This window comes from Cryptomeria japonica, chromosome 9 (genome assembly GCF_030272615.1).
Source record: "Cryptomeria japonica chromosome 9, Sugi_1.0, whole genome shotgun sequence".
NCBI classification, from domain to species: Eukaryota; Viridiplantae; Streptophyta; class Pinopsida; order Cupressales; family Cupressaceae; genus Cryptomeria; species Cryptomeria japonica.
Genome location: NC_081413.1, coordinates 684,514,938 through 684,587,026, shown reverse-complemented (window position 1 = coordinate 684,587,026; position 72,089 = coordinate 684,514,938). Strand labels below are relative to the sequence as shown.

The following is a 72,089-nucleotide window of genomic DNA, read 5'->3' as shown; positions in this document are numbered from 1 at the left end:
ATCATACCATCAAGAATGAAACAACAAGATAACACCACAAAAGATGGAATTTCTCCTACAAGCAACTCCCTAGATGCACACTTCCCTAAGTGTCTCATATGAAAACTACTATGAATGCATTATCCTAAGTCAACTTAAGTAAAGTGTAATCGTGAGACATAATTTACACCAACAACAATATTCTAAGAAGGTGGTACTAAATATTTGACCTTACTGTATTCTGGCAATAATTTGACATGGTCTCCTTGCAACTCATTAAAATCAACTTGGATCTTCTTGGTAGTAGCCTCACTATATAATGCAATTATTTTTATCATGGAAGCTACCTGAGGGGCTGAAGTATCAACAAGCATATTTACAAACAATTTTCTTGTCAATTTGTTTATGCTGCCTACCACTTGTGGCTTATTTGTTTATGAGGCAACAAACTAAATAGAAAGGGTTTCAAATTTATTATTAAACATGGATCCAAAATATTCTTGCTCAACTTGTTCCTCTATGGAAAATTATTTATCATCTTGCCTTCTTATTGTATCAAATACTATATCAAAGGAAAATTCCCAATCAGGTAACAAAAGAAATCCACCTCCCTATACAATTGTCATCCTTATTGTAGAATGATATTGTTGACTTCGAAGTCAATCTTCTATAGGATTTTCTCTTACTTCTTCCATCTCCTTCAGATTTGCTTCTCCTTTGGCTTTATATATCTGCTTTCAAAACTCTTCTCTCTTTATTCCTAACACAAAGTCCTTTAATTCCTTGGAATTGACAAATTGATCATCTATAATGAACCAAGTGCAAGCTAAGGCTCTTATGTCATTTTCCCCAACTTCTTTAGTCCTAAGATTGATAGCCATCTATCCTACAATACATCATGAATTTTCACACTTTGGAGAGAAGGCATAATTTGATTCACTTATTAATTTATCACATCATTCCCCACATCCTTTGGGTCAATAGAATATGCAACTAAAGTTTGCACAACCTTCTTTTTTGTAGGTTGTATTGAAGGAGGATCGACTACTGTACTGCAAGTTCATCTTACATTTTTGGATATATATTGAATTTTGGTCCGCCTTTGGAAATGATATAAATATGTACTATTTCTTTTAGATACTCCTATGGTATGACCTTTCCTTGAGTGTTACATCCTCATTTGATATGCAATTTCTCTTGATATCTTCTACCATAACAAATTTGTGATAAAATTTTGATCTTTTAGAATTCATCTTGACTTGATTGATAAAATGTTTAGGATAACAATATTTACAATTATAAAAAATTGTCCTATATATTTGCAACATAGGGTATAGTAGCTCTAATCCCTCCTTTTATGTGACTAGGAAATCTAAGAAGACAATGGAGGCAAGGAAGAAGGAGCCTTTCCTATGAATGACAAGAACAAGTTGTATTCTCATCAATATGAAAATGATCAACTGGATTCACCAATACAATGAATATAAGCCTTCTTATATAGGAAAGGCCATATGGATGTACGAGCACACAATCATGACATGTGGCTCAATGGGAAACGAGGGTAGGTAAGAAATACTAGGGGTAGGTAGGAGAAATAATATAATATTCCACAAGAGGTGGATGACCCACCGAATGTGGAGTGTAACAACAAAACAAGACCACAAAAGGTGGAATTTCTCCTACAAGCTCTATCCCTATGTGCACACTTCCCTAAGTGTCTCGAATCCAAACTATGAAGAGATGCATTATCCTAAGTTAACTTAAGTAAAGTGTAATAATATCCATAATGAATATTTATTTACACCAACACCCCCCCTTAAGTGCAACTTAGGGGAATGAAGACTCAAGTCAACAATGCAAGATGGGTCCCGGCTACTAGGCCATGATAGGTACCCATGTACAATATGCAAATGCAAGCAAAACTATGCAATGCAATCTCTCATAAACGGAGGAAGGGAGAAAACCCAGTGGGAAAAAACTGCCCCCAAAAGAGAGATGAATGTACAAAAGACTCTCAAAGAAGAAGGACAAAACCTCAAAGAGGAAATAGTCCCCCCCATAATAGAGGAAGGAGAAGTCAGATGACCCCCCCTAATGAGACATCCTGCACCCCCAAGAGAGCTCGCAACTGCTAGAACTTACTCTCAGTGAAAGGTTTGGTGAATATGTCTGCAACCTGCTCTGTTGTAGGACAATACTGCAAATCAATGACCTGCTCCTGAATTAGCTCTCGGATATAGTGCATATGGATATCGATGTGTTTGGTCCACTGATACTGGACCGGGTTCTTTGAGATTGCAATAACACTTTGATTGTCATAATGTAGAACTGTCGGCTGTGGAGTGGTGAACCCAAACTCTGTGAGAATCTGTTAAAGCCAAATGGTCTCAATTGCTGCGTTAACAGCTCCTCGATACTCAGCCTCAGTCGAAGAGAGAGCAATAGCATGCTGCTTCTTGCTTTGCCAACAAATGGGGCCTGAACAAGGGTGAAAATTGTAACCTGAAGTAGACTTACGATCATCAAGATCGCCAGCCCTATTGGAGTCTGTGTAACCAACCAAGCGAAGTCCTGTACCTGCTGCATAGTGAATCCCATAGTGATGTGTACCCTATATGTAATGAAGGATGCATTTGGCAGCTTTCCAATGAAGCTCATGTGGTTCCTGTATGAAGTGGGAAACCATGCCAACCACAAATGAAATATCAGGGTGTGTATGAGTCAAGTAGATGAGACTACCCACAAGCTGACGATACAATGTGGTATCAACTAGTGGAGAAGAACACCAAGCCTCAAGCTTGACTCCTGAAAGAAAGGGAGTCAGTGCAGGCTTACAATCAGCCATATGAAAGCGTGCAAGTAGATCAAGAGCATACTTGGGCTGCGATAGTGTAATCCCGGAAGGTGACTGTGAAATCTCTATCCCGAGAAAGTAGTGCAAAAGGCCCAAGTCAATCATAGAAAATCTGTCATGCAAAGAAGATTTGACCCTACTAATGATGGATGTGGTGCTGCCTGTAATGATCAAATCATCAACATAGAGCACAAGTATCAAGTGAGAGTCATCTTGTCGCAAAATGTAGACATTCGGATTAGAATGACACCTGGTGAACCCTGCTGAGAGAAGAAAGGAATCCATCTTGGCGTACCAAGCCCTGGGGGCCTGCTTAAGGCCATAGAGAGATTTCCTTAGTCTACAAACCAAGGAAGTATCCTGGATGAAACCCTGTGGCTGCTCCATATAAATCTCCTCATCAAGATCACCATGAAGAAAAACACTCTTCACATCCATTTGATGTACAACCCAACCATGAGCTGCAACAATAGCAAGTGTCAAGCGAATGGATTTCATCTTGGCTATGGGTGCAAAGGTCTCAGTATAGTCAACACCTGCAACCTGAGAGAAACCTTTCGCAACAAGTCGAGCCTTATACTTATCCACACTACCATCCGCTGCAAACTTGGTCCGATAGATCTACTTACATCAAACCATCTTTCTCCCCTTAGGGAGATGGACTGAATCCCATGTGTTGTTCCTCATCAAGGAACTATATTCTTCCTCCATAGCTTGGTCCCACTCAGGAACCCCTGATGCTTCCCGAAATGTCTGTGGATCAGAAGTGGTAGCAATGAATGCATGTGGAAGATCCTGATGCTATGATCGTGTTCTCCGTGTATCTGAAGCATCCCCAACAAGAGAACCCGCTGACTCAAGTGTCTGTTGATCCCAACGAGGTCTAGGTGGAGGTGGAGAACGAGGCTCCTCAACTGCAATTGGACCCTGCGAAGGTGTAACCCTACGAGTCGGAGTTGAAGGAGTCTCATCATTTGAATCACTAGCATCACTATCCACAATGGAGGAAGGCGGAGGAGGTAGAGAGGCTAAGCTAGGAGAGCTTTCCTCAAAGTGAACACTCCTCTCAATGAACATGTCATGTGTCTCAGAATCCATCAATCTACATGCCTTAACACCCTCAGGATATCCAACAAATATGCAAGGCCTACTCTGCGGTTCCAATCCCTTGCGTTTCTACGGAGGTATGCGAGCCCATGTTGGACACCCAAAGACTCTGAAATGTCTGACAATTGGTTTCCTACTAGCCCAAGCCTCAAAAGGAGTAATACCTTGTAAAGCTTTGTGAGGAACCCGATTCTGGATGTTTGTGGCACAACTGATAGCCTCGGCCCAAAAGGTGGGATCAAGAGAACGTGCATGTATCATACAACTAGCCATTTCTTTGAGATTTCTATTCTTGCATTCTTCAACTCCGTTTTGCTATGGAGTGTATGCAGCAAAATGTTGAAGATCAATCCCCTCAAATGTAGAAAAATCCTCAAGTCTCTTGTTCACATATTCCCTTCCATTATCTATACGAAGAATCTTGACCACTTTCCCAGATTGCTTCTCCACACGAGTCTTGAAGTCCTGAAATTTGTCAAATACTTCACTCTTATGAATGAGAAAGTAGACCAAAGTGAAGCGGGAGTAGTCATCAATGAAGGTGAGGACATAGCGAGCCTTGCTAAATGAAGGTGCTGGAAATGGACCTGCTACATCGCTGTGAACAAGTTGAAGAACTTCCAAAGCTCTCCAAGCTTTCGCCTTATCAAACTTCTCCTCGGGATGCTTGCCCATGGAACAACCTGAACATACACCCTCTAAAAAAATGATTCGAGGTAGACCTGTGACCATGTATTTAATGCTGAGCTGCTAAAGATAGCGGTAGTTAAGGTGACCAAACCGCTCATGCCATAGCTTACTTTCTGAATTTGTATGAGTAAGCAAGGCCCTAGAAGGTGAACTTGGCACAAAGTGGGAGAATGAATAAAGCCTTGAGTTATCATTGACTTGTCCCACTGCTACCAAGGCATCATCATCAAGTTCCTTTACCACAACTGAATCAGGTGTAAACTCAACCTTTTTCCCATTTCCATAGTGAGTGATTTGGTAGATGGAGAGAAGGTTGGTAGACAAGTTAGGAACATAGAGAACATTCTCAAATGTTCCATCATCCATGTCAACTGAACCTTTCCCTTCAACCTCTACTTGTGTATCATCACCTATGTAAATGTGAGGTACCTTAGATGGCTCCAATGAAGAAAACTGCTCTTTTGTAGAACCCATGTGATAAGAGGCACCTGAGTCAAGTATCCACTGCTTTGAAGAACCTGTTGTAGCCACAAATGCTTGCCCTTTTCCCTTAGACTGTTAGGAAGAGGAAGGAGATGAATCCTTATTTGTGTAGGCGGATGGCAAGTTGATGTTGTTTTTTTAAGAAGATTAGTTAACTCATCAACTTGCTTTGTGTGGCATCGATGCTCATCATGACCATACTTCTTGCAATATGCACAAGTTGGTTTATCCTTCTTAGGTGGTATCCCCTTCTTGGAAGAGGATGAAAAATCGCCTTGTGATGGATTGGATGATTGTCCTTTTTCCTATTGTGGCTTTGACTTAGAGTGCTTCTTCTTCTTGTTGGAATCTTCGCCTTGACTTCCTTGCTTTCCTTGATTAGCCACCAAAGCCTTGGACTTTGAAGACTTGAGAAGCCCCATGTTCAACAACTTAGATTGTTCCAATATCAACATTTCTGTGAAAGCATCAAATGAAGGCATAACGTAGGAACTCCCCACTGTTAAACAATGAGTTTGGAAGCTAGACACAAATGCTACATATTTTGGTGCAAGCTTGTCCAACAAGTTGAATATCAACTGAGCATCTTTTTTGTCAATTCCACAATCCTTAAGCTTTGCTCTTAGCTCATATGCTTTGGTGACATAATCTTGGATTGTATCAAAACTCTTGGGATCCACGTTGGTGAGCTCATTGTCATTCTTATAACCTCTGATTTCATCAACTTGACCATACAATTTCTAAAACATATCCCAAGAATCTTTGATTGTAGTACACTTTTCAATATGAAAGATGAGATCATCTGATACATACTTGTGCAAAGTTCCAAGAGCCATGCAATTCTTAGTGAGCCATTCTAACTGAGCATTAGGATCAACCTTAGGATCAGGTGGTGCTACTATTGTTCCATCTATGTAATGCGTGAGACCTTTTTCCATTAATTTGCTCCATACTTTAATTTTCCATGATGCATAATTATGCGGAGTTAAAGGTGGAAATTTATGAGGACTCATTGCAACAAAAATGAAAGAGCACAAGAAAAGAGAGGCACAATCACACAAGACAGCCCCCCAAATTCACTCAATCAAAGAACCCCCCAAAAGTGATGATTTGGCACTTTATACTTAGTGCGTGCACAATGGGCCACTTGCAAAAAATGGCAAAGTGGACTTCTGATTTCAATTTTACAACTGCCTCAATAAGGCCAAAAGAGACTCAAAATGATATTGCAAGAGATCTAAACTAAGATCCAAGCAATTTACAAGCACCAAATAGGCCAAATAAGACCAATATCTGAAAGTACAATTTCTACTTTAAATCTCTAAAATCTGATCATATATTATGAAAGTAGACAAAAAAATATGCACTTTAAAAAAAATGGAACCTGAAAAGGAGGTCGTATGAGCTCAAACAAGGCCTTTGAAGTTGCAAAATTGAGGATTGGACAGGTACAGCTGAGAGAATCCAAAAATTACGAAAAACCTATGCACCAAAATCAGAAAATAACCACACCACTGTGAAGAGCACGAAAAATTAGCCCAAATAAAAAAAAATTGCACCCAAAAAGGAGCAAAATTGAGCAAGTTATGGGCCTCCAAAGTTGACCCAAAAATCCAAACTGCTCAATGGAGAGGGGTCTAAAAATTTTCAAAGAAAATGTTGACTAGGCACTGACTGGACAGAAGCTAACTGGGCGCTGACTGTGTGCTGCTGACTAGGCAGAAGGTATGGACCCGATAAATTTTTATTTTTATTTTTTTTTCAAAAAAAATCTTTTCAAACTGGAAAATAATTTTCAGAAAAAAAATCATTTTTTTTTAAAAATCTGAAAATTCCGTACCATATCTCTTGAATTGGGCAAAAAATTCCTCCACACCCAAAAAATGATTTTCGCCAAAATAGGTCGAATTTATACTCGATTTTTATGGAAACGGCCTTCCGGACGCAATGGTGAGGTCGAAAATGCTCCAAGATGCCTCCAAAAAGCACAATTCCTCAGATCCAAAAATAGAAGCCTTCCACGATGTCTCCAAATACTAATCAATGAAGCCCCAATGGCTCTGATACCATGTGAGATTTTGCTAAGATCAAGGGCACAATGAAAAGTATAAAAATAGAGACAAAAGAATGACAAGAACAAACTGTATTCTCATCAATATGAAAATGATCAACTGGATTCACCAATACAATGAATATAGGCCTTCTTATATAGGCAAGGCCATATGGATGTACGAGCACACAATCATGACATGTGGCTCAATGAGAAACAAGGGTAGGTAAGAAATACTAGGGGTAGATAGGAAAAATAATATAATATTCCACAAGAGGTGGATGACGACCCACCGAATGTGGAGTGTAACAGCAAAACAAGACCACAAAAGGTGGAATTTCTCCTACAAGCTCTATCCCTATGTGCACACTTCCCTAAGTGTCTCAAATCCAAACTACGAAGAGATGCATTATCCTAAGTTAACTTAAGTAAAGCGTAATAATATCCATAATGAATATTTATTTACACCAACACTATGGTTACTCAAATGATACTTATTTTTCTCATTTAGTTTCCAAATAGAAACAAGCAAGGTAACCTTCCTTGGTATATTTATTGGCAAGATATGAGGTTGTACAAGTGAACCATAAACAATTATAATAGTTGAATTAGAATGGATATATCAATCTCCTCAATTGTGCTCAATTCCTAGGTTAGGCTATCTCTTCTCAGGCCTTATAATTTTCATCAGTGATTCTGGAAACCTCTTGTTTTTATTCCTAAGTATCTTAGGAATTGGTTGCACAAAATATTCTTCAAAGACAACATGATTAGAATTTAGATAATGCATGTACCAAATGTGTGTCCATATTCGAATTGGTAGTTACTATTTGATCATAAAAAAAATCCCAATATTAAGTCATATTCCAAATGCTTCTCCCATTGTACATGAAAATGTGACATAGAAGGAAATACCATATGAAGTATACAATATGTTTGTCACTTTTAATGGACATCAAGTTCTTATGCATATATATTTTACTAAAACCATTAAATGAATAGACACCTAAGGTTTCACATCAATTCATAGGACTTGGCATAATGCATGATATGTCTTAACAGAGTAATCTTCAAAGATGTTCATTGAAAGGCTCAACCTCATTTGCAGAAAATATTTTCAAGTACCTATCCTTTCCCTAGGCATATAATGAGGTATCATGTAAAACCTATAATTGATCTTTTCCTTTTTATATTCACTACATAAGGAATTGAAATCAATTAGCTTATTGGGTGCTATGTTCAATTTGAATACCTCAAACACATTCATTTTTTAATATTACAAAAACTTAACTCTTGTAATTCAAAATTACCTTATTCTCTAAATCATATTTTCTTTCTATTTCTCTAACCATATCCACATTCACAAAGTCATTCATAACTATCAATTTATAAGGTGTAGAATCTAGATATTTGAGATGGGTCATTTAGTAGAAACTCTTTCTTAATAGAACTCAAATAAAGTCTACTCATTCACAATGATTATTGCATTTCCAACACTTTTTTCTCTATATCTTAGAGGGGTTTATAGAATTCCTATCCTTGAGTATGCATAACTCTTGTCACAAACCTAGGAGTTGAGCCATCATATCCTCATCCAACCCTCTCCTAGTTTTAGTTGGTTGTGAACTTATTTGATTCATCTTTACGGGTTTGGTAAAACTAGGTTTAAGATATGCAAAGTGTTCTATAATTGAAAATAATATAAGGATCTATCGCACTTTCAAATTAAAACTGGAACCTTAATGATGTGAAATCATGCAAACTTTGATAATAACTTATGAGATTTAGGGAAATAAATGATGAATTACCTTCTTTTTCTTTTAATTTTGAAGCCCTAGTTCATGTATGTATGAACTGAACAAATTTAAATTAGATAAATTTTCCATACTGATCACTTCTGAGGACTCTTGAAAACTTGAATGAATGCATCTGATGCAAAAATATAATAAAATCGAGTTGATATCAATTGATTTTTATCATTAAAGCTCATATACATGAACAATATGTTCATAATTGTTAGAACATAATGTTATTAGGGGTCATACACTTACAAAATTTATATAATGTTCTAATATAAGGTTATAAAACCTTATATATTATATGCTTTATAAGCATATCCCATTTGAAATAATTATAATCCAATAACTATTAAATTATTAATTATTTTTGAATGGGTTTAATTAAAAAGGCGTGACTAGTGTAGCCACCCTTCGTCTTATATTTAAGGAAGTCTCTCTCATTTGAGAGGTGTGTGAATTTGGGGATTTATAGTTAGTTACATATCACTATGCATAAGAGGTATTACTGGTCATGTGGATGTATTGGAGGAGTGTCCCCAAGTTCTAGTCTATTTTAAGATAGACTACATTTGTAAGTGTTTTAATAAAATGATATAAATGGAACAAAAAGTCACGACCCTTCAACACGATGTAACCACTCCAAAATACTTATGAGTCTAGGGTTTCTTCGTAGGTGAGTGGGTCTTCTGTTGTACTTCCTTAATGGCGTAGGCCTGTTGGTTGTGTGTCTAGTGGTAGTTTTGCTAAAAAATGGAGGGAGACAGACTTTGAATAGGACTAGGAGACGAGGGGTAGTCTAGCGATTGATCGTAGAAGTTGTTTTGAAGAAAATGATGATGGAGGACGACCCATGTGCAGTAGTAGGGAGTAGACAAGATTTAACCCACTTGTATTTGGAGAGGGATGATTCAAATGGGTAAAGAAGAGTCGCATGTATTGGAGTAAGGTGAATATCCCTAAATTTCAAGTGAAGGGATTGATGCAGCAAGGGTTTGGCACTAATTAAGGGAAAAATAAACATTGTGAGGATAAAAAGTGAGTTGTCTCTTTAGCAGAAAGACCAATGGTTTGTTTGGACCAAGAGACTAGAAAAGAGGTGTTATAAAATTAAAGTTTTTTCCTTGAGAAGGGCCTGATAGGGAGATTTCAGTGTTTTTGGCCTAGCCTTGGTGATTTTCATGAGTAGATATTTGAGTTTTGGAGCCCCATTCTAAAGGGGGATTTTCAAGTTTACTCTCAAGGGTTTTTTGTGGTTGTTTATGACAATTTTCAAGATAGGAAGATAATCTTGTGTGAGTACCAATGGAGCTAGGAGGATAATAATATGTTGTGTTGAAACCTTGGTATTTAGCTTTCAACCTTGCCTTTAAAGCCTTTAAAAAGGTACCATTATGGGTAAGACTTCAAAATCTTTCCTTGCAATACTGGTTTGATTCATGTTTTGAAGCTATTGGTAATACACTTGGTAGATTTTTGGGGATCGATGAGGGGTCTTTAGTTTTTTTTCATATCACCTATGCTTTTATTTTGGTTGAGATAGATATGACAAGTGCTCTACTAGTAGAATTATCTTTGAAATTTATAGATGAAAGTTGGCTACAATATGTGGATTATGAAGGAATCCCTTTTAGATTTAGAAGGTGTTATGGTTGCAAATTATGCCAAGAAGAACGTGACAAATATGCAACTTGGTGGAGGGAGGTATCCCCCCAACACTACTCGGTGGAAAAAGAAGATGTAGAAACACTAAAGGTTGCAAAGGAAAGGGAAGCTATTGAGAAATAGTGGAGTTTGGATCTTGCTATTACAAATGCCTTTGGAAGGATAGAGAATATGGCTAAAAATAGGGTTAATGCCAAGATTTGCTCTGTTGTAGAGATAGAGGAAGCACACATGTGTTTGTATATTATAGATGAGTGGGAGAATCGTTCTATGAGAGATTTTATGGAGTCATAGGGTGTTAATGTTCAAGAGGATGGATTTAAAGTGGTGACAAGGAAGAGAGACAAAAGAGTAAAGGAAGAGGGAACTTTCAATATGCTCCTCCGCTCACATGATAGGGGTGGAGTTAAACTGAAAAAGTGATTTGTTGACCTATTAATGGATCTTGCAATTTGGTTCTTTTGGGGTGGTGGCTCCCTGGTTGTTACCCCATTTGGTTTAGACCAAGTTTAAATCTCAATTACCTAATATGAATAAACAAAATTTTACCAATAAAAAAAGGTTGTTTTAATGAAATGATATTTTATGGGTTTTTTATCTAAAAAGGTTTCTGCCATGTATATCTTATGTAATATGTGTATTTATGTATGTAAGATTATAATTTCATTTGATTTATACCTTGTTTATAATGATTAGTATACTAAGATCATAATTTCTAATAATAACTAACCATTTCTTGGATTTGATCTTTTACCATTGATATTAGTTGATGTGGGACAATCAATGAAAATCACAATCCCTCATTTATTTGAATTCCCTTTATTATGAAGTTGTCATGCATGAAGATATTATTCAAATAAAAACATACCACTTATTATATCACTTTACATGTCATTCAAATGGTCCCATATTGAATGCAAGGTCTTTGGTTAGGGATGTATAACCATCTCCTCGTGGGACTGATAGGGACATGTATCACAATTGCATACCATTGCAATTTCAAAGAGCTCTTCTTTATAGGTCATCGAGTTGGTCTCACATCTATACCTAGACTCAAATGAAGTAGCTAAGTCATTTCTACATGAAATTGGTAGTTAATGTGTCAGCGTTATGCACTATCATAGTTCGAAAGAGTTTGTAAAATGTGAGCTTGCAATGTGAATAAAGAGCATGATGGAATAATATTATACCATTTAGAGCCCAGTCATCAATCGACATGTAATGTAGGATTGGAGAAAGAGCTTGGCCCAACACTGCATCAATGTCACTTGTTGTGAAAGATTGCCATCATAGTTTTGTCCTTTGAATTTTTAAAAAACTTTCAATGAACTAAAGGCTTGTGACATAAATAGAATTGACCACACAAGGTCAATGTGGTATATTGTTGGCAAATAGTTCCGTTAGATACATATAAAGGTTTGCAAAAAAATAAGAATACAATATGTGTATGTCGATGATGAGTTGGGGACATGGTAGGGACTAATTAAAAAAAGTGTATATATAATGAACAAGTTGGATATTGTTGCTACTAGGATATGTTGTTGTCATTGATGCCAACATATTCTTATGTTTTTTCGTTGCAAAGAGTTGTTTTGGTGATCCGGTGATTGCAGTGAGTTGATCTAGTTGGTTTATCTATTTGTTATGTTAAATCAACCAGAGATACTTCATTCTTTATTGATTTCATGATGCCATGTGGTGATTTGATCGAGTTGTGGATTCCGGTATGAAGATTGGTTTTAAGTGTTCAATGTTGCAGTGTTCTGGTGTTTAATTTGTTGTGCTCCAGAATAATTATATCTTATGTTTCAGATTTGGGAGAGTGTTTGGGATGTTCATGTGTATCTTCAATTCAGATGGTTCATGATTTGGTGCTCTGCAAGTTATCTTTCTTGTTTGAGTTGCTGCTGTTGATTGTTCTTGAGTGTTAGCATGTTGATTGATGAAGATTTGATTAAGTGGTGTTGGTGCAGCTATTGTGGGTGGTTCTAATGATCTTGTTGGTGTTTTATAATCATGTTCTATTTGTTTTGGTGGTCTGCATTTATCTTTGTGCTTGTTATTGAATATCTTATGGTTCCAGTGGTATTCTTCATGTTATGCGGTATTTTCGGTTGTGTAATGTGTTGCGGTTGATCTTGGTGAGATTTTTGTTGGTGGTGCATGTTCGAGGAGTTGATTTGGGTCCATGCTATGTTGCCATAATATTGTATTGGTCCAATGGTTGATTTATGTATCGTGTGATATAATTTTTTAATTAGGTGTTGAGGGTTTGGCCGACCTTGTAGTCAAGGTTGATGATTTGTATAAATAGGTGTTATATTCATGTAATTTGGGTATGGGTGTTGAGTCTGCATTATTAAAGAGTGGTGTATGTTTTAATAAGTGAATTTATGTTTCAATATGGTGTATTGAGCAGAGTGTGTTGCAGGGAAGACAAATGAGCTTAACCGGAACTGTCATTAGGCATTAGGAGATGTTATTCTTTCAGTTCATCTTAATCAAATTGTAGTCTGAATATTGTTGTAAGGTAGTGAGCCTTCCCTGAGGTTTGTAGCCTTCTGGGTCATTGTATTGTGAGCAGTGAACTCTAGGCAGTGTGACTGAATGCATGTGAATCCCCCTTTGTAATATTTACACATACTCTTGCAGGGTATCATCTCATTGTGGGTAGGTTCCAACCGTGGTTTTTCCCTTGATCGAGTTTTCCATGACAAAAATATTGGTGTTATGTGTGTTTGTCTTTATTCTTGTTGTAGTTGATCACATCTGAGATTGTGCTTAAATTGCTTAATCCGATGAAAACTGATTCACGCCCCCCCCCCCCCCTCTTAGTTTTCCTTCATTGTTGTTGCCAACAATTGGTATCAAATCTAGATCCTTTAGAAGAAGCTTGACTGCTTGAGGAGATTTAGGATGGCAACCTATGCGTTCAAGAAAGAGAGTCCTAGATTTGATAGAAAAAATTAGATTGTATGGAAGGATCATATGAAAGTTCATTTGAAGTGTATTGGAGAAGATTATTGGAAGATTACAAAGAATGTCTACAATGTTCCTTAGAATGGTTTGATTACTATTGTTGAAATCAAGGACGCTGAACATAACATAAGAGCTAAGGAAGCATTGCTGAGTGCTTTGATCGATTCAGAGATGACTAATGCGATGGGTCTGGAAATTGCACATGAGATATGGAAAAAAGTTAGAGACCTTTTATGAAGGAGATGCACAAGTTAAAGTTGCTAAGTTGCAGAATTTGAAAGGAAATTATGAGACATTGAAGATGGGAGAAGATGAGAACATAACATCCTTTATGGCTAAAGTGAATGAACTTGTTATGAACATCAGATGTGTTAGTGGAACTCTTGAAGAAGATGAGATTGTTGCTAAGGTGTTGAGATCCTTGCCTCCTACTTACAAAGCTAAAGTTGTTGCTATTGATGAAATTCAAAGTGTGACTACTCTGAAAGGAGACATGTTGGTTGGTAAGCTAGCTACATTTGAGTTGAGTGAATTTAGAGAATCACATGGTAAATCTGAGGCTACATTTAAAGCCTCTGTATTCGAGAAGCTGAAGTATGATCTGAGAGAGAGAGTTCATCTAGGGTTTCAAGATATGAAAGAGAAATGAGAGAGATGGAAGAACAAGAAAAAGAGTTGGATGAGCTTGAAGCACTTATTGCTCAAAGATTGCCTAAGGGAGTCAGTAAGTATGATGGAAAGTTACCTTTGAAATGTTTCTCTTGTAATAAGATAGGACATTTTGCTTCTAGGTGTCTTGAAAGAATGTTTAGATATGATAAGCATGAAAGACGTAATAGATATGAGAAGCATGATAAGTATGATAAGTCCTGTAAGCCTAACCAGAAGTACAAATATCAGAAGAGATGTTATTGTGCTACTGATGAAGGTGTGATGGATGAGGAATATGAGAATGGGAATTCAGAAGATGAATTTGTATTTATTGTTATAAAGGAAGATGGTTTGGAACCAATGAATTTTACAAGTTGCATTATTGAGGAGAAAGATTTGGCTGCTAAGATTGAAGAGAAAGATGAATGGGTAATTGACAATAGTTGTTCACATCATATGACAGGCAAAAAAAAAAATTGTGAATATGGAGAGGTATGATGGTGGTATAGTGAGATTTGGAGATGATAAAGGTTGTGCGATTCGTGGTAGAGGTTCTATCTCTTTTGACGGTAAGAATAATACTGATGATGTCTTATATGTTGAAGGTTTGAAGCATAATATTTTGAGTGTTGGACAAATAGTTGATAATGGATATGATTTGCAATTCAAGAATGGTAAGTCCAAGATTCCGAATGCCTTTGATATAGAGATTGCATCAGGGACTAAGACTAAAGGTAATATCATTCACTTGAATGTCGGTGAGAAAATTTGTTTGATTGCTCATATTGATGAAAGTTGGTTGTGGCATAGAAGGATGTGTTATGTTAATTTTGACTGCATGATAAGGATAAGTTCTACTGAAGTTGTTAGTGATTTTCTTTAGATTGTGAAGCCTTCTAATCCAGTATGTAAAGAATGTTAGTTGGGAAAGAAGACAAGAATTTTATTTAAGAGTAAGTTGTATACATCTAATGGATTATTAGATCTTATGCATATTGATCTGTGTGGTCCTACAAGAGTGCAAAGCATGCAAGGTGATCGATATTTTATGTTGTTGATTGACGATTACTCTAAAACGATGTGGGTTAGTTTTCTAAGGGAGAAATCAGAAGCATTGGAGAAATTCAAGATATTCAAAACTAAGGTGGAGACAAAGACAAGGTTTAAGATGAAGTGTTTGAGATCTGACAAAGGAGGAGAATTCACATCCGGTGAGTTTGGTTCATTTTGTGAGAGGAATGGAATTAGAAGATAGTTATTTGCTCCTAGAACCCCTCAATAGAATTGATTTGTTGAAAGGAAGAAAAAAACCATTTTGGATGCTGCTAGGACTATGTTGATTGAAGTAAATGTTGCACAAACCTTTTGAAGAGAAGCTGTTAACATTGTTGTTTACACATTCAACCAGGTGCATATAAAAGGTGATTCTGGTAAGACTCCTTATGATCTATGGTTTGGTCATGTTCCTATAGTTAGATATTTTAGAGTTTTTGGAAGAAAATATTATATCAAAAGAGATGAGGATATAGGGAAGTTTGATGCAAGATGTGATGAAGGAATCTTCTTGGGATATTCTACTAAGAGAAAGACCTACCAGTGTTACAATAAGAGATTGAAGAAGATAGTGGAAAGTATAAATGTGAAGGTTGATGAATGTCATGGGAAGAAGATCAGAGCATGCGGATATGAGATTGATGATCGAGATGTTGTTTCAAAGCGTGCACAGACTGAGATCCTGAAGTAGAATTCTTTGATAGAGATATTTATTTAGGATATTGCAGCTTGCTGTTGTCGATGAAGAAGTTCAAGAACCTGAGAATTAGAACAATCAAAAGACACTAAGGTATGTAAAATTGAATCATTTAGAAAATCAGACTATTGGTGATAAAAACAAAGGTGTAATGACTAGGAGAAGGATTTATGTTGAAGAGATATGCCTGATTTCCAAGATTGAACCTAAAGATGTTGCTAAAGCTTGTAAGGATGCGAATTGGATAAAAGATATGGGGGAAGAGTTGAATCAGATTGACAAGAATAACACATGGGAGCTTGTTCTGAGACCTAAAGACAAGAATGTGATTGGTACTAAATGGGTGTTCCAGAATAAACTGAATGAAGTCGGTGAAGTGGTAAGAAACAAAGCAAGATTGGTAAGTAAGGGATGCTTTTAGATGGAAGGTATTAATTATGAGGATAATTTTTCTCTGGTAGCTATAATTGAAGCTGTTAGATTACTGCTTGCATATGCTACTTAGAATAATTTCAAGGTATATTAGATGGCTGTCAAGTCAGCCTTTTTGAATGTTGATTTGGAAGAGGAAGTATACATTGTGCAACTAGAAGGATTTTCATTATCAGATGAAGGAGACATGGTATGCAGATTGAAGAAAGCATTGTATGGAATAAAGAAAGCCCCTAGAACCTGGTATGTTAGATTGGACAAGTATTTGATGAAGTTGGGATTTTGTAAAGGTATTGCTGACAATAACTTATACTTTAAGGTTGATAATGATAACATTTTGATTGTTGAAGTGTCTGTTGATGACATTATTTTTGGAGGAGATAATGATTTGAGTATGAATTTTGTTGATGATATACAAAAGGAATTTGAGATGTGTATGATAGGTGAGATGAAATTCTTCTTAGGATTGCAGATTACATAGATTGGTAAAGGTATTTTCATTTCTCAATGTAAGTATGTGAAGGGATTGTTGAAGAAATTTGGGCTAGATGACTTTGAACCTATTGGAACTCCTATGGTGACTGGATGCAACTTGTCTAAGCAAGATGAATCTCTGAAAGTTAATCAGACCTTGTATAGATCTATGGTTGGTGGACTATTATACTTGACTCAGAGTAGACCAAATATCATGCATGTTGTTTGTCTTTGTGCCAAATTTCAAGCAGATCCTAAAGAGAGTAATGTTATTGTTGTGAAGAGGAATTTTAGATACTTGAAGGGGACTATTGATTATGGTTTGTGGTATCCAAGGAATGATTATTTCATGTTATGTTATTATACTGATGCTAATTGGGCAAGTGATGTTGATGATTGGAAGAACACTGTTGATGGAGGTTTCTTTTTTAGGGAAGAAGTTGGTTTCATGGGTGAGTAAGAGACAAGATGCTATATCTCTATCTACTACTGAAGTTGAATACATTGCTGCTACTAGCAACTGTACTCAGGTGGTATGGATGAAGTAGATGCTAAAGGACATTAGAGTTGTGTATGATGAGCCTACAATTATATATTGTGACAATTTAAGTGCTATTAATATTTCCAAGAATCTGGTACTGCATTCTAAAACAAAGCATCTATCAATTAAGTATCACTTCTTGAGGGAGAAGGTCAGTGATGATGAAGTCAAATTAGAGTATGTATCTACAAAGGATCAGATTGCAGATATTTTCAATGTATCTACAAAGGATCAGATTGCAAATAAATTCAACTAAGCCTTTGCTTAAAGATACATTTTTCTATTTCGAAGACAAGTTAGGGGTCTCTGCCCCTCTTTGATGAGAACTAGATGCATTGAGATGCATCAGTCTGGTGGACTTCACAGTCTTATCCTCTTATTTGGGTTGATGAGTTGGTGCTGCTACTCAGCCAGGGCAGTCAATGTATGGTTTAGTATATGATTTTATCCCAAGGGAGAGAGATTGTCCTTCTTAGAGGGAGAGCTGCATGATTTGTTTATGTGTTTGGCATTGCTATCAAAGGGGGAGAGAAGCATGTGAAAAATTGCCTTATCTTGAAGCTTTGTGTGCATGATCTTAGGGGGAGTTTGCTAGTGTTGATTTATTCCTTTGCATTGATTGTTTTTCACATTCATATGTTTCCATCAATTCCAAAGGGAGAGATTGTTGGATATTGTTGCCACTAGGATATGTTGTTGTCATTGATGTCAACATATTCATATGTTTTGGTGTTATGGATAGTTGTTTTGGTGATCTGGTGATTGCAGTGAGTTGATCTGGTTGGTTTATCTACTTTCTATGTTGAATCAACTAGAGATACTTCATTCTTTATTGATTTCATGATGCTATGTGGTGATTTGATTGTGTTGTGGATTCTGGTATGAAGATTGGTTTTCACTGTTCAGTGTTGTAGTGTTCTGGTGTTTGATTCCTTGTGCTCCGGAATGATTATATCTTGTGTTGCGGATTAGGGAGAGTGTTTGGGATGTTTGTGTGTATCTTTAATTCAGATGGTTTTTGATTTGGTGCTCCGCAAGTTATCTTTCTTGTTTGAGTTGTTGCTATTGAGTGTTCTTGAGTGTTAGCGTGTTGATCGATGAAGATTTGATTAAGTGGTGTTGGCGCAACTATTGCGGATGGTTCTAACGAGCTTGTTGGTTTTTTATAATCATGTTATATTTGTTTTGGTGGTCTAAATTGATCTTTGTGCATGTTATTGAAGATCCTATGGGTCCGATGATATTCTTCATGTTATGTGGTATTTTCAGCTGTGTAATGTGTTGTGGTTGATCTTGGTGAGATTTTTGGTGGTGGTGCGGGTTCGAGGAGTTGATTTGGGTCCATGCTATGTTGTCATAATATTGTATTGGTCTGGTGGTTGATCTATGTATCTGTGATGTGGGAAAAAAGTGAATGATGGAGAGATCAAGAGGAAAGCTTTTCTTCCCTCCGAGGAGAGATGAAAGTTTCACTGCGGATTTCCCTTCAAACACTCTATGCACATTACATTTAAAAGATGGGGGTGGAATTATCTAGATCCAATCTGTTAGGAAAGAGATTGAATGCTAAATGAATTGATAATAGTGTGAAAATGACAAGCTAACCCCTCTTTTAGAATGGAAAATAATTGAATTATGTGTTTTGAGAGTAAGTGTAGAAGTAACAAATAACTGATTATAACTTGAAATAGAAGCATGGTATGAAGCTGTGCACCTAGATCTGGTTATAATATGTCAAGACAAAGCTGTCCTACAAATTTGAGGAAAATTTGTTGGGACCGTGTTGAAAGTGCACACGGTCCTTCGAAAAATCCGCTAAACGAAAAGGATTTTTTTGCCTTTGCAAATGGAGTCCAAATCTACAAACACAGCTGCGCACCTGCAATGTACACATAGAAAAGAGAGGACAAGGGGTTGGGATTGGGGGTTTGCCTTCAGGTCAAACCCCAGTTTTGGAATTAACTAAATGATGAAAGAAAGTACTCGCACGTAAATGTAAATGAAAGAATGAAATGTAATTCACCTCAAGAGAGGTTGTGATAGAATTTCTTGTGTGAAATTGAATGTTGAAAGTGATCTCCTCTTCAATGGTTGAATCCTTGACTTGAACACAACACCTAGCCTTGAAGGGAGACTTGAGAATGCTCAATGCTGGAAAGGAATGCTTGAATGCTTGAATGATCTTGAATGATCTTGAATGTTTGATTGCTTGAACTTGTGATCGATGAAAACTTCCAACTTCCGAATTATGCAAATGGAAGGTAAATGCAACTTATATATTCATCAATTAGGGTTAATTGGTTGATTTTTCGTCATAAGCCAACACAGGGAAAATTTTCATGCTAAAAGTGCAAAGAACAATGCAAAGATAGGATACAGGGGGCCCCAAAATAGGGCAAGGACAAGGGTGCCACGTCCCTGTCCTGCCCTTATCTCAGGACAGGAAGTAGATTCAGGTAGTACAGAGGGCAGAAAAAGGGCAGTTTCCGGGGATGAGCAAGTCTCGGGTCTCCAATCATGCTTGGGGATTCAATTAGACATAGTGAAGACCCTAATATGGTCGCAAATTACAGGGGTCACAATTTTATGACAATATAATATCGTGTGATGTAATTTTGTAATTAGGTGTTAAGGGTTTGGTCGACCTTGTAGTCAAGGTTGACGATTTGTATAAATAGGTTTTAAATTCATGTAATTTGGGTATGGGTGTTGAGTCTGCATTATCAGAGAGTGGTGTATGTGCGAATAAGAAAATTTATGTTTTGGTATGGTGTATTGAGTAGAGTGTGTTGCAGGGTAGACAAATGAGCTTAATCGGAACTGCCATTAGGCATTAGGAGATGTTATACTTTTAGTTCATCTTAATAAGATTGTAGTCCAAATATTGTTGTAAGGTAGTGAACCTTCCTTGAGGGTTGTATCCTTCTGGGTCATTGTATATTGAGCAGTGAGCTCTAGGTAGTATGCCTGAATGCATGTGCATTCCCCTTTGTAATATTTACACATACTACTGCAGAGTATCATCTCATTGTGGGTAGGTTCCCACTATGGTTTTTCTCTTGACCAGGTTTTCCATGTCAAAAATCTTGGTGTTATGTGTGTTTATCTTTATTCTTGTTGTAGTTGATCAGATATGAGATTGTGCTTAAATTGCTTAATCCAATAAAAACTGATTCACCTCCCCTCTCATTTTTCCTTCATTGTTGTTGCCAACAAAACTTAAGTGATTTATTTATGCACAAGTTATAAAGGGAGACCAAGAAAAATAATTTGCTCAACAACCTGTAAATTTCATATTGATGCATAAAATAATAGTTTACAAATGAATGAATGAATATTTATGAAAAGGATGAAAGAAACCCTAGGATAATCCCTATAGAATGATTAAATTAGCTACTACCAAGTGTCACAATCATAATGAATGAGACAATTTAAGCTATTATTAGCCTAATTAAATAAAAGGAGAAAGCACTCAAGTTTAGCGTAAGTGAATAAAGTAATATAAGGACCTAATTAATTAAATAATTAGACAGTGTCCTGATTATTCCAATAATTTTTATTAATAAATAAAGACACTACTTAAGGCTCAACAACAAGCTATGTATGTCACTGTTGCAATAGAAGATAAAGCTAAAATAAATATAGCATGACTTATGATAGAAAGGTGACACATGGATGCTAGCAAGGATGAAGGTGGGGACCATGAGGTGGGTGAATTTACAAACTTAAGTGATTTTAAACATATGCACACAAAAGGCTCAAACCGGTTGCCAGAAAATGTGGGCTAATAAATGAATGAACATAAAAGCCTTAAAATAAACTTTTAAAATAAACCTACAAGCTAAGAAAGTCACTAATGGATGAGAACATAAAGTGATTGGCCAAACATAGGTCCTTAGGGTTTAAAAGGTTTTAGGCCTTAAACATATCACAAAATGTAGAATAAACCTCATAAAAATCTTAGTTCCAACACATTGATTGCTTCTTTTTAATGAAAGGATTATTGCTTTCATGAAAATGCTAGAAGAATTATTCTTACAATTGGATTATTAAGCAGGTTTACATTGGTAGTCATTAGTAGGTCAAAGTTAAAACTATTACAAAGTATTAGTACTTAATTGACTATTGAATTATATTTTTTATGAATTAAGAAATTAAATAATACTAATAAATTGATAATTTATATACATAAATCGATTTTCATTTATATTGATTTGCTAATGAAGAAATACAAATAAGTGTTATAAATTAAACTAATCTCATGTCATCTCAAGCATTAAATGTTCCTTCCTGTCCTCTCAAGCCCTCTCATATTGACACTTGTCAACATGGGACTGGTTTTAAAAACTATCACATGGATTGAAGATCATTCAATCCTAGCCCTTCACAAACCAGATAAATCTTGACTATCCAATCTTTTATTTTGTCTATAAATAGAGCCTCATTCCTCAAGCAAAAGAGGAAGCATTAGCACATTATTACTATACTAGCATTAGCATAGACACTTAAACTTTCTCATAGCAATCTTATTTCTAGGATTTGCATAGTAATAGGAAGATCATTTTCCAACCATTTTTGAATCTCCATTTGGCATCCATGGTTAGTGCTAAGAAATGAGAGCTACAATCATTTGGATCTTGCAAAGGAGAAATACACGAGAGAGTTATTTATGAGCATCATTGGGAGCATCTAAGGGAGTCTCTTCTCTCTTCTTTTTGTTTCATGCTTCATTTACATGCTTTTTAATCTTTCTTGGTATGTATTTTGAGGTTTTTGTCCATTTAGATTATGTTTGTTTTGGTTGGAACTAACATCTAACTCTTTGGACTTGTGTTTTTGTCTTGGACCCTTTCATGTGCATCAACTGCCATTACACATCAGGAAATCAATCATTTAATTGGTAGATTATATACAACTACAACATGGGCATGTTTAATTGGAAGATTAAATACATTGTAGAGTGGAGACCATCATTTGTAGTAGCCATTTTACATACCAGGTTCTCTAATTTTGCTGTCATAAGTTTTGGGAATTACATGCTATATCTTTGTAACTATTTGGTGCGAGAATAATTAATAAAAGACTTCATTATGTTGATCCCATATAATTTCTAGTTTGCATGCCAAGTGTTTGATGATTTGTCAAGCAATTGTAGTTATTTTTTTAGTCACTTATATGCATGTTAAAAGTCAAAATCAATTGGCATACCATTTCTATGACATTGTTAGTCAATCTTTCATGGTTACAGGCATTGAAAAACATAAATTGCAGTATACAAGACCGAAACAATACAAATAGAAACTCACAACAACAAGTTCGGACATTGTACGCAAAGTGTTTGACAATATTCCATGGAGTTTAAATCAGGAAAACAAGGTCAGATTAGTCAAGGGATACTACACTCGTGCATCTTCAATCTTGTTAGGAATTACATGCAGAAAGTATCAATTATATGCAAATAATTATAAAGTATAGGAATGAAAAAGACAAAAAAAATCACAACAAAGAGACAATATTTAACGTGGTTCACCCAATCTCGGGCTACATCCACCAAACAGAGAGTCCAATCTTATTATCCAGTAAATCCAAACCGATTACAACCAACAATCTTCTTGCAACTCAATATCGCTGCAAAATGCTATAAATTCTCTATAGAAAACCCTAACCCTTAGCCTTTTTATCACAACTTATGTCGGTTACAAAATTAGGGTTACAACATGTCAGCCAATAGAAAAAAAAACACCCGACACCTTTATAAAATAATAGAAGCATTTTTGGCCTCGTGGGGCGCTGCCCCTTGACCCTACCCTGTATTGCAACAGGGAGCGTGCAATGGGCGATGCCCCTTGACCCCAACTTGGGGGCACTGCCCCCAAACCCCCGTCTAAAAATATAGGGGGAAACTTCGTCGATAGAAGTAGGAAAATTTAACCTCCTAGTCTGATTAGGCTCCATATAACAATAAGTCTTGGGTGTTGCATTTTGGAAATTTCTAATTAATTCATTGTAATCTCCTATATATTTAGCATTTATATTTTGGAGGTTGTTGTTATGCTATGAAAATTACTCTAGAATCTTGTTGAAGTGTGAAGACTCTCGCAAGATCATAACTCTATTATTGTATTGTAATTCTTTTACTAGTAATACATTGAGGTGTGTTTTAGAGTGTGTGTTTTTTGTCCTGAAAGGGTTTTCCCCATGTAAATTATGTGTTATGGTTTATTTTATTTATCTGTTTATGATTTTAATGTGCATCTCAAGTTGTAACTATTAAGGCGCTTATAATTTTTTTGCAATGTACCTTCTTTACTTAGGTTGGTGTAAGAAGCATCTTTCATGCACCTGGCTTGTTTTCAAAGATATGAATTTGAAAGTTTAAATTTCTATTTTCAAATTAAAAAATAAGAGATATTAATGGTACAATAGTTTTGAAAGTGAAATCCTAATGTGATAGCCAAGAGTAGACAAAAGATATAATACAATTAAAGCACACAAACCCAAATAAAAATAATAATATTAATGAAGCATACTTGGATGTAAAAGAAATGTAAGATCTAAACTAACATAAAGCCCTAACAACAAGGTTGACATGTGTAGGATTAGATAGGATCACCAAAATGAAAAGGAAAATAATCTAATCTAAAGGCTAATTAAGTAAATATGATCAAATCATGTGCACAATCAATCTAGATAAGTTACAATATGGAGAGTTGGTAGTTGAGAATAATAAATTAAACAAAGTTCTTTAAAAATTGAATAAGATGGAAAATGATAATTATATAAACGATAGAAGAATTAAGTCGAAATGGATGAGATTATATATTTTTTCTAATGCCAAACTTGGAAAATAATACTCATATTAATGTGCTATTTGGAAGTCTCTATTGGATCTCTGCTTTGTTAGAGGATAGGTTCAAATATTTTGCTTTTCTTGATTGCATTGGGTCTTCACACTATTCAAAAATACCATAAAAGATTGCTAGAACATCACAACAAGCTTTCACATAGATTTGTCTTTGGAAATTGAATAGATAAGGAAAACAATAGGCAATCACCTAAGTAGGCATATTCTTCATTGCTTTTATTGCACCAAATTATAATATTTCACTATTAATTGTTCTCTAGGAGAAATGATTGCTTGTTTCCTTGATGATTATATTATGATTAGAAATAATGCATTGAAAGTCTTTAAATAATGACATATAGCATTGAATCACGTCAAAGGTGAATTTTAAAATGGAAAAGGACAAGTTTCCAATAGTGAGGTCAACCCATGACTAGAGACATGTAGTGGAATGAGATAACACATTAAACCTTAGTAGCATATTGCTAAATTAAGAAGCATGCATAAATAAGTGTGATAAATAGACAAAAAAAGAAGTAAATGTATAAGTGTGTCTATATAATAAATAAGATAAGACTAAATGTGTGTATATATATAATAAAAAAGCAGAAAAATAAACTCAACCTCACATAAGATTATATCAGTCACCATATACTAATACAATATCTCGAAACGATTGTGAGGCCATGGGTTTGCTCCCCATTGATCTCGGATTTGAGTGTGAAGTCGTGAGTTTGCTCCCCATTGATATTAGATTCCACTCTAAGACCATAGATTTGCTCCCGTTGATCTTGATACATTGTTGACTGACTATTACATAAAGAATTAACCCAAAATAAAAAAAATGATAAAATTTTCACCACTAGTAAAAAGAAGACAAGGAAAAAACAGTCCACATATGACAGTAGAAATTATCATTTCTACTCATTCCAGTCACTGCTGGACCCCACACAATACAAGAAAAGAAAGAACAGAGACTACTATTCAACCCCCGGATTCTACCACAACATTTAAATTACAATAATAATTTGAGATTACATATATCCTGCCTAACTCTGCTCCGCTCTTTTTGCTAGTGCTCTGTACCATATAATAATAAATCTCACCTTACACTATATATAAACGACTCCATTTTTACAATTCTCTGTAGACTTTCAAAGGTACCGCAAGGTCTGTTAATGGCGTTCCGATTCCGTCTGAAGCAAAATAAGCAGGCAGAATACAGATGAAAACAGCAAAATATAAGTGTGGTAACGTATTTCCAGGCAGCTTCTTTGATAAATTCTCTGTAACTCTCTTTTGATTTCGTATACGCTTTAATGGAAAACCACATATTTATTCATTATTTTGGATTATTTTAATCCGCGATAAAACCGTGCGGTTTTTAGAAGTTTGATCGTACTAGGTTATCTTTGTGTGTGTATCCCAGAGATTTTTTTGACCTTGATTGATTATAGTTGTATATATCGAAAATTTATTTTTTGTTTTGTTTTGTATGTATCATAATTGTTTAACAAAGTGTTATATTATGATTAAAAAGAAAAAGAAAAAACAGTTTTTAATCTCAATATATTTGAAGAAAAACTATAACAAAAAGAGTAGAATGATTAGATGTTAGAAAATAGATCCTATCATTAGGAACTTAGAATGGTCCCTCATTTTGTTTGGTAAAATTTTAGTTATTATTAGTAGTTTCTTAATTACAATATAAAAATATTTAGTTTTGAAGAAATGACCAAGGTCAATTGTGATAATTTGTCCTACTCAAAAGTAGAACCTTTTTCAGTCACTAGGAGGACATAGATGAAAGACAATAGACAACTTGTATTGGAGAAGACAATTAACACAAGTTTGAAAATGTTGTCAATAAGTACCATTGTGCCTATACCTTAGGCCTTGACATGGGGAATGACCATAAGACGAATTTGAGTGTTAGAATAATGAGTATTGTCATAAAGATCCAAAAGGATTTGTAGATGGGTCACTTCCAAAACCACATTATTTTCTTGTACTTGAATTTGTACAAATATATTAGAAAGAACAAAATCTTTAAATTATTTCTAAATAAAGCAAATTTTTTTTTTTTTTTTTATATTTTCAAATTGAGAATATAATTTATCTTTTTGGTTAAAAATAATTTAGAAAAATAATCATTTTGATCAACTATATAAATCATTTAATTTAAAATAACTATTTATAATTATTATATTTATACTTGAAATTCTATTTTTTAAGAAAATTTTGTATTAGTTTAATTATTTTATTAGTTTATTTTTTAATCTCTAAATACTTAAATATATGATGAAGAAGATAATACTCTAAAATTTAATAATTAGATGATTTCTTAACTTTTAAGGTTATTGTATAATTTTTATTTATTTATTTTATTTTGTGTATAAATTCTATTTAAATTTAAGAATTAAAAAAATTATGAGGTTTTTTACTTTTATCATATATTATAGAAATAAAATTATTATTTTTTTTTTATAAAATTGGTAGATTTCTAATGGATGATTTTTTAAAATAGCTTCTTCAAGGTTTATATGGTAATTTATATAAAGTGATTAAGTGAAAATAACATTTAAATGCCCTCCCAAATGCACAGTCAAAGTGTGTGACATACTCTTTAATGTAGTCATCCAAATGTATAATACTTCTTCAAAATTCTTACTTGGTCCTTTGCACTCTCTAAAACATGACAAGTGGTCAACTGGAACTTAACATTGGATTAATGATTAGATTCACTATGATCTTGAGAATATATGGATACTAATACATTCTTCTTATTTAAAAGATGAAAAGTAATACTAACTCTCTTTTGTATTAGCATCATATTTTGTCTCATTGAGATAGTCAAACAACCACTACAAATAAAATGAATGTCTTGAAAGGACATTCTCATAGTTGTATCCTTATCATCATTTGAGCATATAAGGAGTTTTCTACATGGAATTGCTTATTAATCTAGGCCACAAAACTTAGTTCCAAGAAACATGTGACTATCTAGTAGTTCAATGCTATCTCAACTAAGTGCATTTAGACTAGCATTATTCGATTTGCTTCATCTTACTAACACCACCTCAATTAGCCATCTTAATAGTTTGACACACATCTCAATTGAATCTCCTAAAGTTGATTGAATACGAAAAGATGAAGCTTAGTTTAAGCTCAATTCTAAACTTTCCAACACCAACTTCTTAATAAAAAGCATTATCTTTGATAACAACTAAAATGCTACTTATCTTAATCAATTCTCCCCAAGTCAACATACCATGTAAAAGACTTCTTCATAGACCAAATTATTCATTGAAGCTTGTGCCACATCTCACTATCTAGGTTTTGGCTATGTGTTCTTCAAAATGAACTAGTTTAAAGTCCCAAACATCTCATCAAAAACATTAATGCCCAGTGACAATGCATGGTACTTCCAAACACTAATAACATTGCATACTCTATCTTCCAAGGACTATTTTAGCTAGGACATATGTTCACCAGTCTTTGATTGCACAAGTTCTCATTTATTGTCATTTAAATCTTCATATACACAATTATCACTATTCATATTGACTAGAAGAACACCATTATTTATATTTGTATCTTCATCAACGTGTAATGGTAGAACATCATATTTTATCACATGTTTAACATAATGAGCTAGAATATTAAATATTATTGTGTTGCTCCTCACACTATCATTATCGACTTGTTATATGACCACTCTCCCCCTAACCTTCTCATAAAGAATCATTACTTTTAGAATAACAATAAAAAGATAAATAAAATAATACTTTTATTTAATCTTTCAAACATTACCTTTTCTATCTCATTTCACTAAATTTCTACTATATATTAAACCTATAATCATAAAAATCATATAAACCTCTTATTATTCTTTAAATAAAACTTTAAAAAACTCTCACATCCTTATTAAAGATAAAAATAAATTACCCTTGCTTACAAACAAGTCAAAACCTTGTCCCATATAATACAAATGAAACCTAATATAATACAATCCACACAAGCAAGCACTACAAATCTCTACAGTCCAAAACCACCTTCAACACTTCTTCCTATGTTATCATAGGCCTTTTCCTTTATATTTCCATGCCAAGAATCGACAGAACTCCCACCATGTATCAAAGTCAAATGTTTACAAGTGTCTATTTAATAATTCATGACAACTTTTAAAAAGAAAAGACTTTTATGCAATTAGAAAACAAACAAAAAATAGTAAAAACCCATCATAATATTCATATAAATGGAAAGAAACCAGTAATTGAACTCCAACAAGCCTTTAGTCCCAAAATATCATTCCCTACTAATCCACGGATATTAAAGCAAATATAAAGACTGTAAGAACAGTAGAGATTTTATATTATTATTATTTTATCATATATCTTCTCATCACGCTCTCTCAGTTTCAAATCTGACCAATATATATTGTGAAAAGCCACTCATGCGACCGTCTATGTTACGATACAGGTTTTCTTTTTCGTAGACCAGTTTTCTTTCATGCGTACTGGATTGCTCCACACCTTGTAACGTTCTCAACGCATGCTCAGGTAGCTTTTTCTAATAAATTCTCTTCAGTTTATGCGTTTTTTTGGTTTAATGCAGAAGTGGGTCAAGGTCAATATGATTCAGATATTCATTCCTCCTCCTGGTTCGTGCATTAAAATGCAATAAATCTGTGTCATGTTTACGTTTAACTGTGGGCGAAGGTGTAGCCCTCGCAGAGTTTTTAATATCTGTGACGTGTATTAATTTGTTGCAGCGGCTTGTCTTCTTTCTGGTAATTAATTACTGTACTTTGATTGGTTATGCGTCTCATATAGGCTTTAGGTTTAGAATCCTAAAGTGTGACGATATTATGTGTAATTTTGATACCATCGATGCTCTTGTAGTGCATCAAATTATGCGTGATAGTTATTTTAATTCAACTGGGCAGTTATCAGTCAATCTATATCAACTATTAGTTGTGAGACATGGGTATGGATCAATGTGAATTGACTCAGAACGAGTTAGTTTAATGTCGAAAAGCTTCCAGCTAATGTGTAATTTATTACTTGTGTTTCAAAAGAATTTTGTTTTTGTGGTCAGATCTTTATGGTATATTATATGAATAGAATAACTTGAAGAAGGGGGTTGTGGGCGTGGCATCCAAAGAGTCACATGCTATCATTGCTGTTTTAGCATACCCAATGTATTTACCTTTACTGAGCTGGTCAGTCTTGTTCTTTGACTGTTGGGTAAACTACTGTTGGTTTCTGTGCCTTGCATGGAAGTTATATTTTGGTTTCTTGTTATATATTGGTGATAGCAATGCTTAGGATTATGTGGGCTTATGACCTGACTTTAACATAAACTCTCAGTCCCTGCAATTATGCTTGGGTTGTTCATAAAGTTCTATTATTGTTATTTTTTAAAATATGGGGTTTCTAGCCTATTTGAGAAGTAGGCCAGCGTATTAAATTGGAATATGCTTAATATTCATGGTGGTGAGAATTCTCTTCTTACATGAACACCTGCTATAAATTTTAGTTATCCTCTTGACCAGTAAAAGTTAACACTCAGCTTTCAGGAGATACTGGGCAAAACTTCTGCAATAAACTTAACAAATTAAAAAATCCAAATAAAACATTTGAATTTTCATCCAAAAAAGATGTTGGAGATTGTTTTTGAGACTTTGTGAATATCACCAAATTTAGCTAATTTCTTTTAAATGTCGAGAAAAATATTGAATGAAAACCTTCTTCTAGTACTTCTACTAATCCAAATTAAGAGTAAGCCAAATGGTTGTGGCATTATTTCAAAGGACATGTGATGCAGGAGCATCTGGGTTCATGAGCAATCTTACTTCACTCAAAAACAAAATAAATATAGGCGCAGAAAATTTTGGCTTTGTGTGTGGATATTCAGTGATTTGGCATAATTGGGATTAGTTAAAAAGGTTTAGAAACACTCCAGATGGCTTCAACATCATTTTAGGAAACTTTGGTATATCCGCCAGCAGCTTATTTTTTGTAGCAACTGTGTGAACTTGTCAATCACTAGTGTGCCCTTCAATAGTCACTATGACTAGCTCTTTAATGGTAAAACTTCCCGATGCCATAACATCTTCATACAAATTCAAAATATGATGCTTTTAATTGCATAACTTTTCGAGAGGAACATGAATTTGTGGATGCATTTACATAATGCTTTTCACTTCTATAACATCCGTGACTTCAACAATAACGGGAATAATTTCAGCAGTAAAAAAAGGGCAGCTGGTTGAGTATGGTGACTTTGACCCTTGAGGGAACCCTTGCATTGTCTTTTATGTATATCACCTTATTTTTATGCCTCCATCTTGTGTTGGTACTTGTTTGCAACTCAAATATTTTGTAATAAATGGCCCAAAAGAGCCAAATCAGTTTTGGAAGGTGAAAAGGAAGCATCTAGTGACTGGGATCTTCTATCCAATTATTCTTGAGAGAAATTGAGGAATAGCAAAAGCCAAAACTGTTGTAAAAGCATTGGGCATGCATGAAAAAAATAGGAAGGTCGCTTTTAGGAAAAAATATGTCTAGAAATGTTAAAAATCAGAAAATAAATGTCCAAGAGTGAAGGGAAATGGCTAGGGCAGGTGCATGGACAAATAAAAGTTGTTTTGGGAGTGTAAAATCAGGGGAAATTGATTGGGCAAGTATAGATATGAAGGGAAAAGAGAAAAACATGTTTTGTGACTTATTTCTCCCATAAAGAGATGACCTTGGCATGCAAATTGGGTCGACTAGTAAAGAGATGGAGTAAATCAAAGATATGGGTTGTGGTTGAGTATCATGCAGAATGTGTAGGCATATTGACAGGGTTTATTCATCTTGGGCATGATCAGCCCATTGCCATTTTTTGTATTTTTGCATGTAGCTTAGGCTCATTTTCAGCTTGTTGTATGCCTTAAAGGTAGAGTTATTTAAAAAAATGAAAGTTATCATTGTCATGGCTTGCACAAGGTGTTTGTTTTGTGTGAGTGGTTGCTAGGTAGGGTAATCTTTCTTTGGACAGCCTTGCCTAGACTCCATCATGGCAGATTGGTTTGAAAAGACAAGGCCGCACAAGCTGAAATTACATCCCAGGGATAAGGTGGGACATGGCTCCCATAGAGTGTGTTACTAGCTTTTATGGAACCAAAATATTTTTAATTGAGAAGTTGTGATCCAAACATGGAACAGTAAAGTTAGCATAATTAGCTAACTTAAATACATAATGTTGTCAAAACTCATCCTTATCCTTCGCACTCCTAAATTGACCCATTCAAGTAAGAAATCAACTAAAATAAAGTTGCAAAAATTATATTATTAGGGTAGCACAAAGACATATGTGCATTGAATGATTGAAATACTCAAGGTCTTGAAGTTAGATAGGAACACACCACAGATGATGGTTGTGACCTGTTGACGTGTATTTTGTACACCATCATACACAGAATAAAATACCTAAAGGCATCTTATCCTCTCTTGAGAAAATAGTCTCTAACTGCTGAAGATTCGCGTAAAGGATCAGTTAGGTAGACTCCAAGGTTCATTTAGTGGGGTCTCCACGTGTGGACAAGCTCCAGTGGTATGATGTGATTTGCTGGAATCACAAGGGGACTTACATTGAACTTCCGATCTGCTTTGCTGGACACAGGCTCTGACTAACTTAGATTAAAAAATGGAAAAAGGATAAGGGCGAAGAGAGGATCTAATCCTAATACTAAGAATGTAGGAGCAATGACTTGATTTTTGGTGAAACTCTAACTAGATCTTGTTTTGACATCAATGGAACATCTACACAAGACTAGTGCGATCTTTTAAGGGAGCTTTATGATGTTCAAATCATCACCGCAGGCATAGATACCATCCAAGTTGATGCATATCAATGAAGAGGCAACAATTTGAAATTGAGCTTAGGCTGAATGATCCAGTTGACTACGCAAGGCAAGTCTGCAATCAACAAACTGCTAGTAGTATGGATGTACGAATTCCACCATCAATCAATCACATTCCCTCCATTCATTTAATCATCTACCATCTAAGATTGAAGACTCAACAAGAAACCATGCAAATTGCAAGAAAAACGTCATATTTCACCATTACTTCAATGAAAATGGAGTTTGTTTACAATCAATGGCAACAATTTCTTGCCTTGTCCTCCTATTCTACTCTCTAACTACTTTCAACTATTTACAACTCTCTCTAATTCTCTAAAATTCCCCCTTTACAAAATGAAATGCCTGGGCTTATATAGTGCCCACAATACAATTTGATGGCTTAGATCAATTCAAGATCAATGGCCAAGATTTTACAATGAAAACCCTAATTAGGGTTTGTTACAACCATTACATAACATTTAATGCTTGACCAATGATAAAATTGTATTGCTTGGACACATGTCCCTTTTAGAAAAATCGACCAATGGATAGCCGGGGTAGGTACATCGGAGTTTGTGCCACCTTCCATGAGTTAAGTACATTGAATCCGGACATGCTGAGATGGACTTCACTGATTGGAGAAATGATGACTAGGACGCCACCTCATCTGACACTTGAAGCTTGCTAGATATTCAATTTGATGTCGTTGAGAGGCTATCTTTAATTAACTCTTGTTCTAACTCCTTTTGTCCTTGATGTGCAGGATGATGATGTACCTCGCCTTGGAACGCTGGATTGAAAGAGGTCGCCCATGTCTTGGCTTGATCGTCCTGGCGAAGACCGTCCTGGCGAAGACCGTCCTTGATCCGGCTTGATTTTCCTTGAAGAGACCTCCATTTGATGCCTACACAACATTTCAAAATTAGTAACATGATTTTGCAATACATAACATAAATTAGAGAGCAAATTTTAGGAAACTTAATGATAAGTCCTTTATTAATCATTTCCTAAAAACAACTGAGCTAAGGCAAAACAAAATTTCAAAATTAAGGCAATGACAATCAAAATTCGAAATTAAAACAAGAGATCTTGCCATACCTTACTTGAGAGCTTAACTCTAAAATGCAAAATGAATAAAATTCGCCTAGGCGAAATTTGAAATAAGATGGTCTTGATGTGATCTTCAAAAGAACGTTCCTCTTATCAACTTCGCCACCCTTCAAGTCTTGGACATGATCTTTTCTTCAAGTTAGCAATTTCGCCATCTTTGATATGTCATTGACGTGATCTCCAATGCCTTGGACAAGTTCGCACTTCCTTGGATAGTACTAACGCCTTCCTTTGGATATAAATTCGCACCTCCTTGAACACAACTTAGCACTTCTCCCTTTGAAATTCGCTCCTCCCCTTGAATGATCTTGGCGCCTTCCTTTGCATACTCCAAATCGCATTTCTCCTTTGTCTTCCTCAAATCGCATGTAAGAGATGAAAATGATGATGTGAAAATGAAGATTTTCACCCTCCCTTTATAGCGCTCACCTCATACTTACCACCTTAGGCCGACTTGATAATTAATAAGGCAAATTAAACGATTTTTTAATAAATAATAAAGGCCGACCTTGACAAAATAAACCCAAGCGCTCCCTTTTGATTTTTATTAAATTAATAATTAATTATTAAATGCCTTTATTTTTAATTAATAAATTTCGATTTTTTACAAAGGCAAAAAATAATTAATAAATACATACCATGCGCTATTTAAATGCTTTTAATTAAATATCGATTTTTTTCTAGCATTTAAATAAATTTAAAAAATGTTTGTTTAGCGCCCAAAAATGAAAAAGTGGGAAGATACGTACCTCATCGCCCTGGTCCCTGACTGAGGGACAGGAGCGATTTTGCTCTTGTGGGCCTCATTTCACTTCATCACCTTCGAAAATTATATTCAACGGATTCGCAATGCCTCCTTTCATTCATTCATGCCTTGAGATCGGTTGAAATTTGGCGAGAAAATCATCTACAACAAAAATCGCTCTGGTCCCTTCCTGAGGGACAGGAGCGAACTTAAGCATTTTGGTCCTTTGTTGACGTTTGATAATCTTCAATTTGTCTTCAACGGGTTCGATTGACCTCCTTTCTTGCCTTCGAACATAAAATTTGCTTGATCTTTGCCCAGATCGTACCTTATGAAGAACTTCGCTCTGGTCCTTCAGTGAGGGACAGGAGCGAATTTGACCCTCTAGGCAAAACTTCATCATTTCATTGTTTTTTTGATCAAGTCTGGATGTTCTATCATGCTCATTTCGTCCTTCACCATGCCTTTGATGTCTCGATTCGTCCAAACAAGGTCAGGAATGGCTCAACTAAGCATTTTCGCTCTGGTCCCTTGGTGAGGGACACGAGCGATTCGCCTTGGTCCCTTGGAGAGGGACACGAGCGCATTTCGCTCTGGACCCTTGGAGAAGGACACGAGCGAAATTTGACTTTTCGCACTCTCGATCAGGACAATTTTAATGGAATATAACATTTAAGTATAAGTGACATTTCCTTCTATGTTTCTTCTTTCTTATACTTTAAGTTATATTCCATATATACTTTCAGGATGTTTGAGAGTGGTTTCAGACCTCCAGGAGTTATATTGCAAAATCTAGTTTTTGGAGGTTTTTCAGTTTCCAGACTTAGTCAAATTTCAGGATCAGGACATTCCAGACTTAGCCAAATTTCAGGATCAGGACCTCACTCAATCCGGACTTGCTACCCTGTTGATCTCCCCGACAGCACTTCAAGTTATATTCATTTGATAAAATGTACCTCTTTGGACCTTTTCACATCGTCAAGACGTTAAAATCTTGCAAGGACAAAGCAAAATTGGATTTGCAGCTCCGGTCCTTCACTGAGGGACAGGAGCGATTTAGGCATTTAGCACTGTTATGGACGTCCCAAAAATCTTCAATTTATATTCAACGCATTTATCTCATGTTTTTCCTTGTTTTTGAACGTAAACTTGCCTTGACCTTTGTCTGGATTTTACATAATGAAGGAAATCGCTCTGGTCCCTGGGAGAGGGACGAGAGCTACAAGGTACCTCGCCCTGGTCCCTTGGAGAGGGACAGGAGCGATATGGTCAATATAGGTCATTCTCCTTCGTTTTTGCATATCAAATTATATTCATTTGGCAAAGTATCTTCCCTTGGACGTCCTCAAATCATTAAGTTGTCGAAATCTTGCAAGGACAAGACGAAATTTGAATTGTAGCTCCGGTCCTTCACTGAGGGACAGGAGCGATTTTCCTCCTGGAGGCATTTCTGTGCTCATGAAAATCTTCAATTTATATTCAATGGAAAGATCTCGTCGTTCTCCATTATTTCAAACGTAAAATTTGTCTGGACTCTGCAAGAATGATGAGATATTTGAGATTGAGCTCCCGTCCTTCACTGAGGGACAGGAGCGATTTTGCTCCTACAGGCCAAAATAACAAGATTTTTCACATTTTAACACTTCACGAGGCGAAAACAAATCAATTCCAATGCCCAGGATCAAAATTCAAAAAAGTCAAAATTTGGTCAAAAATATTCAATTGGACAAAAATTCACATTTCATCTTCAACACTTAGACAAGTTTAAGCTCTGCATGAACATTCCAATTGAAAATTAGACCATTCTGGCAAATTCATTGCATTCAAAATTTGCATTCTAGAAAAGGAAACTCAAAAGCCCCAAAACTGACTGGATTTTGGTCCGAAAAGACGGTAATTAGAACCCTAAGGCTTGACCCTAAATCCAGACAACTAACAAACTAACAAAACCCTAGAAAAAGCAAAGCGAAAACGAACAAAACGAGCAAAAAAACATGGGTCCCCATTTGCAATGGGGCGATGTGTGAAAACGTCACAACATGACCATAGTTGAACTTGTTCAGCAGGATCCAACTTGGTGAAACTTGCCCCATGTAGAGGCAGTTGATAAAGACAAGTTCAATCACTATCAAACTCATCCTTGATAGGAAAAAAGTGAAGATTCTATGAAAATTTGGAAAGCTGAAATGTTTAAGGTTTTTGCACCATTTTTATAAGACATATTTTTCCATTTCTTCTAGAGCATTAGGAGCATGTTCTTTAATGGAAGGTGACAAAAGGCCTCCGTCATCTAGCATGGAAGGTTCAAATAGGTGTATGTTTTCCATATTCACAATAGAATACAACTTCATATGTGGAGCTATGTCTAATTTGAAAATTTGTGTGTTCACTTGTTCAAGAATTTCAAGTTGATCGTACCTTTGGAACTTGTGCTTGGCCCAACTCCTTTTCATTTTTTTTGATTATTTAGTGGGTTCTATAGGGGCCTCTGCTTGAGAAGATAAACTTTTTATCAACGAAATGATTGTTGTCATTTCATCACACCCTTGGTCCATCAGTGAGAACCGATCAGAGATATGTTCCATGGACCAGTGCTGCCCAGTTGATCAAGGAGAGAAGCAGTGAAATCATGGTTTGAAGTGTTGCCTTGACGGAAGTTCCTTGGCCCTCTCTTTCTCTTCTCCGGAACTCCGGAACCCCGAGGTTCCTAGTTTCTTTGCCTTAGCCTCTTTCTTTCTTGCTCCGGAACTCCAAGTTTCCGAAGTTCCCTTCCTTCCCTTAGCTTTTCTTTTGTTCTCCTTCCCTGGAACTCCGGAACCCTAGTTCCTCTAGCCTGGAACCCCCAGGTTCCGAAGTTCCTTGTCCTTCTAGCCTGGAACTCTGGAAACCCTAGGTTCCGAAGTTCCTAGTTCCTCAACCCCAGAACTCCGGAACCCCCAGGTTCCGAAGTTCCTAAGCCTTCAACCCCGGAACTCCGGAACCCAGGTTCTGAAGTTCCTAGTTCCTCAACCTCGGAACTCCGGAACCCCCAGGTTCCGAAGTTCCTAGTTCCTAGTTCCTCTAGCCCAGAACTTCAGAACCCCCAGGTTCCGAAGTTCCTTGTCCTTCTAGCCCGGAACTCCGGAAGCTCCAGGTTCCCAAGTTCCTAGTTCCTCAACTCCGGAACTCCCAGGTTCCCAAGTTCCTAGTTCCCCAACTTTGGTGACCCCGGTCCCCGAAGTTCCCCAACTACGGTGACTCTGGTCCCTGAAGTTCCCAGCCTTCCTTCCCTTCACCTCTTCTCTTAAGCTTGTCCTTGCTCGGAACTCCGGAACCCTGAGGTTCCGAAGTTCTCTCCCCCCTTCTTCCTTCTTCTCTCCGGAACTTCGGAACCTTCCTTCCCCTTTTTGCCTTCTCTCTATCCAGGTGCTCCTTCCCTTGTCTTCCTCACTTCGGGAGTTTGAACTTCCGAAGTCTCCGGGCTTCCTTTCGACTGGTGACACTTTCGGATGGCGTGATCGACACTCAAGCCTTTAAATGCTCCGACAATTTTGGTGACTTATGCACTTTTTTTGTGGAGCCACAGGGGTGCATTTAATGTTTTTGGCAGGATTTCCATCAAGGGAGGTACAAGGCCATGCTTGGTGACTTATGTCATGCCTGACTTTGGAAGGTTATTCAATCCACCTTCTCAGGATTGCCCTTTGTGGGTATGGCTAGGTTGCTTGCATGTACAAGTCAAGTGCATGCACTTCCCTGCACTTCTAGACTGACATGCAGGGGTCATGATCACCCTTGTGACCATTTTCTATTTAATGGCTTTTAAGCCTCATTGTAAAGGGTTCTCTCCCTGCTGCCTAGAGTTTTCTTATGCTCTCCTCTTCTCTTGAAGACTTGTAATCTTTGCATTTCTGCAACTGTAAGATTGGCGTTAGCCTTATGATTAATTGAAGAACACTATTCTTGCCTTCTTTCAATCTATGTATGTTGTGTATGCTTTCTTACCTTCATCATAGGCTCTTTCTTTTCATATATGTTGTGTTAACTGGTTTTCTGAGTGTGACTTGTGGGAATCATTCTCCCCTCTTGGCATTAAGTGGATTCTAACCTTCATCTATGCATTGGGGTTACTCATACAACTGAAAGTTGTGCATCTTCAGGGTGTTTTAGTTAATTACTTGTGTCATTTAGGTAGGGAGAGGAACTATCTCTTCTTGGTGCATCACCTCCCTTTGTTTCAAGCAATTTCTCTCTTCTCTCTGCAAGTTGTTAGGGTAGGCTTAGGAATTAGCTTTGAAGTGTTGAGTTGGTTCAACACCTACACCTAGATTGAGAAGGAAGTTGGCCTTCTCCAGAGATTCAACCCCCTTGCTCAAGGTCCCACACTTCGGGGTTGTTTCCATGTTTCACAAGGTTGCTGAGTTGATAGCTCAGCAAGGGTGCAAGCTTTTGTGATAACAATGATCATAATGGTTAACAATTAGAGCATTACACCCCAATAAATTGTCTTCTAAAACCAAAGTGACCACCCACCACCAAAACACTAGCTGACAAAAATGATGTCAAATCAAGAAGGAACACTAGCCTATACCCAAAAACCAATACCATTTGATACAGACAAAAAGGAGCCTAGGTACACCATTGACAGACATCCGTCTACCAAGCCCACCATGATTAGCCAGGTCCTAGCCGATGAGATCCTCCACTATAGTTTAATTCAAGAATTGACCCAGAAATGAGGAAAAGCTAGGTGTTGCAACATCCAAGGAAGACAATTTGATGTTGTGAAAGATTTCTTGGCACTTGTGCACTCATTCAACTTCCATACACTAAAGGATGTGATGGTAAATGGACTAGATATTTCCAAATGTGCTTTTTGTTTATTGTCTAATTCTACTTAAGTAAATATTACAAAGTAAACTGTATAATGTATTTATAAATCAATAAGAATTCACAACAATTATGCAAATATTTGTCGATTAATTTCATTCACGAGATGTTATAAAATTAGTTCAAGAATTTCCATATATGCGTTCCCCCCAATTATGTGTACAATAGAAATATATATAAGATGGTTGACGGTTGTTGAGAACTACCAACCATCAGCAACTATCAACTAGTTTTAATTGGGAACTAACTTTGCTGACTAACAACAAAACTAACAGAAGTATTTACTGACTACATCAGCCCCCCCAAAAAGAAAGTCATCTTCCAGATGTCTAGCAAACAAAATTGGGAAAGTAAACAGAAAGAAGTAAACCTTTACTGAAGGGGTGGGTGAGAGGATGTCCTTGGAGGTGGATAAACTGAAGGTGACAAAGATGTCTGAGAGATGTTCTGATGCAGCCTATAGACTTCCTCTCTTCAAAGCTCAAGATGGTGTGCTGTTAAGAGCTCACATTCTTGTATGGTCTTCACTAGGTAAAAAACCTCAACCAACTAGCACTTGGTCCTCTTAATCTCCTTATCCTTGTCTACGAGTTGGATATCCTTCTTAGCTAGTTCCTTTTCTTGTATAGTTGTAGTATCTGTTTTCGGTGTTGTTCTTGTTCCTTCTTTGCGTAGAAGTTTTGTAGGATGATGAAGTGTCGTGCAAGGAATCTTGGTAGCCAGTTCAGAAGATGGCCCGCTTCTTTTACTTGCAAGTTGTTCCAAATCATGTCCCAAGGGATGTGTCTCCTAACGGCTTCCCTCCGAACATGCTCCTTGACAGAAATGTCCCACAAGTTCACAAGATCCTACATGAGATTGTCCTCTCTTTCCTCATTTGCTTGTATTGGTTCCTTCATGTGTTGGCCCACTATATTGCCATTTTCGCCATCTTTTCTTTGCATTCTACTAGGATTCTTATAGGCAATAGCGCCAAATGTTTACTACCTGATTGTACTTAAGTAAATATTATGGAATAAACAACATAATGTATTCAGAAATCAATAAGAATTCACAACAGCAGTTGCACAAAGATTTGTCAATTTATTTCATTCATGAAATTTTACAAAACTAGTTTAGGAATTCTATACATGCAGTCCCCACAATCATGTTTATAATAAAAATATATATAAGATGGTTGAAAGTTGTTGAGAACTACCAACCATCGACAATTGTCAATCACTTATAATTGGGAAGTAACTTTGCCAACTAACAAACAAAATCAATAAAAGTATTTACTAACTACACTTTCATGTGTCATTATTGAATTATTGATGACTTTCACCAGGTCCTCAAAATATGCGTTTAACTCCTATGGCTCCTTTCGAACTTGCATCAACTCTTTGCCACCATTGGGTAACTCCACTTGAGAAGCCTTTAGAGCCTCCATATTATCAACTCCCTATTTGTATTTGTATGAGAATCTTTCTTGTTCTTGAAGGTGAATTTTCCTTATCTTTTCAATGCAAATATTGCAATTTTTTATATCTGAATTCACTCTTTCGTGTTTCCTTGGTGGCTTTCCCATCACTACATTAAAATGATTAGGAGGTAAGTAACCAAAACTCAAATGAATATCTATAAGTGAAGGAATGAATTGATTTGTTGTATGAATGTTGGATACATACCAAATTTTCATTCCAACTCTTAGAATGTCTTTGTTACCCCCTCTTAGGAATTGCATGAACAACTTTGACTTGACCATCTATTTGTAGATGAAAGCTAGAAGATCTCTTCAATGTTGGTACCCATATTTTTCCACAATGTGGTCCAAAACTTGTCCATAAAGTTGCTATCCTTGTATGAAATTATAAAGCTAGACGCACCAAATTGAACCCAAACATTAGTGAAAACATCTCGACTACTTCGTTTCCCTTAGGATTCTTTTAAAATAGAATAAGTGTACATTTTATGAAACCAGTCTTCACAAGAAATTAAGTAATCAGTCTGTTTTTTTGATAAAGGAAAACCTCTTATAAAATCCATGGAGATGATCTCCCATGGTCTGGAAGGAATTAATAATTGCATTTACAAAAACATTTTTTTTATTGCTAGGATTACTTGTGGCACATAACACATATTCCCTTATGAATTTTGTGACATCAACTTGCATCTTAGGCCAATATACATACCTTTGCAAATGTGCCAAGGCCTTTGACACACCAACTTGACCTGTTACTTTCAAAGTTAGCTTCCCTAATCAATTGAACTCTTCTCAAATTAGACACACCAAGCTTTCTCAGCTGTGAATCAAACCTCAGAGAAAGTAATTTTCATTGGCCCAAAATCTGCACTTTTTGCCATATGTAAATGCTAAAATTCATTCCCAAAAGATGCATTATTCTCATACCCTTCACTAATATGCCTTGTTGACAAATCAGTGAAGTTGAGATATTGCAGACAAAGTTGGAATTAAAGGTGGTCTAGACAACATATAATCCACCTTCTTAGTCACATCTCGGATATATAAATGACAATGTTGCAAGAAATCTATCCATTTATAATGACATGCTAGATATAATTTTGATTGTGCTTGCAAAAGTTGGAAGTGGCTTGTGATCCATGTGGATAACGGTTTCTTTCCTTATTAAATAATTTATTTATTCTTAACTACTGGAACAAGGGCATGTGATTCTTTTTCATATGCACAATGATTCAAAATTACTTCATGGAACAGTTCGGAATGATACCAAATGAGCTAAGCTCTTCGCAATAACACAAACCCTCATTTGTTTTCACCTCAAATGGTAGCTGCAAACCAAGCAGTGGTAATGCCAGTACATTGCTAGTAAAATATTTTGCTTCAATTTAACAAATGTTTTTTGCTGATTTCTCTGCCAAGTAAATGACTTTCTAGTCATGGAATGCAAAGGTGAGACCATTACAGAATATGATTTGAGAAACTTTCTCAGGTATTGAACTATCTTAGTCACATTGGAAGGCTTGGGCCATTCCATAATGGCTTCCAGTTTAACTAGATTATGTTCTCAACTTTCCATCTTTAACTAAATGCCCCAAATAAATAAGTGATTGTTGTGCAAACTCACATTTATTCACATAAAGTAGCGAAATGTTCTTCAAAAATTACAAACTTTTTTAAATGCATTAGATCCTTACCGAAATTCTTACCAAAAGCTAATATATAATCCAAGTAAACTACAACACAGAAATCTATAAATGGCTACCTGCCTCATTCATTAATTTCATGAAAATAGTAGGAGCATTGCACAAACCCAAAAGTAAGTACAAGCCACTCGTGCAAACCTTACCTTATCTTGAATGTTGTTTTCTACAAATCCTTCTCCTTATTTTGTCACTAGATAATATTTGGATTTTAAATCCAATTTTTAAAATACTGGCATGTTGAAACTGGTCCAATAAATCATCAATTTGATATTGATGGATATATTGTTCAAAGATCAATAATCAATGCACATTCTCCATGAACCTTCTTTCTAGGTACAATACCAATAGGAGAATGACACGGAGAAGTGATAGGATGGATTACATCTTGATCTAACAAAGATTGCTATTGTTTTTTAACTTCATTTTGTTACATTAATAATTGTTTATACAGACCAATGTCGGGGAGAGGACAATTTGGTAACAAATGGTTTTCATGTTCCAGCACTTTCCTAGGTGAGATACCTTATGCTCTTGGGAAACTTCCTTAAATTGCTGCAATAATTCTCTTACATTTTTGTACTCTTTGTTAGTAGACATGGTAGGAGAGGCCTTGTACTCAACTATGTCATAATCTTGCTCTTCTCTTAAAAGAAGTCAAGCAAATTTCTAAACAATATCTTGGCTTGACTAGCACTTAAGAAGGAAAATTTTGATTCAACTTTGTATGCATGTATAATTTAGCTTTCCCCTTCTTTGACCAACTGTATTTGTTAGCTCTCCTCGTGAAGATACTATCTCTAAGATGTATGTATGTGCTGCCAAAGGCCACACTCTTGACGTCAAGAGGAAGAACATCTACAACAACCTCATCAATGAAATGTTAATTTATCCCAAGCTTTGTTTTTGATAAAAGAAAATATATATATATATATATATTGATAAGAAAAACTATTTGCAACAAATGAACCGGACTTGTAGTCATACCATCCTTTCATTTTTTTACAATGTAACTGCTTGTAACCCAATTTTCTTTCTTGTTTTTAGCAGCTCATGCTCTTCAAAATTTGAAAATATAGCAATATAGTACAAAATTGCTATTATAGAGGGACCCAAGAGACTTGCATGGAGAAGTAAAATTAAATTTTACATCAAGGAGACTGCAAAAGATATCTTAGAAAAACACAAGGAATCTATTGCTTCCCATATAGGGCAAAGAATCCAAGCTTCTTCTTGTAGTGGTTGCCAAGGATTGAGGGTCATTTGTTGATGCACAGCTGCAGTCCCACTACTGCTGGAGCTCTCTCCTTGGAATAACTAATGTCAAGTTGGAGTTGAATTTTTTGTATGTTCTTGGATAATTTCGATGATACGACACTTGGCATTTTCTGAAATCAACGAGTTTATGGCCTGTTGGTTGTTCTGATGATTTTGAATAATAACATTGAATTGTCAATATTAGTATTTGTTATATCATTTTTTCTTTCTGCTTACCCGCCACATGCAGCAGCCACAGTAAGCATGGTTCATTAAAGGAGTTAAATTTTTTTTTTTCGTTGGGTCTTGTTGTGACGTATTCACACATCGCCCCATTGAGAATGGGGACCCCTACTTTTTTGCTTTCTAGGATTTGCTTTCTAGGTTTTTTAGGGTTTTGTCTGTTAGCCTTTGCATTATGAGCGTTGCCAGAGGGATTACTAGGATGGCAGGCTCTGCTTGAGCCAGGATGAGTCCACAGGGCCCCAAAATTAGGGTTTCTTTGAGTCTTCCTTAGGGCCTGGTTTTTCTCTTGTTGCTAATTGTGTCTTGCTTGGTGAGTGAGTATCATCCTTGAAGGTCTGAGTTAGGTCGAGTTGGTGAGTGATGAAGTCTGGAATGTCCTCCTGATCTTCAAATGCCCTGAACTTTGGCTAAGTCTGGAATGTCTTCCTAATCCTGAAATTTGACTAAGTCTGGAAAACTGAAGAATCCTCCAAAAACTAGATTTTGCATTATAACTCCTGGAGGTCCGAAACCACTCTCAAACATCTTGACAGTATATATGGAATATAACTTAAAGTATAAGAAAGAAGAAAGATATATTCCATAAAATGATCCTGACAGAGAGACCAAAATGTCAAATTTCGCTCTTGACCCTTCCAAAGGGTCCAGAGCGAAATTCTCCATAAGACATTCTACTTTGACCAAAACCTAGAACTAATGCATTCCTAGGCTTGAATGAAGGTAAAAACATTTGTTTGAAGGAGGAAATGTGAAAATGAAGTCAGGATTTGAGCCCAAGGATGATTTTCGCTCCTGACCCTTCCAAAGGGTCCAGAGCGAAATTCATTTTTCTCCACTTTGCTCTTTGATATGACCAAGTTTGTTGACTTCTGGGGTGTGATGGGAAGGTTTTGATGCACATTTGTCTTTGAGAGGAGATTTGAGGTGACAAAATGATGGAAATTAGCCTAAAGTAGGAATTTCGCTCCTGACCCTTCCAAAGGGTCCAGAGCGAAATTCTTGAAAGCACCTCATTTTCTCCCTTGTTTAGACCAATGTTCTAGTTTTGAGGTGATGGGATGTGAAAATGTGAAGGATCTTGGCCAAGATTAGGAATTTCGCTCCTGACCCTTCCAAAGGGTCCAGAGCGAAAATCCTTATACACCTCAATTTATCACTTGTCAAGACCAAGTTCATAGTTTCTAAGGCATGCTTGGAGGTGTTTTTGAATGTTCTAGCCTTGTAAAGATTGAAAGATGAGGCATTCTAGCCTAAAACATGAATTTCGCTCCTGACCCTTCCAAAGGGTCCAGAGCGAAATTATTGAAAGCACTCATTTCTCCCTTAGCCAAAGTCAGGATCTTGGTGGAGATGCATGAAGAAGGATCTATTTTTGCCTCCCAAAGAGGATGAGAGTTGGAAAAGTCAAGGATCAAACCCAAAACATGATTTTCGCTCCTGACCCTTCCAAAGGGTCCAGAGCGAAAATCTTTGTAGCTCTTATTTTCTTCCTTGTTTTGGCTAGGTGTTGACATGATGGAGGATGAATGGGTATGTTCTTGCCTTGAGAGGGAGTTGGATGCTTTGGATGATCAAGATTTTGCCTAAGAGATGAATTTCACTCCTGACCCTTCCAAAGGGTCCAGAGCAAAATTCACTATAAACCTCATTTGCTACCTTGAATGGGCTTAAAACCTGGTTCCTCAAGTGGAAAATGATCTATGTTTGCCTCCCAAACAAGATTGAAGTTGGAAAAATGAGCAATCAAAGCCTAAATCATGATTTTCGCTCCTGACCCTTCCAAAGGGTCCAGAGCGAAAATCCTCCTAAGGCTCATTTCCTCCCTAGTTTGACCAAATTTTGATTTGCAAGACATCTTGAAAGGAAGAATGGACATGTTGTTGCCTTTGGGAATGTTTGAAAACGTTGAAGAGTGAAGGTTTTAGCCGAGAAAGGAAATTTTGTTGCTGACCCTTCCAAAGGGTCTAGAGCAAAATTCCTTGCAAACCTAGTTTTTTGACCTTGCTTAGGCTTGAAACCTTGTTCCTTGGATGAAAAATGATGAAATGTATCTTGTAAGGAAGAGTGAGATTGAAAAAATGACGGATTTTAGCCAAGAAGGTGAATTTCGCTCCTGACCCTTCCAAAGTGTTCAGAGCGAAATTCCTTACAAGCCTATTTTTTTAACCTTGCTTGGACCACAAACCTTGTCCCTTGGGTGAAGAATGATGTTTAGTTACCTTCTAGAGAGGATTAGAGTTGAAAGGATGAAGAATCAAGCCTAGAAATGGAAATTCGCTCCTGACCCTTCCAAAGGGTCCAGGGCGAAATTTCACTAGACCACCTTTTTTCCTCAATTTTATGCCAAGGCAATTGCAGGCTAAAGTGAATTGGGATGGAAGAGGTCCTTAGGAGTAACTTCAAGTTGCTAGGAATCACTGAAATTGAAGGAATTGAGCCAAATCAAGAATTTCGCTCCTGACCCTTCCAAAGGGTCCAAAGCGAAATTCTAAAATCCACCTATTCCTTTCACATTTGTGCCAAGCCAGGCCTAGACAAAGATGATAGAAGCCCTTGAGATTGCCCTTGAATGGATTTTTGTCTCCAAAAATGATGATTTTGGGCTAGAGGAAGAAATTCGCTCTTGACCCTTCCAAAGGGTCCAAAGCGAAATTGTGCAAAACCTATCTTTTCCCTCAAATTTATGCCAAGTCTAGTGTGGGCCAAGATTAGAGGTGTCCTTAGGCATGTCCTTGAATTACCAAGAGTCATCAAATATGAAGAAATGAGCTCAAAACAAGAAATTCGCTCCTGACCCTTCCAAAGGGTCCAGAGCGAAAAACACTAAAACCATCCTTTTCTCCAAATTTTGTGCTAAGTCAGGCCTAGACTAGGGTGAGAGAAGCTATTTGGAATTCCTTGGAAAGATGTTTGACCTTCAAAAGTGTGAATTTTGAGCTAAAATGAGAATTTCGCTCCTGACCCTTCCAAAGGGTCCAGAGTGAAATTCTGGATAGGTCTTGTCCCTGGCTAGGTTTTTGAGCGAATTCTCCTTTTTAGGCCTTATGAAGATCAAGCCAATGTTGCCAAGTTGAGAAGTGGATTCAGTATGAAGGAGTCCAGATGAAGTGAAGTGAAGAAAGTGAAATTGAGTGCGAATAAGCAAGCAAAAAGTGAATTTCGCTCCTGACCCTTCCAAAGGATCCAGAGCGAAATTCATCAAAATCACTATTTCCTCGTCGTGTCAAGTCAAGACTTGGAGTCCTAAGGCGTGGTTGAGGTTGAAATGATGTTGCTTTGCCCTGCAAGATGAATTGAAGTGAAGGAAATAAGGAATTGAGACCTAAAACTTGAATTTCATTCCTGACCCTTCCAAAGGGTCCAAAGCGAAATTCCCAGTTTCACTCAGATTGCTCATGATAAAGGTCAAGGCGTGGATCCTTGGGCTCTGGAGGAAGGAAAACTATCATATGTTTGTCTTGGGAGGAGTTTTGGAGTAAACAAGTGATAGAATCATCCTGGAATACAAAATTCGCTCCTGACCCTTCCAGAGGGTCCAGGGTGAAATCTTTAGAAACTCCTATTTTTCACCTTGTTTGGGCCAGGCGAGGAGCTAGTTGTGAGGTAATGTTGAAAAGAGGTATAAAGTGGCCAGGAATGCAAATTTCGCTCCTGACTCTTCCAGAGGGTCCAGGGCAAAATTCTTATAGGGCCTATCCCTGGGGAGAATCTTGAGCAAGCTTCATTTTAATATCTTTTGTTGATGATTTAAGGTGTAAAATACTATGTTGAAATGAATTTATTATATGTCCTTAATTATCTTTTGGTTTGTTTTGCAGATGAAAGAAGACCAGGCCAAGACAAGGACGACCTTCTCCAGTCCAGCATCATCAGGGACGACCTTTTCAGGTCCAGCATCATCAAAGACAACCTCTTCCAATCCAGCATTTCAAGGAAAGGTACACCATCCATCCTGCACATCAAAGACAAAGTAGGTTAAAGCAAGGGTTCGTTGAAGAAGCAGGCAGTTTCAGAAGAGTTAATTAAAGTTAGCTTCTCAGCATCATCAAATTGAATATCTACCAAGTTGCAAGTGTCAGACAAGGTGGCATCCTAGTCATCACTCCTCCAGTCGGATTGGTCCGCCTCAGCGTGTCCAGATTCAATGTACTTGACTCATCAAAGATGACACTAACTTCGATGTACCTACCCCGGTTATCCATTGGTCGAATATTCCAGAGAAGACATGTGTCCAAATAATGCAATTATTTCATTGGCCAGAATTGAGTTGGTTGTAACAAACCCTAATTAGGGTTTTCATTGTAAAATCTAGGCCATTGATCTAAAATTGATTTGAGCCATTGAATTGTATTGAGAGCATTATAAAAGGCTCAAGCTATTCATTTTGTGAAGGCTAATAGCTAGGAGGCTAATAGTTAGTTGATAGAGGTTAGAATAGCTAATGATTAATAGCAAGTAGAATAACAATTAGAATAGATTAGGAGGACAAGGCAAGAAATTGTTGCCATTGATTGTAAATAAACCCCTTTTCATTGAAGATATGGTGAAATGTGTCGTTTCTTTGCAATACGCATGGTCTCTTGTTGAATCTTCATTGTAGATGGTAAATAATTAGATTGAATGAAGAAAATTATTGAATGCACCTGTGTGGAATCCGTCTAGTCCATACCACTAGCCTCTTACTGATTGTAAGTGCACCCTGCGTGGTCAACTGGCATAAAATGAGCTTAATCTTAAGTCGTTACACGTCTATTGTTCATGCATTATCTTGAATGGTGATCATTGTCTGATGGTGTATGATTTGAACGTATTGGAACCATCCCTTAGAAGATCGCATTGAGTTGGTGTCGGATTGTTCAAGCCTGATGGTGAGACCCAGCCCAGTAGGACTCCACCTAGTTATTCATCCATCTTCTCGCATTCTAGGTAGTAGAGTAGACTTCCTAAACCCTGCATCTTTTGCCATTTGTTTGTCTTCCAGTTAGTAAATAGGACTTGTGATTCCAGCAAATTAGACGTTCAGGTCATTGAGTGTAAGTCCCCTTGTGATTCCAGCAAAATCACATCATACCACGAAGAGCTTATCCACGAGTAGAGATCCTACATAACAGAACCTTGAAGCTTCTCCGATTGATCCTTTTGCGATATCTTCATCATTCGGAAGCTTTATTCAAGAGAGGATAAGGTACCTTTTAGGTATTTTATTCTGTGTTTGGTCGTGTACAAAAGACACATCAACAAGTCTGAAGAGCATCAACAATTTCTTGCAGAGTGGAAACCAGATTATGATTATCTTTTGAATGATTTGCAGCATTTGTGATAGTTGAGCTTTGAGAAAAGTCAAGTTCATTAAGAGACTGAATGATTGAGAGTGCATGAAATGGGTTCAACTGGTTAAAGTGAGGGTATGTTCGGAGTTGGATTTGGGAAATGGAGTTGGACACAAGAGATGGTTCCAAATTATGTAGAAGGATGTCAAACATAGGTATGATGTGAGGGTGCATGCATGCACACTATGGGTGGAAGAAAGTTGGCATACCATGAAATGTTGGAAAGCAGATTTAGAGAAGTGAGAGAGTTTTTGTTGTAGCTAATGTTTAAAATTTAAACAACTTGATTGAGACATTCTTCCACAGCTGGGCCCTTATTCATCATCCCATAAGACGTATGGGAAGGATTCTTTTACCTAGGATGTTGTGGCCGGTTCATCCTCTTCAACATGGATAGGCAGGGATAGATGATCATGAGAGGATTGCCTGTGGTCTCTCTTCATGGTGGCCTTATGCTGAGATTTCGTTTTCCTTCTTCCATAGACCTTGATTACAGAAGGATTAACAGCCTTTTGTTTGGTCCTTGTTATGCTGAGAGGAGTATTTTTGGAGTGCTTGGAGCTCCTCCTTAACTTCATTGCTGCACTGAAATCAATATTTTTAGGGTTTTGTAGGTAAGAGGAGTGAAAAACCCTTGAAAGTTTTCCACATGCATCTGAGAATGAGAACCTTGAGTAATGAGAGATTATTAAGTCTTTTCATGGAATGCAAATGCAATACTTTTATGATTAGTTGAAGCAGGAATGTGGATGGAGAGGATGTGTAGGATTACTTCAGGAAAAGAGGGAATATGGGGTGAGGTGAAGAGGCTGCCTATTCTCTCCTACTGCTAATGAACAAGTCATTAGAATCCTCATCAACTACCTGCTAGTCCATGTTAATATGAATAGTGCAAGAGGACAGCTTGGAGTGGGATTTATCCCAAACTTAACATTTCATTGCTTTTGTGACTTCTCTTTCTACTCCTTTCTTTAGCGAATCCAAAGACTATGGGATTAAAGTGGTTGTATGTGTTCAACTAAGCTTGTTCAGCAACTCTTTGAAAATCAGTCTTGCTGATCAAGCATCGAATTGAGAATCAACCCTTTCCTTTATTAATTTGAATCTTAATGTGGATGAGTTTGGTAAATTCACCTTTATAATGAGCCTCATTGTACTAAGTATACCTACTTATGTATGGAATTGCATCCAATTCTCTCATCCACATTGGGCCTGCACCCTACCTCTTTTTCTTCAAAAGAAGTGATAGTTTTAATTTTTTTCTTGTTCTTGTAAGGATACAATTCATGATTTAACTTCCAACAAGTTTCATCTTTGCATTTGCCTTTCCCTTTTACATTGATAATATCTTGTTATTTAAATTGTTTGAAGAGGGTTGATAGAATCTTTTTCTTACCCATCTCAAGATACTGAGATTGGTAGCATGCCTCATCTATATCCTTAGGCTTGGTCTGAAGCACGAAGCTCCTTAGATGGCAATGAAGTCCTTCAATATGCCATCATTTTGAATCACTTCCTCATTTGTATAGCCTTTTATTGGAATTTATATGTATATTCCTACATGCTTTGGCTTTGTCTTTGCCTTGAATACTAACAATGAAGACTTTCCCTATTCATAACAAATAGGATAAACCTGTTACTTAACCAACTCTATAAATTAATCCCATTTACGAAGACGTGGTAATTTCCTAGTTGCCAAAGAATGATTGGTTTCAGACCAATTGAATGAATGACTTGTCAATTTTAATCTTGTAAAAGAAAATTGTTCTTTACTAATATTGTGTAAATTAAATATATCTAAAGCGGCCAATTAATGGTCAAGTTTTTCAGCATTTAATTCATCTTCATATGGCAGGATTTCAATTTTCATTTTGGTTTTTGTTGTCACAAAAGCTTGCACCCTTGCTGAGCTATCAACTCAACAACCTCGTGAAACATGGAAACAACCCCGAAGTGTGGGACCTTGCGCAAGGGAGTTGAATCTCCGGAGAAGTCAGACTTCCTTCTCAATCCAAGTGCAGGTGTTGAACCAACTCAACACTTCAAATCTTACTCCTAAACCTATTGTAACAACTTGTAGAGGAAAAGGGAAGAGAGAAATGCTTAAAATAAAAGGAGGTGATGCACCAAGATCAGAGATGTTTCTCTCCCCACCCGATATGGCACAAAAAATCAACTGAAATACCCAAGAGATGCACAAACTTCAGTTGCATGAATGACCCCAATGCATGTATGGAGGTTAGAACTTGTTGAATGCCAAGAGGGGAGAAGGTTTCCCACAAGTCACGCTCATAAATAAATTAACATAGCATATATGAGAAAAGAGCCACAAAACATACAACTATGATGAAGGTAAGGAAGCACATGCATAAGCTGAAGGAAGGCAAGAATGATAATTTCAATTCATTCAAAGGCCAATGGCCAAACTTACAGTAGCAGAAATGCAAAATATACAAATCTTTAAGAGAAGTGAAAGAGCATAGAATAGCTCAAGTCAACAGGGAGAGAACCCTTTACAATGAGGCATAATAGCCTTATATAGAAAAACTGGTTGCAAGAGTTGTTGGAGCATTAAAAAACTTGAGTGTTGATCACACCATCTAGAAGTGTTGCAAACCGGAAGGAAGTTGGGAAGACTTCAGAAGCTTGGGCTGCTGAAGTTGGGGGGACAAGGAAGGAACTTCGGAACCTTAGGGTTCCGAAGTTTTGGGAAAAGAAAAGGGCAAGGGAAAGGAACTTCGGAAGCTCGGGGTTTCGGAGTTCCGGGGAATTGGAAAAAGGGGCTAAGGAAGGAACTTCGGAACCTCGGGGTTCTGGAGTTCCGAGGAAGAGGGAATTGGAAGCAAAGGAAAGAACTTCGGAACCTGGGGGTTCCGAAGTTCCGGGGAAGGGAAGAAAGCGACAAAGGAAAGGAATTTCGGAACCTCGGGGTTCCGAGAAAAGAAGAGGGAAGGCAAAGGGAAGGAACTTCGGAACCTCGGGGTTTCGGAGTTTCGGGGAAGAGGAAAGAGAAGCTAAGGAAGGAACTTTGGAACCTTGGGGTTCCGGAGTTCTGGGAAAAGAAGAGAGAAGGCAAAGGGAAGGAACTTCGGAACCTCGAGGTTCCGGAGTTCTAGGGAAGAGGAAAGAGAAGCTAAGGAAGGAACTTCCTCCAGACAAGACAACACTTCACACTTCACACTTCCTAATTCCACTGCTTTTCTCTTTGATCAACTGGGGCAGCGCCGGTCCATGGATCGTATCTCTGATCGGTTCTCACTGATGGACCAAGGGTGTCATAAAATGACAACAAATTCCATTTTGAATGGAGATGAAGCTGGAGGCATTAAGTTGGTATTGCACTGCTCTTTTCTTACCTTCACACTTGCCTTGGGACCCTTCATGGACACTCCTAGCTTTGCCACGAGAATCTTTGCTAATTTCTTCAACTGGTAAAGCTTCCCCATTGATTGGGAAATACTCACCACATTTACTTTCAACTTGATGATCTTGCTTCATTATCTTGAGGCATCCACTTGTCTTGATCGGCTATGTTTCTTAGCTATCTATTTGACTTCTTGGTGGATATCTACTATTGCAAAGGAACAAATCGCCTTTTCCTTTTGTACAAGCTGCTTTAGTAATGGATATCCTGCAATTTTGCCACACTAGAAGAAAAGAAAAAAAGATCAAGGAATAAAACCAAGACAAATCTCAAACTGTTATATGAATCTCTTGGTAAAATTTCTTCTTTTCTTATTGACTTGCATAAATGCTTAAATGAATAGAGGTAACGTATGTAAGAATTAAGAAGTCAGGGAAATTGAAAATAACACTTAAAAAAGCCTAACACAGGAGATTTACCCCGAAATACATTTTGTGGGAAGAATTTACCTTTTAAATAAGATACCATTAGCCTCAAGAAGCCAAATATAAGGAACCAGCCTTCACAACTAGACACTTCAACATTTGTTCTACCACAAATTCCACACCTAATAGGAACAGATTATGAGGGAACTTGGTTAACTTTGAGAACTTCTGTGCAAATAAAACAAACCCTTGCTACTATAAGCATGAGATGCAAATAGACTTTGCCTGGGGCAACCAAGACGGGATGTTTTGTTTAGGTTTTACACAGCCATTACCGAGAAAAAATAATTAACAACTAACCCCTATAAAGAATGAGACATCCTTGTTAAAAGATAGAACATAAGAAAATAAGCATTCAGAAAGTGATCCATTCAAGTTTTTCCTCTTATCTCAGCTATAGTAGAGTTGCCATCTATATTACACTTCCCAGTATTTCTGAGATCAGTATCTTCTCCTTCATTTTTGCAAATTTACATTGAACAGTCAATTTCCCAGCCTTAAGTTTTTAGGTGGAAAAGAAAGGGGAGAAATCAGCTCCATAATTTCTATCATAGGCCACAATTGCCAGTTCATTCAAGGAGATGTTTTTCTTTTTTTGCATGTGAGAATGTACTGTTTCTTTCATAGATGTAGGGAATAGATATGTCATGGTTGCTCTATGCATGATTTCTGCCCCGAGTCTCAATTGAGGAAGAGTATGGAAAAATATGAAACATACGTGCTTTCTTATCATGATCAGAAAAATGTTCATAGTCTTTATTGTGTCCCAGAAATTGAAACAGACAACTAGTCACGTGAACACTGCTGCACAACCATTGTCCATAAATGTCAAGTTGATTCTATTTATATTGTGATAACATTTTATATTATCAGGCATATAGCACAACCATATTTCCAGTAAGGTCCTTTCTGTGCATGATTTTCCAAGGCACTTGAATCTTCCATTTTCTTAGCATGTATGCTGCATCTAGTCATGGAGATGGAAATGCAGGTAAATGGTGTTTGGTTGATGACTTGGTGTCATTATATAATCTCATTTGAATTTGCAAAGTGTGGATGATTGGCAATAGTCATAATAGTGTTGTGCTGTTATCAGGGGTCATCCCTTTCCTAACCATATCCAGCACCATGAAATTTGATGGTCTTTTGTACACAATATGATGCATGCTTTATGTCCCCCCTATCTATCATGTACTGATTGTATTTTAAGCTCCTATGATGATCAAAACGATCGCCTTGTTCTGTTTCCAAATAGATTTTATCAAGAACTATCCATCTAAGTTTTTCATGACTTGGTTTTCTCTTGGATTTCTTTGAACCTTTATTTACAATACTACATGCTCTTAAAACATTGTTATATTCTATACACTTCAATTGTGGGATAATTTGGGCCTGCCAATGTAATCCTTTTATGTCTGTAAGAGAATTTTCAATATGTTGCTTCAAATCACGCACATTAAAGAAGTTTCATCTTTTTCAACCTTTGTTTCTGCCTTTAGTGCTCTTGAACTCAATGGATTTAGTGATATGTATCGACCATTTGATCAATTAAAAGATTCTATGGATCTATCCCTCAAGCTTGTAACATTTTAAATTATATTTCATGGGCATGGTTAGGAAAACCTATATGAAATTTGAACTGGATTTTCTGATATCTCTAGGATGAAAAATTGCATAAGAAGAATTTGCCTTATTTAAATGGCAGTGTCCCTATTCTAATAACTGACAATGTTGCATGTGAAGTCCTTTACCATGCAGTTAATATTTTGCATGTGTTTCATCTGCCTATAATTGAGCTCAAGCCTCAAAATATTTTGCTTGCTTGTTCAGATCTGTGAAGAAAATCCCGCTTGTTATAGAATAGAAGAATGGAATATTCTGTTCTTGAAAACAGTGACAAGACTTGGAAAATGGAGGAAGTACCTGAGAGTCCATTACTGTCATGGGATTCTACCAATTCTGATGATTTTTCTGAGAGTCAGCATGTTTTGCCCCGAATTGGAGACAAATATCAAGTCAATATATTGCCATGTAAGCTCCAAATGGAGTGTCATCTACTTGGAATGACTGACAGTCTGAATCTGAATTATAAGGGTAGCAAAGATGAAGACAATGAGCAACGTCTTGCAGAAGAATTAACTTTGCCAGTAATGCAGATCTCGTGTTTTTTTCACCCAGGTAGTGTAAAAGAGTATGAGATGACACATGTAAATGGACCATTTTCTGATAATGAACTTGCCTCAAAGGAGTCCTTGTCAATTGTAGCTGTTAAAACAGATGATGGGTTGCATCAGCATGGTCTTATACAATCAGCGGATGATGGTTGTGCCTATGCACTCAGTGATGGTACCCAATTCACAGAGAACCATGCAGATTCTTCTATTACAGATATCAAATCTAAAATCTCAAGAGAAGAGGATGCTTGTACAGATTCTACTGTAACAGCTGAGAATATACCTGATACATTTTATTCTGGCTTAGGAAAAAGAAAAAGGGGCAGAGTAGGTTGGAATAGAGTCAAGAAGATCAAAGTTAATATAATAGACCCTGGAAAACAGACCTCTGGTTCCACATGCCATAGTCCACACCTGAAAATTGATTGTAAAGGAGAAGATGCAAATTCAAGAAATAGCATTATAGTGCCTGGTAACCCAAGTGCACCGTGGAGTAAAATTGAGGAAGATCTGTTTATCCTTGGGCTATATATTTTTGGGAAAAATTTCAATGCTGTAAAGAGATTTGTGCAGACCAAAGAAATAGGAGATATCTTATCATACTATTATGGAATCTTCTTCAGAACTGAGTTATATTGCAGATGGGCAGAATCCCGGAAGATGAGAAGCAGAAATCGTATCCAGCGTCAGCGCATTTTCTCTGGATGGCGGCAACAGGAATTATTGACACGTCTGATCCCACACATACCTGAGCCTTCCAAAGATGAGGTTCCAAAGGTGAAGCTTTTCCACCACAAATTATGTTAACTGCGAAATGTAGAAATTACACATTTCTCATGCCATATAGTAATGGAAAGCTGATATTAAATTCTAATGTCTATTGCAAATTTGCACCAAATTAGTTTGTTGGGTATCAAAAATAAATTGCATTGTGATTGGTTGATATGTTTTGTGCCTCACACAAGCAAATCAATGTTCAAGATCCATTTGGATAAAATTGCTCCTTTTGATTCTGAAACATGTATTGCTTAGGAGTATTGCAGAAACAACAAGTTAATATAAACAATGCTCATATCTTTAAGTAAAAGTAACTGATTTTAATTACTCTGTTACATAGCTTTCAAATATATGCTCATTTTGTTAGTTTGAAAAATTGACTACTGCTCTAGATATGGTATCTTATAATACTATTTTTCACGAGCAGATAATGAAGGCATTTAACGAGGGAATAATTTCCATGGAAGAGTTTGTCACAAAGTTGAAAGCATTAGCAGGTCCGGATGTGCTAGTTCAAGTTGTGGGAATTGGCAAAGGCAAAGATGATCTTACTTCAACAAACATAGGTCCAACAAAAGCAAATCGAGTTCTCTCTTTTCATAGTGAAATTCCAGTGGGCAAGGCATGCTCCTCTTTTTCTACTGAAGAAATTGTAAAGTGTTTGACTGGAGATTTCAAGCTCAGCAAAAATCGAGCTGATGACCTGTTTTGGGAAGCAGTTTGGCCTCGTCTCCTGGCAAGAGGATGGCATTCCGAACAACCAGAGGATCAGATGCTGCTTAGGCTTAGGGATTTTTTAGTTTTTCTTATCCCTGGTGTGCAGAAGTTTTCAAGAAGAAAACTCACCAGAGGAATCCATTATTTTGATTCTGTGACTGCTGTTTTACGTAAGGTGGCATCAGATCCAAAGTTGCTTGAGCTAGAAAGGGATGAAATGGAAGGAGTTGAAGGGAAGACAGAAATTCTGTGTGCTCCTGAGAATGCAGAGGTAAAAAATGAGCATTTAGGACAAGCTCATAGCTATCTTAAACCAAGATTTTGCACAAATTATTCAGACTCTCTTATGATTACAGTAGTTGATACCAGTCTGGTCTCACAAGATGAACATGCACCCAGAATATGGAGGAGAGTGAAATTGTCTTTAGATGACGACACTGAAAAGTTCCAGATTGTGTCATCAGAAGCAGAAGATGGGGATACTGTAGCACCCCCCCTAACTGAGCAATGCCAATTTCCCAAACACTGTGAACTGAAGGATTTGTTGAATGATGAACCAGAAGAGTCAACCCTCATAATAAATAATGAGAACTCATATGAGAAAATTGAGCTTTCTGGAATGCTAAAGACATCAAATGCTGATCAAAATTATGTTCTCTCGTCGCCATGGAAGCAAAGGAGACTGAGAACATCTATTGACTGTAAAGGTCACACAGCAGATGCCAGTTTGATAGAATCTGACAGCTTTAAAGTTCAAGGAGTAACAAAAAAATTACACAGAAAGGAAGAAACTTCTAAAGCTGCTTTAGATGCTCACCCATCACAAAGATGCTCCTCCATGTTATCTTCAAGTCAAGGCAGTCTTGAGAGAAGCACTGATATGACTGTTTTGGGTAGAGACTTGATTTCTGCAGATAGCATCAGCAACACTTCACAACATTCTAGGGGAAGCATAGCGATACCAGAGATGGGTTTGCACTTGAAATTGATCCAAGATCAACCAAAGATAAATGCAATGAGTAATACACTTCTAACAGGCAATGCATGCATTGATGGTTCAGAAGCTGAAGGAAACTCTCATCATGCTTCAAGTTATAGCTACCCTATTAAAGAACCTTGTGAAAAAACAGGAGTTGCACATGCCTCAACTCCTTGTCCAGAAGAGAGCAAGCTTACAAAGCCACAAGAAAAAGATGAAAGAGCACTACTAGAGAATGTATTCACTGTGCGCAGGCAAAGCACAAGGGTTCGCCCCTTAACCACAAAAGCATTGGATGCTTTTGCAAGTGGAGTTTTTGACATTAAACAGCGGAAACGACGTAGTGAGAAACACTTGAATTTGGATGGCCATCGCACCAAATCTCTTTCCAAATTGGTCCAAGATGTAGAAACATCTTCATTCAATGCTTGTAGGTCCGACAATTGAACTTCCTCTAGATGTCTAAATTATAATTAGGCATGGAGCTTTTGCAAGGAAATTGTGATACTGAATTAACTGTGTGGTTAGTTCTGGCTTTGTTCACAAATGGATGTGAAACCTACAGTAGTGAAAATCCCTAAAGACAGATTTCCTGCACAATCCACGTACAAGAAGGGATGACAATGTGGCTAGGATGCTGATTTCTGATAACAATTATGATATACATATGCACATTGCTGGGTTGAAGCACATGCAAAATGGCAAACATGTTTTCCCCAGAAAATGATTGTGGTCTAGACTTATTTTTACATCATTATTTTAAGGCTGACAAGGAATGACTGCAATGATCTTCCTGCAAGGATGGTTATTATAACATGTGCATCCTACTTAACAATGCACTTCAAAAAAGAAAAGATTTGTTCTGTATGGACCAACAAAATGTGAGATTGCCAATTCGTCCGCAAGTTTTATTTGTTATGTTATTTCCTTCTAACTGAAGGTGGATTTGTTGGTCTCTCCAAGACAGTCAAATAGCACTGTCCTTGGGATTGTAAACTAATTTTGGGAGGCCTTAGAAGTTAAAACAGTCAATTTCTTAGAAAGGATATGAGAGTTTTTAAACCTATATATGAGAATGTAAATAGTGTGTAGTCAATCAACCAAGCAAAAAAAAGCTAAAATTTCTCAAATTTGTTTTGTGGCTTGATATACCGAACTACTTTAACATAGAGTTGGCTGCCATGTGTACAAGCTTGAGCTTGATTTAGTACTGACCTGCATCATTCCTTAGATTATGTTCTCTTTATTATTTTGGGTTGTGCCTGATTGTTCAAGTATAGTCCTTAAACAAAGCTGATTGCCTAGCAGTTTAGAGATCAAATTCAGATTTTTCCTACTAAGTACATTTTTAGCTAGGAGCTTTCCAATATCATAAAGTCAATTTATGCATGAATTGATAAAGAACGAGTGCTCAAAGGGCTGGGTCAATTCTTCTAACTATGCTACAACAAAGATACTACCTGGCAATATTGGTAATGCACCTTATTTCTAGGCATTTTTAATTTACTCAATCCTCTTGAATGGATTAATTCTCTTCTGTGTTGTATATCAGGAGGGAAACTAGACATAATGCACTGTGTAATCCCTATTTTAAATCTGATATAGATATTGAAATGGTTGGAACATATATAAAATTGAGCCCGCCAATGAAAAGCCAAAATTAAGTTATACTTGCAATATTGGTAATGCACTTATATCGCTAGGTATTTTTAATTTCACCATTCTTCTTGAACGGGTTAGTTCTCTCATATGTTGTATATCTGGAAGTGAAAATTGCACCAAATGATGTCTAATCCCTATTTAAATCTGAGTTACAGATGTTTAAAATGGATCAAATGTTATATGAGAATGAATTAATCAATGGAAAGCCAAACTTGAGGAAAACATCTATGATTAGCGAAGCAGAGGCTTCTGTATACAATTATGCATGAAGTTGCAGTACATATCATTCCATGATCAATGAATAAGAATAATATAATTATAAAGGTATCAAGATAGAAATATGTGTTCTTAAATTTGAATAAATGTTGAGAAACATCTATGACTAGGCAAGTAGAGCCTTCTCTGTAGAAGTATGCATGAAGTCGCAGTGGTTACACATCATGCATGATCAACGTATAAAAAGATTATATAATTAAAGTTATCAAGCTAGAATTAAACGTTTGCCTGTCCTCAGACTTGGAATGGGGATAGCTTTTGAGAAAAACTTGGTCATTATTTCCATATATATATATATATAAAATAAAATCTGGAAAAATGAAATTTTTTTCCTGCTCTTTTCCTATTTAAGTTGCTTGTAATTGAAAATGTGTGTTTTGAGTACGAGTTATTGAATTACTTGCAGCCTTTTCAACTAACTGTGGATTTGACCAGTTATTCCTAGGCTTGACTGGCATATCATTCAGGAAGTTAAATTAGCATGGCAAAATTGTTGGGTTTCTTTTAGACACAATTAATCAAGATTCTCCTATGAACCACCATTGTGTTTTATAGCACTGGTTTTTATAATCTTGGACTTCTCCCTCCGCACCCCGCTCCTCTCTTCCTCCGCGCCCCCCATACAGTTTTATCAGTTCATTTCAAATTTGTAACTTAAACAAAAAATTCGCAACCTTGGCATGGAAACTCAAGAAGCTATTGTACCAGATCCAAATTGGATCTTTGTGTTTCATGTGATTTAAATTGTTACGTTTTTTTAGAATCAACCTTGATTTGTATGACTAGTGATGCCCTCAAGACATGCCTCACACTGTAGAGGTAGGAAAGCATACCATTCAAAATGTGCAGGACCAAAATAGAGGAAATGCAAGTTAAGGCCGGCGCCGAGGCAATCCAAAGCTATAGAGATTCTGGCAGCAATTGAGGACAGAAATAAGTTACATTTTCTATTTGTCAAATGGCAACACTGGTGCATCAATGCAATAATTATCATGTTCGAAGAAGAATTTGGAGTGAGAGGCACACATCTAGAATTAATTGCTATGGCAGGATGGTCATGCCACGAGCGGAGGGGATGCGTGGGCCCCTAGGATGTCAATAACTAATATACAAAACCTGTAACGGTAGTGTTTTACAGAGATCGGGGGAATAATGTTTTGGCAATACAATAGCTTTGAGATTTTTTGTTAATCACAGGTAGCTTTTAATTCGAATGAAATGCGTTGGTTTGAATTCGTTCGGAAGGGGGGCTTTGAAGAGGAGTGATTTTGTATGTGTTTTTCTGGGTTTTAATCTCATAAACAAATTTAGGAGCATACTTACATTTTTAATTTATTTATACTAGGGTCCAATTATAAGATTATGATTATACACAAGTAAAATGAGAAATATAAGTGGTTAGGAAAAAAAGAATTAATGCTCTACAAATAGTTGGATCACTCTTTCAATGGAATAGAATGAAGTTAAATGTTGATGGCATATTAAAAGATAATCTTAATTTAATAGGTTCTTGGACAATTTTCAAAGATCAAAAGGGAGATAACACAATTCCATTCTATGGAACATTTGATAAATGCACTAGTAACTAAATCAAAGTGAAAGTTGTTTAATGAGGTTTAGCAATTGTAAAAGAGAGAATGGATGAATGTAAAACATAAGCCAATCGAACAATAATCATATAAGCTATGAAGAATGGAAATAGAAAACATTGGTAGTTCAAGAAGGTGATTCAAGACCAAGATTTTGAGAAGCAAAATTTCACTTCCAAATAATAACTCATATAAAGCTAGAGAATAAGTAGTTAATAAGACTATACACATAATTTGGAGCTTCTTGTATACCCATAACACACCCTCAACTTGAATGGTCTACTATGCCACAATTACAACTACGAAAATGAGCTTATAACTATCATTATATAATGAGAGCCAACCATCTCCCCAAATGTAGTGATACAACTTTTGACATTCCTTCAACTCCCTAAACATGATCAGAAAGTAGAAAACCAAAAATCATGATGAAAAATCAAATGACAAAACCCTTCAAATCTTACTCACCCTGTGTAATTAGAATGAGTTCCCTCTTTGTTAGAGAAATATTTCATTACCTTTGATGAACTAATTAGGGTGAATGATTTTCACCATCATTTCTTGATTTCATTGGGAAAACAAGTGTTTTTTTTCTATATAAGTTGCCTAAAGTCATCAAATTAGGTTTTCTAAGCTATTTTACGGTTTGCAACTTTGAATGGTCTCTTCTTAAAGGTGTCCCATTCCATCCTTAATCAACCTTAATTATTCTCACATCTATGTTGCACTAATTTGATGATGAATTCCTCCTTTAAGCTTCTTGACATCACTCTAATGGGTTAAGAACAAAAAATAATCCCAATGGTCTAACTATTCAAATTTGAATTTTTGGGTCGCATCTCCCCGACTAGGAGGGTTTTTATCTAAAAAATATTAGATATTCAATGGAGAAGAGTTGATATTCCCTTCATCTTGCCAAGATTCCATCTCACATTATTCCACAAGATGAACATCACCTAAACTTTGACACAATTTTTTTGCCAATTGACCTAATGCACTCACTATTCCTTGCACAACCCTTTTTTAGCCCTATTAGCTACATCCTCCAACTTTGAAACTACAAATCTTCCACCTTTATTGATCAAACACTTTGATGGGCTAGCCAAAATAATCTTAGATTTGCTACTTGAAGAGTTTAGAGATACTCAAGTTTCTCTTTAATACCAACCCTATATTGGTTCTTTTTTGAATATAAACTACATCTCTTTCATAGATATTGAATAAGAGAAATTGATTCACTAAAGGTTCAACTCCCTAAGTCCCTAGATGGAAAGAAAAACACAAAAGACCAACTTAACATGCATAACTAAAATAAATTGTCCTATCTAAATTTGTTTTTCCTAAACAAAAATTCCTTAGATGAAATTACCATGACTTTATTTTAGAAACAAGGAAACTAAAAAATACAAAAATAAAATAATATAATATGGGTTGAGAAATAGAAGCTTGGACTAGATAAAAAAAATGAATAATGAATCAAAAAGTGATTACCATGTAGTTGCTAACTTACACTTACTCGGTGACAACACACTTGCGATTGTGTCCAACTATACTCTAGTCCTTTGTACATAAAAATTGTTTACTTGAAAATGGATATCAAAATTATTGTAAAACCTAATTGCGATTGTGTCCAACTATACTCTAGTCCTTTGTACCAATAAACCCTAGTTCTACAATGAAATCCAACATAAAACCAATAGAGAACCATAAACATGCAAATAAACAAATTAATCAGATTATACCATTCTCATGCTCCATGGGTTTGATCTCCATTGTCCTCCTATCTCCATTAATCGTGCTTGATATTATGGTTGCTCTCAGATTTTGTGTTCATAAGAGCTCAATAGAGAATGTATGTGGTTGAGTATGTAATTCAATAGAGTTTAGGTACTTCACTTGATTGATTGATATCAAAGGAGATAGGAAGAGGTCTCTTTTATAGAGAATACCCTAGAAATGGAGGGCTAGGATTAAGAGGTGGAAGGATAAATGGTCGGCTCTGATTAGAGGGTAGGTATAAAAAATAGGAAAATGTTAGAAAAGTGGTTAAAGGTAAATTAAGAGATGAATGAAAAGTGTCATGGAGGAAAAACACTAATGAATTAATTAAAAAAATATAGTATTTATTTAATTTGGGAAAAGGATAATTTAAATAAATAAAAATATTTATTTAAATTGGGAAAGGCTAGAAAAAGGCTTGGCGAATTAATTTAATAAATAAAAAACTATTTAATTAATATAAGGCTTAGGATAAAATAATTAAATAAAGCTAGGATAATATTTATTTAATTAAGCTAGGACAATTTTAGGTGTCTACATAAATAATAGGTCTATATAGAAAAGAAGAGATTCTTGAAAATTCAAATGATTTGCACATAACCAAGGATATTGGACACTAATTGGATATTGTAACAACATAAAATATTAAGTTTTCAACACAAAGGAAATGATGTATGCAAAAACTAATTTGTATTTTTGAAATGTAATGAAGGAGAGAGATACAAAAGAATTGTGGCATGATTACTTGAGATTTTTCCAATATAGTCAAAGACATAAATATGGCCTTTCAACCTTCATTAGAAGTTAAAATATATAATGGATTTAGAGTATTATGTGTTCTCTTAACCTAGGTGTATCTAGGCCTAATAACAACATAGTAAACTTTTGAAGAAGAAACAATAATTGTATCTATCATTATTCATATGTGTATAGAGACGCAAGTAGAGGATGAAGTAGATATCCATAAAATGTGAATAAATAAAATAATTTCCAAAGAGATTTATGTATATACAAATTTTTTTATTAACATCTTAAGAGAGAGGGAAGCACAACAAAAACATTAAGGAGATCCAAAATATCCTCACACACACACACACACACATACATACACACACACACACACACACACACACACACACACACACACACACACACACACACACACACACACACACACACACACACACACACACATATATACACATACATATGTATGCATATATGTGTGTGTATATATGCATATGTATATGTACATGTACATGTACATGTATATATGCATACATATATATATATACACACATATATGTATATGTATATGCACATGTATATATGTTTATGTATATGTATATACCACCTTGTTGTGAAAGTCACGAAGAGAAGACATTTCAAGATGGGTGAAGAGGAAGTGTGGTTGATCAAAGAAGTATTTCTCTCAAAATAAATCTAGAAAATGGTGATATAGAAGAATACTTAAGAGAAACCTTGCACACTTCAACGCCTTACGTAATAACCAAGCCAAAAATATTTTCAAACACAAGTTCACTAGATAATAGCATAGCTAGGGAGTTGTAGTAAAATCAGGAGTATGAGGAATACTTGCAAGCCATGTAAAAGGCAGAGAGAGAGAGAGAGAGAGAGAGAGAGAGAGAGATCCAAAACTTATGTAAATTACTATTTTGAGTAAGAGAATCTTGTTCATATTTGACAAAGGGTATATGAAATGGTGGTTGTAAAGATTAAGGGAAGTCAATTCAATGTTCTAGCTATTTAATAATATTCACACAATTGTACTATTTTAGGATGAATTAGAAAACATAACTCATAATTGAATTAGTCAAGATTGTGTACATGTCAACAAGGATCTTTTAGATATTCAATTATTTGTTTAGTTTAGTTTGTTGTCAATTAGCATTGAGTGTGGTGTCAATTTTTCTAGTGTGCTATCAAGTTATCTAGCTATGTTATAGACATTTTCTTGAGCTTACAACAAATATTTATATGTAACTATGTTGATGAATAAAAAAAGCTTTGAGTTCTTATTTTCTCCGTTTTTATTTCTATTGTTCTATTTTTTCCTTTAGTATAATATCTTTGTTTTTAATATGGTATCAAAACTTATTGATTTACTTCATCTACTATAGTCATAGTCTGAGCGGTGGAAGAGAAAGGATGAGTTTTTTCTTGCAAGAAGAGAAGCATTGATAAAGAGAAAAAGGTGTCAATTGAGGTTTGCAAAAGAACCACCAAATCTTGATGGCTTCAATGAGGATGAGGCACTCATTCTATTTTGAAGAGGCCAACACTTTGAAGATAGCAGAAGATACAATAGAGGATAGATAGATGCTCAATAGTCTAAGGTGCTTGTGGATTGGAGAAACTGTACCTCATTGGGTTATGAGACATACATGTGAGAATTGTGTCTAATAGTTCAAGGGAGATCCAAAATCTGGAAGTTCAACATTATACCTTTATGAGGTGATGAGACACTTCATGTGCAAATGGTGTTTAGTGATGTTGGGAGATTATATGATAATTGCATGACAATACCTACAATTGAGGAGCATCTTGAATAATTCTTACTGATATGAGAACTATTTTTCAAAGGAAGGCTTCTACATAATGTACTGTTTTGTTCTTAGTTGGTTTGTTATATGTAGAGATATATTGGGAGAACATTAAAATTTAGTTATTAATTAAGGGCAAGTATAGAAAACATAACTCATAATTGAATTAGTCAAGATTGTGTGTTAGGTCCCGGGGACAACTGAGAGGGGGGGTGAATCAGTTGTCTTATAATATTAAACCAAAAACCACTTAATCAAATTACTATTTAATACTGGTGAAATAGTCCATGATACCGGTGAAATAAATTAACTGATAAATGCAATACCGATAAAGATTAATGCATGAAACCAAAAGACAAAGTCATCCACAACACATAACACCAATATTTGTACGTGGAAACCCTGTAAGGGGAAAAACCACAGTGGGAAACCTTACCCACAATCAGATGATACTACTGCAGATAGTAAGTGTACATAAATGGGGTCTGCACATGTAGAAAGGCCAAGCGCCTAGAGCTCACTGCTCAAACACAAATGGGAGTCACACTGACTACAATTGGATGGTTAAATCCAATAAGAATGTACTACTTAAAATAGCATCTTCATATGCTGGATTCAGTACCGGTGTAATGCTGATATGCTTTCACAAAACCCTAGCTTTACCTTCAAATGATGTCTTCGTGTATAGCTCTGCTAAATCTCGCATATACCTTCACACACAACCTTCTTCGCCTTCCACATTCGATCTTACATTTGAGATCTTACATTTATACCATAACCTAAGACCAATTATAGTAGGTCAGCTCTACAAGATATTACAATAAAACCATTTTACAAATAATACAATATCCGATGCAATAACCGATTGAACATGTCGGCTTAGTGCATTTATAACATTAATTAATCATTTCCATAGCGTGCCATACTGATCTGGAAAAGTTAAACCTGTCGGTGTAACCCTAGATAACCCTGGACCTATTTGCCGGTAAAAGCAAATATGCAAATATGAATAAGCTGATAAACAACTTTCCAAGATACGATGTCCAAGCAATGTCTTTGAAATTACCAAGTATATTTCATGCCATTCCAAGTGCCGGTGATCACTGTATCCTGCCGGTGAACCATATACCAGTGACTGTGCATTAGTCACTTGCTTGCCAGTGAATGTTGCTAGATCTCCAATGTGCCAGAGTTGATAAGTGTTTAGTAGGTGTTGACATCAATGACAAAACCATACCAAAATACCAACAATCTCCCCCTTTGGCATTGATGGCAACACAAGATGGAAAAACCATCAAAGTGCCAAAACAGAAATGCCAAATACCAAAAACAAACAATCTCCCAAAAAGATCATTACTGAGTTCAAAAACCAAAATAAACAATCTCTCCCCCTAGGAGTAACATGTATCTTTCTGTGTTTTTCCATACCAATCTTCTCCCCCTTTGACATCAAATGCCAAAGTTACAACAAAATACCATTTGTTAGTTTCATAAAATACCAACTAATTTCAATATACCAACTACTCCCCCTGAGAAGTAGCTTCCTCATCAAAGCCGGATTAAGAATATATCTCTGTTAATTCTGCTAGTTGATAAAAGACATCAACTCTCTAAGTATCTACCGGTTGGGGCATGACCCCAAGCTATTCTCTTAGATTTTCAAAAGTCTCCTTAGGTAGAGGTTTAGTGAAAATATCTGCAATCTGTTCTTTAGTGTTCACATAAACCAGTTTGACTTGTTTTGCTTCAACCTTTTCTTTCAGAAAGTTCAACTTGATAGAAACATGTTTGGTTTTAGAATGTAGTACCGGATTCTTGGATATATCAATTGCTACAGTGTTATCACAATAGATAGTTATAGGTTCCTTTCAATTCACCTTTATGTCCTTTAACATTTGTTTAAGCCATAATACCTATGTACAGTTTGTTGCTGTTGCAACATATTCTGATTCTGCTGTTGATAAAGATGTGCAACTCTGTTTCTTGCTTAGCCAAGAAATTAATCTGTTTCCAAGGAAAAATGCTCCGCCGGTGGTGCTTTTCCTATCATCTACATCTCCTGCCCAATTTGCATCTGTATATGCACATAATTCAAAGTTGTCATCTCTAGGATACCATAATCCAAGATTTGTAGTGCCTTGTAAGTACCAGAAAATCCTTTTTACTGCTGATTCATGATTTTCCCTAGGATTACTTTGAAATCTTGAAACAATACATATTGCATTCATAATATCTGGTCTTGTTTGTGTTAAATACAGTAAACCTCCTATCATATATTTGTACCTGGTTGGGTTAACAGGTGTTGATTCATCTCTTATTAATAATTTATCATTTGTAGTCATAGGTGTACTTACCGGTTTAGAGTTTTCCATCCCAAATTTCTTTAGTAGCTCTTTTAAGTACTTTGATTGACTCAAGAATATACCACTGTCAGTCTGAGAAATCTGCAATCCTAAAAAGAATTTTACTTCCCCTATCATAGACATTTCAAATTCTTGCTGCATTTTGATAGAGAAATCTTTGCATAATCCATCTTCTCCTCCAAAGATTATATCATCAACAAAAACTTTTATAACCAAGATGTCATCATTAGTTACTTTACAGTATAAATTACTGTCTGCATTACCTTTAGAAAGACCAATCTCCAAAAGATATTTATCTAATCTTGCATACCAAGCTCTTGGAGCTTGCTTCAACCCATACAAAGCTTTCTTTAACCTACAAACCATATCTTTGTCTTCTGTTAAAGAAAATCCATCAGGTTGTTCAATGTAAACTTCTTCTTCAAGAATTCCATTCAAAAATGCACATTTAATATCCATCTGATATACTTTATAGTTCTTATGAGCTGCAAAAGCCAAAAATAATCTAACTGCCTCAATTTTAGCTACCAGTGCAAAGGTTTCATTGTAATCAATTCCTTCTTTCTGAGAATATACCTTACACACTAGTCTTGCTTTATTTCTGATTATTTTACCATCTTCATTAAGTTTGTTTCTAAAAACCCATTTGGTTCCAATAACATTTTTATCTTTAGGCCGCGGAACTAATGTCCAAGTGTTATTCTTCTCAATTTTCTCTAATTCTTCTTCCATAGCTTTAATCCAAAATTTATCTTTACATGCCTCATTAATTGATGATGGTTCAATTTGAGAAATAAGACATACCTCTTCATTTTCCAATCTTCCTCTTGTCATAACTCCTCTATATTTGTTTCCAATTATCTGATCTTTAAAATGATTCAATCTTACATACCGGGGTGTCTTTGTTTGCTGTTGTTCCTCAGTTACGTGTGAGAAGATGCAACCATGATGCAATCTAACCCATTTGAGGATGGACGCATCTATTCTAGCTCCAAAAGTAACCTGTCGTACCAATGACATGCATCGACGGACATATGTTCGAGACATGCATAGCTCATGCATACCATGCCAATTTGGCGCAGGCGCCAGACCCAACGAAAATGACGTGGAGTTGTCCTGGAGTCAACTGTTTCAAACGTCGGGGCCCACACGAAACTACGTGGACATGCCAGAGGACGATGGATTGTGGGCCGCGGCTCGTGCCAATGTGTTTTGCCTAACATGCACATTAAAAGCCATAGAAAACAAACATTCGGCGGCAAGTGTTGATGACCGCGTTCGGACACCAAAATGGCGAGAAAAAGAGGGCGCGGGCTTCCAAACCACGGTAGCTGCCTCCAGGTTGTCTCGTACATTCTATTGATAGGTGGGTCCTTACTTCATCAATTCGTCAATCACAGTCATTCAGTGAAAACTGACGCCATAGCTCCAAAATAGACCTTTCGTACAGCGTGTTAGTGATAGGCTAGTCAATCACAACCGTTAATTGCAAAATCGACGGTGTAAGACGCAAGACAAACACGCGTGTTAGTCAATCCATACTATCTTTTTGGAGCCAGAATAGACACCTCCTGCCATTTTTGCCTCATGTGGAAAAACACGCGTGTTAGGGCTCCGCGTGTTAGGGCTCCGCGTGTTAGGTGGAGCGTATGAGCGGATGTCTCGCCATTTTCTGCGTGTTGTGGAAAAAAGGGGACAAGCATAAAGGGATGAACTAATGCGCGATTAGATAAAGTCCAAAGCCCTCATTTGTTCAATCAAGTGTTATGATGTTTTTGAAGGCATTTTTGAAGGCAAAGAAGGGTTTGAAGGAGGCAGCGAGGACTTAGTTTTCAAGGGTAGCCTGCGTTCATTTCTGAAGGTTAATAGGTATGTTGAGTAGCCATTTTTTCTGGTTGTATACAGTTGGAAAATTTGCATGTTTTATTGTTTTGTTGAGTAGCCGTTCTTTTAGATTTGTATAAGCTGTGCGAAAATTATATTGTTTTGTTTTGCTTTGGTTATTCTTGTTTTTCTATAGCTTGAAATTATTTGTGTTAGGGTTAGATATAGGGCTTGACGCGTGTTTGCTAGCTCCAAAAAGCCGTTGTAAAATGCGTGTTAGTATCTCTGTATTGCCGTTTTGCTGGGTGTTTGGTGTCTGTTAGTATCTTTGTACTTTCGTTTTGGTCTATCATTTCTGTTGCGCTTTTCGGTTATCGGCAAGACAATATTATGTTTTTTCTGGTTCTCCGATGTAAGCGCCGTTGCCTTATTAATTTAATCGGCGAGAGTAATGCCGATAGGTCCAACCTTGGATCCAGATTTCCATGCATTGTTATCGGTTTTGCCGCTTCTCCGATGGATTTCCATGTGTTGTTACTCGCACAATAGCCGCAGCCTTGCCGACTCCGCTGTATGCACTAAGTAACACGCGATTAGGCGTGTTACTCCTTAGGCGATTAACAATTAACAGTAATATTGAAATTATCTTCAAATGATTCAAATGAATATGTAGAAATACCCATATAAATTTGTAGTTAATTTTACACAGGGATTTTTGTCTGCTTTTTTTAATATGATTTACTATTTATTGCATAAAATAGTCTAAAATAACAAAAAAAATGTCTGTTTTGGAGCTGTGGCTGAACGCGTAACCTATTTTGCAATTAGCGGCTGCGATTGAGTAACCTATCGCTAACACGCTGTTTTTGGTCCCTGTTTCCCTCCCAATCGCCGAAACATAGACCGATATGTCCCATCGGGTATCGACATAGTTCAATTTATGTCCCTCTAATGCCTCGATGAGTTCGCATTGTGACCAAGTCCCCCGCGTTATCAACATAAATCACCCTGAAGAACTCCTAGCAACTCTCCATCCACATTAATAGTCCTATTGGGACTCGGCATAGCATAAAATTGCTTCTTCCGATGTCCCGATGAGTCCTAATACATGTTTACTTTATCAGTATAATTTACACCGATATCCCCGCACGTGCTTTTATCTTCATTGGGGGTCGGAATAGCCTTTTTCTATTCCTTCCGAAGTTTCGATCAGTCTCCGATGCACTTTTATGCTTTATGCTTTCAAGTTTTTTTTATCGATATATGTAATACCGATGGTTGCGCCTTCCGATTCTCCTTTTTATACAGTGTCTTGGCGATAGGTTAGTCAATCGCAGCCGCGCGTTACCGATAGGTTAGACAATCGCAGAATGTTGGTCGCAATATGCATGGTGTAAAACGGACTACTAACACGCCTTAATAATCCTATCAGGACTCGACATAGCATAAAATTGCTTCTTCCGATGTCCCGATGAGTCCTAATGCATGTTTACTTTATCGGTATAATTTACACCGATATCCCTGCAGGTGCTTTTATCTTCATTGGGGGTCAGAATAGCCTTTTTTTATTCCTCTCGAAGTCCCGATCAGTCTCTGATGCACTTTTATGCTTAATGCTTCCGATTTTGTTTTATCGGTATAGGTAATACCGATGGTTCCGCCTTCCCCATTCTCCATGTCATACAATGTCTTAGTGACAGGTTATTCAATCGCAACCATGCGTTACCAACAGGTTAGACAATCGCAGAATATTGGTTGCAATATGGACGGTGTAAAACAAACTACTAACATGCCTTAATAGTCCTATCGGGACTCAGCATAGCATAAAACTGCTTCTTTTGATGTCCTGATGAGTCCTAATGCATGTTTACTTTATTGGTATAATTTACACCGATATCCCTGCAGGTGCTGTTATCTTCATCGGCGGTTGGAAGAGCCTTTTCTATTCCTCCTGAAGTCCCAATCAGTCTCTGATGCACTTTTATGCTTAATGCTTCCGAGTTTGTTTTATCGATATAGGTAATACCGATGGTTCTTCCTTCCCAATTCTCCATGTCATACAGTGTCTTAGCGACAGGTTAGTCAATCGCAACTACGCGTTATCGACAGGTTAGACAATCACAGAATGTTGGTCGCAATATGGACAGGGTAAAACGGACTACTAACACGCCTTAATAGTCCTATCGGGACTCGGCATAGCATAAAACTGCTTCTTCCGATGTCCCGATGAGTCGTAATGCATGTTTACTTTATCAGTATAATTTACACTGTTATCCCCGTAGGTGCTGTTATCTTCATCGGGGGTCGAAATAGCCTTTTTCTATTCCTCCCGAAGCCCCGATAAGTCTCTGATGCACTTTTATGCTTAATGCTTCCGAGTTTGTTTTATCGGTATAGGTAATACCGATGGTTCCGCCTTCCCCATTCTCCATGTCATCAGGGATTGATATAACTATTTTTGCACTATCTTGATATGGTCTTTTTCTCCGATATGGCCATTTTAAAAAAAAGCAGGACTAGTCTGATATGCCGAGCCCACCATCCTTTCGCTGCTTCGCGAAAGATAAACTCCACGCTATTTCGCCCACCAAAATAACGCAGACCGTCGGATCCTTTTCAAGATGCACC

The 72,089-nt window shown here is 36.5% G+C and overlaps 1 protein-coding gene across 2 annotated transcripts; it reads left to right on the top strand.

Moving 5' to 3' along the window:
- The first annotated feature begins 28,592 nt into the window (after nt 1-28,592).
- On the top strand, nt 28,593-58,573 carry LOC131073968 (uncharacterized). Of its 2 annotated transcripts, XM_058010501.2 has the most exons (4): nt 28,593-28,647; nt 28,778-28,857; nt 54,588-55,708; nt 56,136-58,573. In XM_058010501.2, exons 3-4 carry the CDS (start codon nt 54,626-54,628, stop codon nt 57,849-57,851), a joined length of 2,799 nt encoding a protein of 932 aa, XP_057866484.1. In that variant the 5' UTR covers nt 28,593-28,647; nt 28,778-28,857; nt 54,588-54,625; the 3' UTR covers nt 57,852-58,573. The 2 variants fall into 2 exon arrangements, with proteins under 2 accessions (XP_057866484.1, XP_057866483.1); XM_058010500.2 differs by lacking the exon at nt 28,593-28,647 and having other exon boundaries at nt 28,683-28,857.
- Nucleotides 58,574-72,089: the final 13,516 nt, after the last annotated feature.

Excerpts from the sequence above, each read along its gene's own strand:
- LOC131073968 (XM_058010501.2), top strand. The coding sequence starts at position 54,626 with ATGGAATATTCTGTTCTTGAAAACAGTGACAAGACTTGGAAAATGGAG. Across the intron at positions 55,709-56,135 it reads CCAAAGATGAGGTTCCAAAG|ATAATGAAGGCATTTAACGA; the intron begins GTGAAGCTTTTC and ends TTTCACGAGCAG.